The 72089-nt window shown below is 47.4% G+C and overlaps 1 protein-coding gene across 1 annotated transcript; it reads right to left on the bottom strand.

Moving 5' to 3' along the window:
* Positions 1-17064: 17064 nt before the first annotated feature.
* On the bottom strand, positions 17065-46374 carry hdac9b (histone deacetylase 9b). The gene is made up of 11 exons (XM_056285662.1): positions 45938-46374; positions 37163-37404; positions 36249-36423; positions 35142-35265; positions 34582-34700; positions 27981-28112; positions 26850-26965; positions 24820-24942; positions 22560-22737; positions 21847-22064; positions 17065-19223 (listed from the first exon to the last, which is right to left on the bottom strand). The coding sequence occupies exons 1-11, from the start codon at positions 46044-46046 to the stop codon at positions 18888-18890; spliced, it is 1872 nt and encodes a 623-aa protein (XP_056141637.1). The 5' UTR covers positions 46047-46374; the 3' UTR covers positions 17065-18887.
* Between the last annotated feature and the right edge of the window lie 25715 nt (positions 46375-72089).

Below are 72089 nucleotides of genomic sequence, written 5' to 3' on the forward strand. Positions count from 1 at the left end.
GGCACCAAGGCTTTACAAAGTGTCGTGAAAGAGCCAGGATGTCTGTCTGGTGGCCCAGCATCGGATCGGACATTTACCGGAAAGTTACACAGTGCACATTCTGCCAAATCAATAAGCCCTCACAGTACAAAGAGCCTCTATGTACAACACCACTGCCGCCCGGCCCATGGCACAAGATTGGGGTAGACCTTTGCGAGCAGGATGGAAAAAACTACCTGGTGGTGGTTGATTATTATTCCAGGGACATTGAGATCGCCCAGCTACAGACCACCTCCAGTCTACAGGTGATTGAGCAGCTGAAAGGTATGTTCGCACGATGGGGCGTCCCTGGAGAACTCATTAATGACAATGCCACACAGTTTACGTCAGCCGAATTTAGGCAGTTTTGTAGGAACTATGATTTCCGCCACACAGCACGCAGCCCCCACTTCCCCCAGGCAAATGGAGCTGCCGAAAGGGCCGTCGGGACGGCCAAAAGAATTTTGCGGCAGCCTGACCCTCACCTAGCGCTGATGTGCTACCGCGCCACACCAATTGCTGCCACAGGTGCGAGCCCCGCGCAGCTCATGACCGGCCGCCAGATCCGGACCAACATGCCTGTGCTGGAGAGGAAACTCCAGCCACAGCTCTTCGACCACAAGGAGGTGGAGAAGAATGACAGAAGGGCAAAAGAGGCTTATAAGTTTTTCTTCGACAGGAGACACTCTGCATGTGCCCTAACCGAACTGCACTCAGGCAAGAGAGTACGAGTCAAACTAGATGGACAAAAGGGGTGGAACATGCCTGCAGTCGTGGCGAATCCCTCAGGGAACCACGCTCCTACATGGTGCGTACGGAAGACGGTGCTGTCTTCAGACGGAACCGCAGGCACCTGCAATCCGTGCCTGCCCCTGCAACTGTTGCAACCCAACCAGCCAGAGACAGCAATGACTTGCAGCAGGAACGACTCAGCCCACCGGTTGCCACCTCATCGGGCACTCCCACGGAGCCGGACGTGCCAGCAAGGCCCTCTGGGTTCACCGTCACCTCCAGTGGCAGAGTTGTAAAACCCCCAAAGCGGTATGATGTTTAGATACTGAGTGAGCAATGGGGCAGAATAATCCCCACACTCAGTCAAAGGCCTGGGCAGTCTACCCCACCCTTCGGGTTAATTTTTGAATTTTGAAGTGCATGTCTTCATTGTTAGCTGGTTATGCTGTTAATTAGCAAATTGCTAATATGGTATTGCTGTTGCTATGTTTTATAATCTAGCAATGTTATTGTTTCCATTGGAACATACATGTTCTTTAAAAGGAGGGAGATGTGATGAGAACTACAGTGCCCAGCATGCTGTGTACGTAAGAGGAGGGGCACGCAACCATATGTTTTAGCGCGGTTCTGTACTGGGGCATTCTGGGGATTGTCCGGGTCGGGGACTGGAAGCAGATGGCTGAATAAAGCACGTTATTAATCGCGACTCCCTTGCCTGTCGTTTATGCACATGACAGTCGGTACTTATTCTGACGAGTGAAACAAAATGTCTTCCACTAATTAGTGAGGAGAACGTGAGTGTTACTAGTTAACTAGAGACTCTTTTTGGACCCTAACCAGTTCATTACTAAGAGAACGTGTATAACTAGTTAACCAGTCACTAAGTAGTTAACCGACTAGTGTAACTAGTTGACATTTTGGCTCTTACCAGTTAACTGCTGATGGAGGAGACGTTCGCCCGCCTCGAAGTTCTCGCCGAGCTCCACAGCAACCAGGGCTGGAACTTCAAATCCCAAATCTTCAGCGAGGTCAGCCTACGACTGGGGGTGAGAAAAAAGACCAGGACGACATCATGCTCAAAGTGACGGGCTGGTACCCTGGCCACCCAGCTTGCCGTCCTCACCAGCCAACACCAGCGGGACTGGGACCGCCACCTGCCCCTGGTCCTGTGGTCCTGCTGGACTACTGTCCAGGAGTCTAGCCAGTGCGGCGTGCCTGCTGCCCTCATGTTTGGGCGGGAGCTCCGCGGACTTGACGTTCGGGCCCCGCCTGAGCCCGAGATTGCCGGGGGGCGGGGTACCTGGGAGTCACGTGATTCAGCGAAGCTACACAGCCGCTAGCTCGGAGGCTCTCCAAACAAATTCATTTTAAAACCTTTATAAACCCCCAAACCCGCTTTTAATTCGGTCGGACAGCCGCAGCACGCCGCTGAGACCCGGGAACACAACTAAAGTCAGCTAGTGAGCAAATTCCGACATGCGAGGAAACATTAACCGGGACTGGCGACCAAGAAGCTCGCATAATGGCGGCGGCACCGGAACGCTTGAGCCGGAGGACACTTGCTTATTCTTCAAGAGATAAAAAAACTGTTGGAAATTACTAATAACACACGTTAGCCCCTAGCTAACGGGTCAGACCCTTTAGCCGAGCGGTTAGTGATGCCGCCTTGTGGTGCAGTACACCCCGTATCGAATCCCGCACCGGGCAAAAAAATAACCGATTACATTGGTGGCAGCGGTGGGATCCGGAAGTGTGCAGATCCTCAGAAGTCTCTTCGGAGCGCGGGAAGAACAAAGCGCGAGAGCGCGCTTCCGGGGAGGGTGACGAGTGTAAACTACTAATAAGACACGTTAGCCCCTAGCTAACGAGTCTGACCCTTAGCCGAGCGGTTAGTGATGTCGCCTTGTGTTGCAGTACACCCGTATCGAATCCCGCACCGGGCAAGAAAATAACCGGTTACACTGTTAGCAAGCCCGTCCCCAGCAAAACCGCAGAAATTAATCAGTTTATCTCTGGACTGAAAGCTGCTGGACATGCTGAGCTCCCGCGTGGCCGAGGCGGAGGACCGGTTGGTGGAGCTGGACTCTCGCGGGTATCAAGTTGAGTAAGGACAGAGTCTTTTTAATGGCGAAAGTTAACCAACTGGAAAACTGCAGCCGACGCAGCAACATACCGGTCGTTCAGCTCCGGGAAGGCTGCGAGGGAAACGACGTTAACTTGGTTGCTAGTTGGATCCCAACCACCCTGGGACAAGGGCATTTCACCGAGCCCCTGATAGCAGGCGCGTCGGGGTTCTGTACTCCGTCCACTTGCAGCCCAGAGACCCGAGACCTGTCCTGATACGCCTGCTCAAATATCAAGCTCGGGGCAAAATCCTACGGTCCAGTAAGGGGCCCATCGTGCATGATGATCAGGTCAGGGAAAAGTTCAGCCTGTGCTGGACCTTTTCCCGCCCTGAGCGCCAGCCTAATGACACGCAGGAAGGAGTAAGACCAAGTTAAGAGGGAACTTCGACCGAAGGATATTCCGTTTGCCCTACTACGTCCCGCAGCACTGAGGATCACGCTCCCTGAGGGAAGGAGAAGATTCCTCAAAACCCCTAAGGAAGCGGTGACATTCCTGCGTGACCCTCCGGGAGAATCATAACGGACGAAACCAGGTAGGATGAAAACTGGATAGGCAGCCGTTGTTCTTACGAGCTGCCATGGCTTTAGGCTTAAAACTGTCGTCACTCTTGTTATATTAAAGACGTTCTAGACAAGGACAGCGCCCTCAGTTTACATTTGAAAGATTGGTTTCAGCTTAAACCGACTAATTTGTGTAGTAACAATTTTTGAAACGGGTGTTTTCAATATTTATAGTAATTTCCTGTTTCACTTAAAATTTGATAATTTTGTATAGTAATTCATCTTTTCAGACAGCCCTGGGCTGGACAAGATGTTTACAAATCAGCCAGACATGGCATGCATGGTAAGTGCAAAGTGCACATCCCAGTTTAGTAGGGTAGATGGTGCCAATGTTCAGGAGTAGGCACCTTTTCTTTTTTTTTCTTTTTTTTTTACTACTGTCAGTGCATTTTTTATTTATTTTTATTTTTTTGCTATTTTACCACAGGAGACACATTTTCACTTGCACAGGGAATTCACAAAAGGTCATAATACTGTGATAGCTGTATACACTTATTGTTGATGAATAGAGTAATGAAATTTGTTGGCTTTAACGTGAATGGGCCAAATGGACTGGTTAAAAGGAAGAGAGTCTTGACACACCTGAAAAAACTGCAAATTGATATTGCTTTTATCCAAGAAAGCCATCTTACCCTACAGGAGCATAAGAAACTGAGGAGACAATGTGTAGGACATGTATTATCATCATTTTTGCTTGGATCCTATTCTGGATAAGTCAACCTCGACAGTATCCAAAACAAAAGCGGCCAAAACCGCCTTGATTTTTATGAAAGATCTTAATTCGATGGATGTGTGGAGACAAATGCACCCTCAAACCAGGGACTACTCTTTCTATTCCTGCCTCCATAACGCTCATACTAGAATTGACCTTTTTCTGTTTTTATAGAACATTAGAATATGAATACTTACCTAGAACCCTGTCAGATCATTCACCTTTGATCCTGTGTATCTTGATGCCAGAAAAACCAACTAATGGGGGCACCCCGGTGGCTCACCTGGTAGAGCATGTACCACATAAGGCCGAGTCCTTACTGCTCAGGCCTGGGTTCGAATCTAGCCTGGGGCCTTTGCTGCATGTCATCCCCTGCCTTTCCTGTCTCTCTTGACTGTCGCTATCGAATAAAGGCAGAAAATGCCACACAAAAAAAAAAACTAATTCATATAGATGGCGTTTGAACCCTACCCTTCTTCAAAAACCAGATTTCTGCAAGTTTATTAGGGACCAGATAGAGCTATTCTGTGAGACAAACTGCCTCTTCTCCCAATAGTTTTATATTATGGGACATGCTAAAAACTTATTTAAGGGGACAAATAATCTCCTATACAAAAGTTATTAAAACATGGCAGAAAAAGAAGAATTGGAATCAGAAATTTTGAAATTGGAAAAGGAGTTCCAACAGTATGGGTCCAAAGAATTACCAATCACAAACAAACAAAAAGCTCAAATACAATACACTACATACATACTTATAGAATTGAAAAAGCAATTTTAAGAAATAAACACAGACATTAAGAATTGGGAGAGAAGGCACACAAAATCTTATCCTTGCGACTGAGAAAAGAGGAAAGCTCAAGCACAATTAATGGTATTCAAACTGAAACAGGTTCAGTCTCATATAATCCAATAGAAATTAATAACACATTTAAAAAAGCGTTATAAAAATGTATATATGTCAGAATCTCCAAAAGACCTGACTAAAATGGATGAATTTCTGTCCACCATTGAATTGCCCAAACTTGGCCAAGAAGACCAAATGAATCTTGATCTTCCTTTCACACAAAGAAATTGAAAAGGCCCTGGGGTCATTACAATCTAATAAATCACCAGGGAAAGATGGTTTCCCCCCTGAATTTTACAGAAATGTAAGGATCTACTCATCCCCCTCATCATGAATATAATTAACTTAGCATCTAAAACTCAAACTCTCCCCAAATCATTCTCTACTGCCATAATCACTGTGATTCACAGTAGAAAAAAAAGAAACCCATTAAAGTGCTCTTAATTTCGGCCTATTATTAAATTCAGACTATAAATTGATCTCTAAGGCCCTAGCTAACAGGCTTGGCCAATATTTGCCACAATTAATGAATCCAGACCAAAGTGGCTTTATTTTGAAATGCTTATCAGCTAACAATTTATGTAGGCTCTTTGATATTGTCCACCTAACAAAATCTAAAACTGAGCCTAGTGTAGCTCTAGATCACTGAACCCCAATTAGCGGCCCGCAGGAGAGCCAAATGTTTGACCCTCTTAACTCTACTTTGTTTTGGCCTCACCCAACACCATATACTTGACCACTTGACATAGAGTGCATGGACATAACACATACTCCACACTCTCTACGGTCCTTGACTAAACAGAGCAGTTCACCAGCTAAGTCACAGATAATCAATAACTGTCCTAAACCAAGAACATGGCCTGCACGAAAAAGCGCAAAGTCGACCAGGAATACCGTCATTTCAGATCTGACTGGATTGATCAGTTTTGTTTTATTTTACCAGACCATGCCAATGCTTAACTGACATGCTTGATATGCATGTAGATAGTAGTCTACAAAGCAGATAATCTCAGGCGGCACTTCAACACTGTGCATGCTGCCAGTTTTAATGCCAACTACCCTACAAAATCAGATGCAAACAAAAAATAGCACATTTACATCATTCAAGCACTCCATTTCTACTATCTGTAAATTAACATTGGCACAAAAGAGTGCGACAGCTGCATCATTGCGTGTTTCATGGAACCTTGCTAAAGCTAAGAAGCCATTCACTGATGCTGAGTTGATTAAAATGTGTGCAATTGATAGGGTTGGCGAAGTTTAAAGTCATGATGAGAAAAACAAGCAAACAATTGTGGTCCACACCTGTTTGCTTGGCACCTGACAATGACACCTGCTTTAATAGCTCGAGCTATTAAAGTAGGTGCCATTGTCGGCTAACACAGCAACAAGAAGAGTAGAGCTTGTAGCGGAGGAGTATTTTTCCAATCTGCTCACCGATTTGAAGAAAGCAGAAGCCATATCACTAGCCATAGACTCATTCTGTGACCGAACCAATATGGAACAGCTATCTGTTCACAAGACTTTTTGATGGGAAGACCTTTTGGGAAGAGCTACTTTGTTTGCTTCCTCTGCCTGGGCACGCAACTGGAGAAATAATCTTTAATAAATTAACACAGTTCTTTGAGAAGAATGGCTTGGAGGTGTGCAAAATTGTGTATGTTGTCACCAATGGGGCTCCGGGGACAACACAAGGGCTTGGTAAGCAGGCTTATCGCTGCTAACCTAGCACTTTTATCATGTCATTGCATTATTCACAAATCAGTGTCGTGTGCCAAACTGTGTATGGAAGTGAAAGAGGCGATGGATACTGGGGCGAGACCGATAAATATCATTCGCGAAAGTTCTAGTCTGCATCATCGCCTTTTCAGAGCATTGCAGGGGGAAATGTCAGCGGAACACAAGGATCTTTTGCTGCCTATTGGTAAATGGATTGCATTTATATGGCACTTTTCTTGTCTACTGACCACTTAAAGCGCTTCACAATGTATGCCTCATTCACCCATTCACACACATATTCATCCTCTGATAGCGGAGGCTGCTATGCAAGGTGCCAACCTGCTCATTAGGATCAGTTAAGGATTCAGTGTGTTGCTCAAGGACACTTTGATATGCTCTCCACAGGAGCCAGGGATCGAACCAGTGACCTTTCGATTACTGGACAACCTGCTGTACCTCCTGAGCCATGCCGCCTAATGATGTTCGCTGGCTGAACAAAGGTCGTGTGTTGGAGAGAATGTGCAATGTGCGCGATAAGCTTGTGTCATTTTTATCCGGACTGCGAAGCCAAAAAGCTCAAGAATATCAGAGGTCTTTAAGTGACAATAAGGTGATGGCATATGTTCATCTTTGTGTGACATGTCTCATCTAAATCACCTTGATCTGCAATTAATAATAATAATATTGATAATATTAAAAATAATAATGACGATAAAAATGATAATAACAATAATAATTTTAGTGGTAGCAACAACAACATCTGCACATAAAACAACTTTTACTGGGGCAATGGGGGGGGGGACCTGGATATTTTGGTCCTTGGCTTGACATGCATGACGTAATTTGGCCCTTGGGGACAATTAATTGGGGAACCCTGCTGTAGATGCTGAAAAGGCCTTCAATAGGCTGGAGTGGTCATGTTTATTTAAAGTCTTGGCCAAGTTTGGGTTTGGCCAATTGTTTATTAATTGGGTAAAAAACCCTTTATCATGAACCCTGGGCCAAAATTATCACAAACGGACAGATCTTGACAGTGTTTCTCTTGAGTAGATCGAGTCGACAGGGTTGCCCTTTGTCTCCAGGACTCTTTATCTTGGCTATTGAGCCCCTAGCCCAGTGGTTCTCAAACTTCCTGTCATGCCCCCCTTTGGAGGTAGGGTGACCAGGTGTCCCACTTTATGCGGGACTGCACAGCATTTTAATCCCTTGTCCCGTGTCCCACATAATGAAACAATGTCCTGCATTTTGGTTGGCTCTAATTTTCAAAATTCAAACTACTGCAGGACAGACGCTTTTCTAAAATCTGTCTTTTGTCCAATGACTGTGAAGAAAGCAGGGAAGGCTGTCATCACAGGGCTATGTTTGATGTCAGTCAACCTGGGCCCACGTGGGTCAAGTGCAGGTTAACCTGTCACCATCTTTGGTGCCACAGGCTATGCCCAACGGGCAAAATTGTGAGTCACCACAAAATTACTGCAGATTTAGGTAGAATATGATGGACAGTAACACCAAGAAAAGGAAATGCAGCTACCACAAAGACTGGGAAACAATTTGTGACTCATTGAAGCCAGTGCAAGGCGAGTCCCAGAGAGTTTTTTGCAAAATTTGCCAGAGTTATTTTTCAGTTTCACACGAAGGGGAATATGATGTGAAGTGGCATGGGAAATGTGGATCTCACAAAAATTGTGTAGCTCAAAAAGAGATGTAATGATCTATGGACTCATTCCTACTGAAACCCAAAGATGACTCCCAGACAGATAAGGTAACAACAGCGTTTACCACACTGTACAGCATCCCCACTCATACAGGTCAGCAGACTGTGGTAGTAAGCTAGCACCAGTCATTTTTCCACACTCGGACATAGCAAAAAAAGAAATCATGCGGCTGTACAAAAACAGCGTCCACAGTTACAGATGTGCCTGCACCTGCCTCTGCAGAGACTTGTTTGAGAGAATTAGAAACACCAGTGGTTCAACTCCAAAGTGATAAAATGCGCACATGCCATTTTTTTCAGTGGTTTCAGATGCTTCTAATTATGGCACTACAAAACTTTTCCCACTGTCTGTTAGATATTGGACACCAGAGTTGGGTTTGAAAAACAAGATCCTTGACTTTTATGAGAATAGCGATGAGTCATCTGCTAACATACACCACCAGATTGTGAACAAGTTAACAGAAAATGACCTGCAACTGGTTATGAAAAATATACTTAAGTCCTTCACATGCTAAAGGCCTAACCTGTAACCATAGTCTATTGTGTGCTACTGAATCAGACAGAGGGCAAAGCATAGAGATGCTTTACGAGCTAAGGGGCAAAATGGAAAATTTTATTTAATTTAGATAGACATTATATCAAAATTTTAGACTACCTCTCAGCATTGATAATGTGTCCCACATTGACCCACACAAACATACTCTTTTTCCCACATTTGGTTTGTTGGGATCTGGTCACCCTATTTGGAGGAGGAAAAATTTTTATGCCCCCTGCCCCAACAAAATGGTGACAAAATGGGTCAAGTTTAACTTTATTTAAATAACATCAAGATCATGAACATTCCTTTCACTTTTCTTTGACTAATTTCTGTTGTGCAAATAACAAACGCAAGTTCCACTTCAACTTTATCAACTTTATCAAACCTCTTTTTGTGACATTTGTCACTAGATTGCTCCATCAGTCTGTGCTTTTTCAAAAACAGAAAAACGAAATAAATTTTAAAAATCACTTTGCTAGAACAATAACAATAAAGTTCAATCTGTGCAAAAAAAAAAAAATGCAGATATTTGAGAAAAACGATGAGCAAGTCAATTTGTGAGAGCTCAAGTCTTATCACTGCATTAGTGGCTGCAATGATCCTGTTTTGCACTGCACATCTTTTCAAAATGGGGTTGCAGGCTTGATACTGCCATTCTCAAGTCATGCTCAATGTTGAGCTTAGATCTGTTTTTGTTTTAAGTGAGGCAACACCAGAAAAGCCCATCTCACAGAGATAGGATGTGGTGCAGGGAAACAGAATCCCCACAGCCGTCTGTCCTATGAGTGGATACTCCCTCTCCACACCAAGCCAGAATTCATCCAGTGTCTGAGCTGTAAAGCTCAGCCTCAGGGTGGAGTCAGATGTCATCTCGATGAACTGGTCCTCTTCAGCAGAGCTGAAATCAGTAGGTGCTGCTGCATTGAATGGATCTGTCACCCATACACTGTTGTTTGGGAAGTATTTTTGAAAAAAATCCTCTCAGGGAAGAGATGTGCTCCTTAAGACATGAAATCACTGTAGTGGCTCCAGAATCACTGGTTTCAACAAATTCACTCAGATTCTCAAAGAAATCAGTATTTCCTTGATCAAGTCACCTGCCCCACAACTCAAACTTTTGAGTGAATGCACTGACCTTGTCTGCCAGGTGAGGACGGTGCTTGTCTCTGCCTTGAAGCTGAAGATTTAATTCATTCAGCTTTCCAAATATATCGCTGAGATAGGCCAGTTTCATCAGAAATTGTTCATCACTAAACTTGCTTGCAACTTCATGCATACGCTCCTCCTCCAGAAACACGCGAATTTCCTCTCTGAGCTCGAAGACTCATGCCAACACTACCTCGCTTGAGCCACCTAGCCTCGCTGTGAAAAAACACAGCTGAATGTTCAGCTCCCATCTCCTCACAAAGTGCAGAGAACAGCTGCGCTCTCAGGGATCTTCTTTTGATGAAATTAACCACGCTAACAACATCGGTCAAAACCTCGTTTAGGTCAGGGCTAATTTGTCTTGATGCTAGCGCTTCCCTGTGTATGACACAGTGCGTCCATTGGGCATTTTGCAAGACCCTCTTGATTAGTGCCTGCAATCCCTTCGTTTTCCCTGCCATGGTCTGTGCACCATCCGTGCAAATGTCCGCCCAGTTCTCCCATTTCAGCCCAGGTTCTGTCAGGTAACAGTCAAGAAGCCTAAAGAGCTCATCAGCTGTCGCTCTACTCGGGACATACTTGCCAAACAGCAAATCCTCACACAGTGACTCTGAGGTGACAAAGCGAACCTATCCAATAAACAAGCAGTCTTTATTGCTGTCGTAGCCTTATCCACTTGTAAGGCAAAACGTTTGTCTTTCACTTTTTCAATGAGTTGTTCTTCAAGGTCATTTGAAATGTCACATATACGTCTTGTAACAGTATCATTGGACAGAGGGACAGCTTCAATTTTGCAGCGCTTGTCTCATCGAACATAGTTGACACCATATCTAAAGCTGCCGGAAGTATGAGCTCCTCTGCTATTTTGTGTGGTTTCTTGCACTGGGCAATTCTGTATGTGACTTTATGATGCCATTACTTCTTTGTTGTTCACTGACGCAGCTTTTACAAAGCAATGTTCCTGCTGATGGTATGCACCAAGTTTTCTCTGAAAGAACTCTTATTGACGTGCTGGCCGAGGTGGACACCCCGGCTTCAGAAAGTAAAAGTCCTACCATGTATTTGTTCTACCAATTCACTAAACAATTTCACTCTACCTGGCTGAAGAGTTGTACTAATTAAATTCAGCTGGTGCAGCGCATGGATGGAACAAATACATGGCAGGACTTTTACTTTCTGAAGCCGGGTTGTCCACCTGTGCATATTGGGGTGTATTGTCTCTAAGTGTCTTCTTAATTTATTTGGTCTCATACTATCAGCTGCCAGAGTTTTCAGACATAAAATGCACACTGGTCTCTCCTCGTCTCCCACCACATTCACTGTGAACCCAAGAGCAAGATAGGCTTCGTCATATTTTCTTAACTTGGTTTTTGGTTGATTACCATCATCAGCTAAGCACCTTGTCTTGTTTGTCTCAGAAGCATCGCCTGTCTTTCTTTTCGTCCCTGTCAAATATCTCTCCATTCTGTGAACCTACCAACTCTGTCTCATGAAAGCACATTTTGTTGATTCTTCCGCCGTGAAAAAGATTCTGAAGTCAAAACAGTAGTTCCGCACTACCCCCCCCCCCAGTTAGGCGTGCCCCCCGTCAAGCCTCTATGCCCCCCAGGGGGTGCGCGCCACACACTTTAAGAAATGCTGCCCTAGCTGAAGAAATTAGACAGGATCCTGATATAAAGGATTTCAAAGTAGAGCAAACAAATTAGAAATTAATCTCCTGGCAGATGACGTCGTTTTGTACATAACAGACCCTGGTACCTCCCTCAACCAAATTACAGACTCTATTAAACGCTTATGGTGTTATTTCAGGATAGAACTGGTAAAAAAGTGAAATTATTCCACCACCAATTATACTGAGATTTGATTACACTGATTGCACATCAGCAAACAAGCCCATTCTAGTGACTCCTGAATGGTATAAAGGATCTTGGAATAACTGTAGATAATGACCTTAAACATTTGTACAAACTTAGTTACCTCCCATTGCTCTGTAGACGATCTATATAGGTGGATGAGTTTGCCCATTACTCTAATTGGCAGAGGTAACTGTGTGAAAATGAATATATTACCGAGGTTAGTGTATCTTTTCCAGTCTTTGCCCATTCCACTACCTAAAACTTTCTTTAAAACCCTCAATAAACATGTTAGACAATTTATATGGAATTGTAAAGCCCCAAGATTATAGATTAGGGGGCCTTCGATTACCCAGTTTTAAAAATTATTTGGCAGCTCAAATGCGATTTATTTCATCCTTTTTGATGGCAAAAGTGTCTCCTCCTGGATACAAACTGGATTGCACTCCCTTAAAGAAAGGTATCCAGTGATTTTATTTATAAGCAGAACTCCAAAATTATATCCAGCAGGACAGACAATCCTGTTTTAAAGCATTTGATTAAAATATGGTGTGAGACTCATGGAAGTTTTGGACTGAAATTGGGACTGTCACCAAAAACACCTCTGAGACAAAATGAACTCATACCTATGACTCAAAACAACAAGATTCTGGAGACTTGGTATCATAAAGGGATCCAGCATTTGGAAGACTGCTACAAAAAACTTCTCACGTCCTTTGAACAATTAAAGAGGAAATACGACTTCTCCAACAAGACATTCTTCTGCTATCTTCAGTTAAGAGCTTTTTTTAGAACCACCCTGGGCCTTGGAATGACTTTACCTGTACTTACCAATGTGGAGGAACTGCTTCATGAGGGAAATGTATACGAATTTATTTCTAAAATGTGGTCCTTACTGCTGAATGAGGGGCCAAGGCCAGGTTTTCACAAATCTAGAGCGAGATGGGAATCAGATCTGAACATAGCAATTGATGAACAACTCTGGTCAGCTTTATGTCAAAGCAGTTTGTCAGCTACCATTAATGCCCAGTACAGATTAGTTCACTATAATTTCCTCCATCACCTGTACCTCACCCCACAGAAACTACATAAATCCAAACCTGATTTGTCAGAAATGGGCTTCAGATGTGGTATATGTATAGGTCCGCTCCTTCCTGCACTGTACCCGGCTTTGTACAAAGGTGAGGCCTTTTTGGTACAACTTCTGTGACACCTTGACCAAGATCACAGGAGTTACCTTCCCATTAGATCCTGAGCTTTGCTTACTGTGGAATTTCACAAGTGACAGGAGATCTTCAACCAATTCCCAAATTAAATTTTTGGAAATCGCTTTATGTGTGGCCAGGAAATGCGTAACAGTGACATGGGAATCTGATTCCCCTCTCCTCATTGAAAGATGGTCTTCAGAAATGAACAGTTGTATTCCTCTTGAAAAGATCACAGAGTCTTAGAAAAGGATACAACACCTTTCTGAAAATTTGGCAGCCTTACATAGGCACATCACTGATGCCACCATAGGGATGCGATCATTTCTGGTTAGCTAGACGGCATCTTTAAAGTATATAACACTGTGTTCGTGCAGTGTCTCTGTATTTCACTCTATCGGCTGACTTTTTTTCCCTCCCGTCTTCCGTTTATAGGAAGGGTAGGGGATTGGGGTTTTTTTGTTGTGTGTTTCGTGTTCTATGGTTGTTAAAATGGGTTTGAAAATGAAAAATAAAATACTCTAAAAAAGAAATGAACTACCTCTGGAGACTGAGGAATTGCCTGCAGGTGATCCACGACTACACCTGCCCGGGGCCCAGGCCAACTCCGGAGTGTGGTAGAAGAGAGCCTATGACACACGGTGTCTTGGGCAGGCCTTCGTGCGAGGGGACAAGGTATGGATGTGTTGTCCCGTTTGCAAGAAGGGGATTTCCCACGAGCTTTGCAGCCACTGGCAGGGATCCGCGAGGTCATGGGCCAGCTGTCTGAGGTGGTATACCAGGTGCGCATGCCTGGCCAGGGGCACGTGGTGGTGCTGTACCAGGACAGACTCTCTCCATACTGCCCCCTTGTTCCGTCTGTTGTTGGGGCCGAGGGCGACAGTAGCACCCCATGCATCGATCAGTGTGCATCTCCCCCAGTTGCACTTCCTGTGAGCCCCAGGTGGCCTGTTCGCAAGCGACGGCACCCTGGACATGTGAAGGACTATGTATTGGGTGATGGGGTCATCAAGGATAACTGACCCCTCAGGTGGGGGGGTTATGTAGTGACCGGAGGAGGCTGTCTCTCTGACTGTGGGCAGCTCTGCACTGGGGGAGCGCGGGGGTTCACAGGACTGTTAATGTTTGGATTAAAATTGTGTTTTAGTTCATGTTTTGGTTATAGTTGTGTTGATTGTTTTGGGGGTTTGACTCGGGCTGGGTTGATGACCATTTTACTGACTGACTGGCTGTAGGACCGTGACTAAGGCTGATGTTTTTAATAGTGACCTCGGGGGGAAAGCCGTTGTTCGGCAATCATTTTGGGGGAAGCTGCCATTAAAAACGAGATCTCTGCCTCTTGCCTCCTTCTTTCACACCAGCTCGCCACAATATCAGTCGGATTTTGTAGTCTATGCGTACACGTGCACCCATGGCAACCCTGAAACCACAGAGACCCCCACATAACAAATCCTAGTATAACGCGTGCTGCTTGATAACTTTGGGTTTGTAATGCGATGCTGTATAACAAGGTAATATACCAGTTGTGTGAGATCGAATGCCGTTACTGATGATGTCACTCATATCCCTGTCTCCACTTCCGCTAACCCCTGCGCTGTGTTAACTTAATGTGTGCTTTATGATTTCATTCACTGAGGTGAATTTGTGTTTGGATTCATTGAACAAGTAGGTTTGTGTGTAGTTTGATGAGTCGGATGCTGCCTATACAGAATTTATTGTGTCCCACAAGCCTTTTCGTGCCAGAGACACCACCGAGGAGTCATAGTAGTAGCAGTAGTAGTGGTACTAGGGGTAGCGGTATTAGTAGTAGTTGCAGTAGCAATTGTGGTAATAGCAGTAGTAGTGGTTGTAACAGCATCAGTGTTAGTGGTAGAAGTAGTAGTAATAGGTGTAGCAGTGGCAGTAGTAGTAGTTGTAGTAGTTCTAGCAAGCCTAATAGTAGTAGTAGTAGCAGCAGTAGGAGTATTGGTAGTAATTACAATAGCAGTTGTAGCAATAGCAGTAGTCGTTGCAGTAGTAGTAATAGCAGTAGTGTCTGTGAATGTTCTCATTCATCCAGGTCATGATTATCCAAAGGAATTGAATCAAGTGCAACTGGACTTGGTATATATCCATGAAGACGTTTCGCCTCTCATTTCTGACTAGACCAAGCTTGGTCTAATCAGAAAGGCACGAACTGAGGAAGCCTCTTGGATGAGAGGCGAAACATCTTCACGGATATATACCAAGTCCAGTTGCACTTGATTCAATTCCTTTGGATAATAGCTGTAGTATTATTAGTAACAGTAGCAGTGGTGGTAGTAGTCAAATTAATCAGAGAGACTTTTATTCCAAAAATTCTCAGACAGGAAATGGAAAAAATTCCTGCCCATTCCATAAATGACATATTTGACACACAATGAAAAGATACCTCAAGAAAACTACTCCAGTGAATTCATATTCGTGCAGGAGCCTCAGGCCAGCAGCTCCCATGCAGCTGGGATGAATGAGTGAGTCGTGCATTCATTGCATTAATTTCCCGGACTGTGCTGCTCTCTCGCTCCAGATCTTTAAAACACTGAGACATAATTTCAGGATTTTAGAAGTTTCCTGACAGAGTTGATGACTGGATGGCGCACGCTTTTCTCAGTAAAAGCCTGGTCTTTGTCTATCCTCATCCGTTAGCAATAACATTCCCTTAGAGTATGTAATTTGAGATACCCCAAAGTCTTCATAATCATCATCATCATCATCATCATCTTTCAAACAAATACCAACACTGCGTACTCAAATTCATAACTTTTACTGCGTCTCACCTCATGGTGACTCCAATCTGCTCAGAGAAAGTAGGAAGGCTCATGTCTCCTCAGTTCCTCCCCTACTTGGACACCTTTAAAAATGCTTGTTTGCTTTTACAACTGGCTCTGTGGGCGGTTGGGGAGGGGCACTGCAGACAGAGCCGGGCTTCGTTATTTTTTCTGTCTTTGTAACAGCTCATTTAAAATCACAAGGGCCCGAGGGCCCAAGACAGATGGCATCTACTTAACAAAGAGCCATTTTCTAATTTGACTCAAATACTTCCTAACGGGAGGTAACGTTACACTTTTGTGAAAATATCCGAGGAGCTTTTGCGAAATTGTCATGAGAGAATGGGCTTTGTGAAATAAAAATGTGTCACGCGAGGCAAGACACCCGCCGTTCCAAACTCGTGTCTCCATTAAAAGCCTCCTTTTGACTTGGAAAGCCATCATATCCATAAAAGTAGCACACACAGAGTGGCTGTAATGGCCTTGCTGTGTGATTGAATTGGGAGCGTTGCCATTTCAAAAGCGTTCTCAGAGAAGCAAACAGCAACTGGGGCTGGTGCGTGAGCTCTCTCCCTCTCATCATCGCGTGTAGGGTGTATCACGCCAAACCCATGAGCTAAGCTCGCTGTGAAATTGCTTGAGCTCGGTTTGCAAAGCATCGGCGTAAGTCATATATCACCGGGCCGGAGCTCACCTTATCTGGACCGCTGTAATGCTGCCACAAGGAGCCCTCGCATGCTCACATCAAAGAAACAGCCCGAAAGCCTCCTAAGCTCCTTTAAAGGGTTACCAAGATTCCCTGGAAACAAAGCACCGGGTTACAGGGCTCAGTGTGGGAAAAGCCGTCCTGGCTAAATGGTTTTTTTAGGCACTTCATTTGAGAAGCTCATGCAGAATCTCAAGTGGCGATTGTGGAAAATTTAAGGTGCGAATCCAATATAGCAATGATTTTTTTTTTTTATATCGGTGTGTTTGTGCTGTAGGAAACGACCGGCACGGCCGTGTGTTACCGTCCGCCACGTTGTGCTGTTACGCGGGTGTGGTGTTACGTTGCAAAACCTTGGCGAAAATGTAAATGATCTGCAAAAACAAAATATGCCGGGACGTAATAGGGGAATGAACTTTATTTTTAAAAAAGAAAGGTTTATCACACAAGGCAGAGAAGAGAAGAAAATGCAAACTGCTATGAACAGACCACAGGACCCCCGCTGGCAGCAGAGGGGCTCTCATTACAACCAAAATCAAAGGAGAAAGAGTACAAGACTCACATTGTTCTGAATGTGGTGATTACTTACTCTAAAACGTTAGAACTAGACGATCTGAATGTACAGTATAAGACAGACTGAAATACAGAACCCGCTCACCAGCACTTGTTTTTTTTTTTTTTTTACATTTATTAGACAATACAAATGAAACGGGAAGGTCTACAGCTATCAAATACACTTGATTGATCACTTTAAGACAGACTATACATGTCGCAATGGGCACTTTCAGGGGGGGGGGAAAGAGTCTCGGAAAGAGGAACCAAGGTCCCGTCCCACTTCTTCGTCTTCTTCTTTTTTGTTTTATTGAAGTAACATCAAACCTTCCATGTCGAGGTAAGCACGTCACTAGGGAATAAGAAGGAAGCGATTCCCTTTTAAAAAAGGGCTCCCTTAACCATATCCCCATTCACTTTGTAATTCGCCTTGACAGTAAATCAATTCTCGAGCCTGGCCCCTTGGACTCCTCCAGCCCTGGGTCCTCCTCTCCCAACATTCCTGTACACATGAATCACTCCGACTCCTGGCTTCTAGAAGGCATTTCCTGCCCGGCCCTCTCTCTCTCGCCTTCTCTCTCGCTCTCTCCCTCTATCCTCTCTCTCTCTCTCTCTGACTCCTCTGCTGAAAGCTGGACAGGAACCCGGCTGAGCTTTGATTTGGACCCGGAGGGAGCAGAGGGAGGCGAGCTCAGCTTAACACAAGGGCCCTGGCTCTGGGGTCGGCCCCTACAGACCCAGGAGATCTGCCGGAGATGCCTACACACCCAAAAGCTCAGATTTACCAGTGTTTAAGCCTCTCTACTGCAATATAAAGCAGCAGACTGTAGGTCAATAATGCAGTGCCACGGCCGCTGCAGTGTCTGTCATGAGGGCGTGTCCTCTGTTAGGGTTCTAAAGTGTACATTCTCTCTCAGACAGAGGTGAGCATGCTCTTTATTTTTTATTGGGTCTTTTTTTTTGTTTTTGTTTTTTTCTCCAATTCCGAGACCACTTCGACATAAAACATCATCACAGATTTTGGAGAATGACAGCGAATGTGATGTCTTGAAATTCTTTAAAAACACACCACGGGACCTGGTGATCATTTTCAGTGCTACCAGCATTCAAATAGTTTATGGCAAAAAAAAATAAAAATAAAAATAATCATAATCATAATAATAAAAATGTACACAGTGGGAACATAAGTTGCCTTTTAAAAGCTGTGCGCCCGTTCAACTTCTCCTCCTCTAGAAATGATCTTTGATACTAAATCCACAGTTTATGTACATAAAACTCTTTCAGCAGACCGGCGACAACCAAAAGCAACCCTTAAAAAGATTAAACCGTCTTAAAATCTCTTCGTGTCATTATTATTTACACAACGATGAAACATACTTTACAGAGATCACTACACAAAGTTCACAAGCGGAGAGTCCTAAGGTGAGAGGCGAGACTGGAGTCGAGTGAAAAAGGGTCACATCTTGTGGCAGGGGTAGGAGGTTGGCCTACTTTGTGCAATGGCTGCTGTGTGAGTGTGTGTGTATGTGTAGGTGCTGCATGAACAGTTTTCACCTGTGTGTGTGTGTGTGTGTGTGTATTTCTATGTAGTGTATGTGTGCGTGCACGCACATGTATGTCTAGCCTTGTCCTTCTGTGAATGTTGAAGTGTGGGATCTCATCCTCTCTCCTCTCAGATCATGGCTCTTATCACCAGTCTTCCTTTCACCTGGTGAAGATAGGCGCTCTGCTCTGATTTTAGGCTCTGATTGGCCAGGGCCTCGTCCTCGCTGTCGGCCGGCTCCTCTTTGACCTTGATGACCCCGCGGTGAACCTCAGAGAGCTCCCCGTTGGAGCCGCCGCTGCTGCTGCTGCTGCAGCTGCTGAGGGTGTGCTTCCGGATAACGCCACCGGGGGGCAGCCTGTCCTCCTGCATGCTGTGCTCCAGGGGCCGCTGCTCTTCCTCTTCCTCAGACTCTTGCAGGTGCACGCTGGGCTGACGTAACTGCTCAATGGACTTGGAGAGCAGCTGCAAAACACATTAGCGTAGTGTTAATAATGATGTGATAAAACCAAATGAATTTTCCCCAATCAAACTTAGATTTCAGACGTGCAAACAAGATACCCGGTCCAGAAATGTGGCGACTAGGTTACAAGCGAAAAGCACCAGAATTCATCCCAGTGCTCCAAGAAACATGAGAGCAGTCCTGTTTCACGTCCACAAAGACAATGTCACAGCTGCCACCTGAATATTCATGCAGTCGAGCCGGCCAGCCAACGCGGCCTGGCGGCTCCTTCAGCCATTAGGAACTGGAACAATTATTAAAACAGCATAAGGCTTATAAATGAGCGCTTCGCCAGCCAGTGTATCCAGCTGGGACCTGAACAACTTCTGTCTGCCTTTCTTGTACGAAGGATATAACCACAGACCTTTAAATAGCCACGCTCCATACAAATTCTGCTCCACAGTGAGCCGTAATTAACAATTCAAATCAAAAATACCTCGTTTTATTGCCTCTGTGTACATTTTATTAGGTCTTTTTTCGTATTAATATTTTGATCGTGTTCCATTCCTTCGTTCCGGTTTTAAAACATTGAAAATGCTTCAGCGATACCTGAAATGAGAGAAGAACGGAGGGGAAACACTAACTTTCGCCGTTTTTACTGAGCGCCGCCTCTCTTTTCACTTACGTTGAATTATTTTGGGTGGCATGAAAGTCGAGTCGGGTCAGTTTTATTTGTGCAGCCCAACGTCACAAATTACAACGTACGAAAATGTTAAAGTAAAATTGTGTTTTAAAGGGAATGAGGGCAAACTCCTATCCTCGTAGTAATGACTAAAATGTAGTTTCAACTCTTTTTTTGTATATTTCGTATCTTGCTGAATATCAAGACAGCATTAGACTAGACTACTCAACCAAAACAGTAGAACAAATTACTGACCGATTCAACAAGAAGAACCCCCAAAAACAGACACGAACAGAAGGCATATTGGTGTAATTCAAAAACATCAGGACATCTGCACCACATCTTCATATTGCGTCACAAACACAAGCAAAGAAGTCTCTCATGCCGATTCCCAAAAGCACCTGAGATTTACTGCTGCGCTCGACTTAAACGAAAAGGATGGGAATATTTTAGTGTGCTCAGAAACAAATCGAGACATGTCGGTTGTTGATGCAGTGAAAAGTGGGCGGTTATTGGCGTTATATTTGAGGTACTTGTCGGGACGTTGGCACACGTGGATTCAAAGCACGACTGGTTCCTCTGTGCAGGAGATTGGGGCATCAACCAGAAACGGTTGTCATGAAATAATTATCCTGCTGTGGAGAAAGGGCTGAAAAATAACACGCGGCAGCACTGTCAGAGAATGTAGGCCTGATATAAATACCCCTTCACCGAAGAATTAGCCTCTTTAACCTGGAATTAGCAAATGCTGTTTTTACCCTCCTTCTTAAAACCCCTAAGCTTCTTCAAATTTCCATTAGTGCCCCCTGCTGTTGCAGGTACTGCAAGACATTTGAAAACTATCCCCCCCCCCCCCCCAGTGTCAAGCCCTGCACCACCCAAGGCCTCTGCTAGGAAATTAATTAGGGCAATGATTCAGAAATCCTTCTCAGCAAACACTGAGGGCTCATCCGTGATTAGTGACCATTTATAACCTCGACTTAGAGCAGCTTTAAACGCGATCTCATTGGGCCGTGCGATCACGGCGTCGCTCGTGTGTTTCCGGGCATGTTGTCCGTTTTGTTTCGCTGCACTTCGAACGTCATACTGACCGCACGCTGCTTTTTCCAATAATGAACGGCTTTGGTTAGAGCCGATTTCAGCTGCTGGGGTTAGCTTAATTCATTAATGTTACGGCGGGGGCGGGGGGTGGGGACAGGAACAGAAATTAAGTGTTATATCAAACGTCACATCGTTAGGTACAACCCAGTAATGGCCCTGGCGCTTTGTATTTTTTTATTAATGCTAAGTGAGAGCGGCACTTGAAGCCAGATCGACAGTTCCCATAGCCGCTTGCCGCTTCCGAGGCCGGAGCGCCGGGACAGATCCGTGTGTGAGCTCTAACAATGCCGCCTTTCACAGTGTCTGCCACCACACACACACACACACACACCCACACCCACACCCACACACACACACACACACACACACACACACACTTCCCTTAGCAGAATAATTACACTCCGAGGATGGCGGGGTCACCTCGGCCGGCACACAGAAACACAAATATTGCCACAAAGGAACAAAAGCATGTATTCTGGGCACTATTTCCTTCATTTGAACTTGGCTGAGTTGAATTTCACAGAGTTAGCATGTGAACGCCACTGATGCCTTAAGTTATGATAACAGAATTAGTGCAGGGGAAGCGTTTCTTCTGCCACTTGAAGCCGGGCAGAAGTTCTTTACTTAGCAAGAAAAACACCGGTATACCAGGGGGAAAGAACAGACCCGGGTACCCAGCTCTGTAAACTCAAGGTACCGCGGATGCTTTCACAAAAGGTTAAAAATAGACCGGCATTTGTGGGTTTTAAAGCGATTAAATCGGACTCCCACAGGTAAAACCAGCACAAGACCTGGTGACGCCCAGCGAGGGAGAGAGGGCATTTCACGATGCGATGTGGAGGTGCAGAATAGCAGCACGGTACCTTGTTTATGTGGACTTGCTGCTGGTACTGTTTCTGCCGCTCGAGGAAGTGCTGGTGTTGCTGCTGGATGACAAGCTGGGCCAGCGTGTTCTGGGGGAGCGGCGCTGACTGGGTCCGGTTCAGGGGCCGGTGTTTTGGCAGTTTGGGCCGACTGTTGGAAGAGGGGCGATCTTTCATGGCCAGGAGGGACTGAGGGTGGGATGACATGGAGCCCGGGCCTTTAAGGCACAGAAGAAGAAAAACACATTTAAAGTTTTTTTGCACACATCTCCCTCCTTTACCCACGGCATGAGGTCCAAGTTGAAAGCTGGTTCAGAGTACAATATATTTATATCTTAAAGGCAAATTTTCTAAAGAGAGATTCACATTGATATCAGTCTCCATCCAAATGTTGGGAAAATCTTTGGCAAAAGTGGTGGAAAAAAATTAAAATGCAAATCTTTCCACTAGCTGGTTTTCAGCTATTACACAATTTTCCTGAATACAGGGTAGCATCATCAAAAATATAAGCACTACTTGTCATCGGAGAAGTTCAAAAAACAATTTCCATTGAGTTTTTATCGGATTATTACTTTAGTGCCTTGTTCGCTTTTCCAGTTTGTTCTTTTCAGTACATTTTACATTCAGCTGTCATCACTCACACCATCAAACTTCCCATGAATATGAAAAAAACGCTGCTGGGGACACCTGAGTTTCCCTGCAGGAGAACTCACCAGAGGAGAGGATCTTCTGCTGCCTCATCTGCTCCTTCTGCAGGAGGTGCTGGAGGAGCGCCTGGTGGCTGGAGCTCACTTTACTCTCCAGGCCGCTCTGCAGGGGAACAGGGCCCATTAGCTGCCCCGGGAGCCCATGTCTGACCTCTGTCGATCTGTCTTTCAGCCCCATGGCCACCTGGAGAGGATGAGGCATCAACCAAAACATGAATATTCCTTTATTCAAACCTTGCTGTGTATTTTTCACCGAGCAGCCATGTTTAATCTTTTAAAGGGACATTTCACCGCTCCGAATGTGCACATCCAGGAAATACCAATGGTTGATGTTGTCAATTAAAACCTGAACCGCTCTGGTGTAACCCCCCCTTTTTCCCCCAGTTGTATCCAGCCAATTACCCCAGTCTTCTGAGCCCTCCAGGTCGGTCGCTGCTCCACCCCCTCTGCCGATCCGGGGAGGGCTGCAGACTACCATGTCTCCTCCGATACATGTGGAGTCACTAGCTGCTGCTTTTCACCGGACAATGAAAAGGTTCACCAGGGGGACGTAACGCGTGGGAGGATCACGCTATTCCCCCCAGTTCCCCGATCAGGCGCCCCAACCAACCAGAGGAGGCGCTCGTGCAGCGACCAGGACACATACCCACATCCGGCTTCCCACCTGCAGACACGGCCAATTGTGTCTGTAGGGACGCCCAACCAAGCCAGAGGTAACGCGGGGATTTGAATCGAACCGGGATCCCCGTGTTGGTAGGCAATGGCATAGACCGCCACGCTACCCAGACGCCCCTGGTGTAACTCATATTTACAGAGAAAGGGGTCTTTTTCCTGTTCAGGGAACCTGACCTGCAGTTACTACATGTACCAACAAGGACACAACCGTCTCGACATGCCGCTACAGCTGTAATGCTTCTAATACGCCCTCACACCCTTTCTCTCTCCCATAGTCACTTGGTTTTGTATTTCCCATGTATGTTATATCGTTTGACACGTTATCTTTAGGCGGCGCTAACAGAGAAGGATTTAGTCTATGTAGATATGTTATATCCTTCTCTCACTAAGATGCGTGACTACATTTTTTTTTTTTTACATGATGGCGGTCGCGTGGGCTCGGGTCCTGGGCTGTTGCGGTGGCATCTGGACACTGCTTGGCATCCTCCTCATCATATTCTTCATATATTTTATAATTCCATTATAATTCTGTTATGCTCTTTCAGTGTTGTATTCTGTAAACTGTGTAATCACAGCATCCATTGCACGTTGTCCTTCTTGGGAGAGAGATCCCTCCTCTGTTGCTCTCCCTGAGGTTTCTTCCTATTTTTTCTCCCTGTTAAAGGTTTTTTTTAGGGAGTTGTTCCTTATCCGATGCAAGGGTCTAAGGACAGGATGTTGTATTGCTGTAAAGCCCCTTGAGGCAAATTTGTAATCTGTGATATTAGGCTACACAAATAAAATGGACTTGACTTGACTAGATGGATCCATGTGATGCAAGGAGCTCTGGTTACTGACCATGGTGGTTTTTTAGTGCAGTCTTCCTTTAAACATTACTTTTTGATAATGTTGTCTTTATTAGACAAGAAAGTGAAGGCAGACAGGAAATACAGGGCGAAGAGAGAGAGGAAGACGTGCAGCAAAAAGTTCCCAAACCAGATCGGAACAGCCTTCAGGCCCGGCCGGCACGGTTCAGCTCTTATCTGGCTGAACCACCGCGGCGCTCTTGTTTATTCTTTCTCGAGAAATTTAACCTTTAATGTTAACCAACTATTTATATAAATTTCGCCATTCCGTGTGAGGAAACCGGCCCGTCCTTGCTTTTACAAACCGCTTATTGTGCGAGGTTGAAATGTGAGCCCGTCAATGGGCTGAGGTTTAAAGCAGCTGATGAACGGGCCTCGCTGGAATGTGCCAGCGAGCTTAAAGATGATATACGATGTGCCGTATTATCTGGAGCTGCATTTTGAGTGGAATTGGACTTTTTTAAAAAGCCGTGATGAATGAGGTAACAGTGGAAGATAAGAGGAGGCCTGACACTAGACACTTCAGAACAATATTTATCTTGGGGGCGATAAAATCACCTCGGGTGAAAGGTCAACGACCCGTGGCCACAGGCAGAACCCAGACAGCCACCGATGGCCAAGGTCTTTCAACAATACATTCGAGACACAACCACTGAAATATCGAAAAGCTCAGTTTGTTGTGGGGGAAAAAAAAATTGAAAGTAAAAGAAGAACACATGTAGGTCATTTCCAACTCTTGTACTCACATTAATAGGAGAGGAGGCGGCGGAGAGACCCAGGGTGATGTTGGGTAAAGAGGGAGACGTGTACAAGCTCAGCATAGACATGGAGCCCTCTGGCCGGAATAACCTCGGCTGGGAGGGCCAGCGCTGCATTAGAGACATGGGAGAGAGAGAGAAAGAGAGAAAGAGAGAGATATTTAAGGAGTTGGACATAGACTTAGAATTCCTGCTATGGAGTGTTTTGGGGGGGGGGGGTTTCAAAGGAGGCAAGAGTCACAGCATTAACATAAATGCCCTGTGACAACTGACATCCCTGTAATATTACTGTGTGCAGTACTGGGAAAGAGATGTGTTTTCCTTCGTCTTTTTCTTTTGGGATTTCTCCCCCTTTTTCTCCCCAATTGTATCCGGCCAATTACCCCACTCAACCGAGCCGTCCTGGTCGCTGCTCCACCCCCTTCCACCGAGAGATGCATTTTCATGCTGAGGGTTACCTGGCATCTAACAAAATACGACCGTTGAAGGCGATTGGGTTCTGTTATTCCGAAACACAGGGAAGCTTAAATCTACAGGTCAAATCAAAGTCCTTGAGTTCCTCTGTCCCCAGTCCTCCTCTGCTCCCAGTCCTTTGCTCCCTTGCTCCTCCACCCTCAGGCTCCTCTCCCACAGGTCACCGGCACTGGGCCGTACTTCCTGCACCCAGCTGAGCAGCCGAGCAGCTGCCATGTTTATCCTTCCAACCCCCACTGGCACTCTGTGACCTGTAGGTGGATATCCGGCCCATATTCGACCCGAGGGACCTGTTCCCTCTGTAAAAGCATACTGAATGTAACGGTGCACAAATACAACCTTGCTTTTGCAGCAGGCATGAGGTCCTCGAGCGGCCCCGCAATCCACCCAACGGCTTCCATGAGAGACCCGGTTTGAAGCTGACGCGATGGCAATCCGGCGTGTTTGTGATTGTTAGCGTGTGGATGTCTTTGGCTACCAGCGCCTGGGATATCAATTAAACCCCGCAGTCGGTGTCCCTCCCCCGAACCCCCGGCGTTGGGCCCAGCGTTGGGCCGTCTCTCCACTCATGGTGTCACTGGAGGTCTCTGGGAGAGTAAACACCACCGGTGCATGAAAACACAGCTGTTCTGTTCAGGATTATTCCAGGATGTGTCATATCTGCCACCCCACATAATGGCCTGCGCTGTGGGCTCGCTCCAAGTTACTCGGCCATGGTTCTTTTGGGGAAACGCCTCAGAGCAAAGGGACCGAGACGGCTCGCAGCCAAACCGGCAACAGAAATACAGTGACAAGCCAGCCGAAACCTGCATCCCAAATTAAGGATCCCGCGAAAGGGAAAGAAAAAGATTGTGTGGTAAATGTGTAATATATAAAAAAAGAAGCAGCTGTGAGAATATCTGCTTTCCCTCATGGACGTGTTTATCATTTGAAAAGGGCAAAAGGTCTGTTTAAAACCGTGCATATTGTATCGTCTTAAAAAAGAGCAGACGTGGAAGGTTTCCGAAGGGCGTATGGTGCAGAAGTATGGGTCATGCTGTGGCTCTTTAATAGGACGGACAGAAGGGTTTTGAACAGAGAGAGGCCAACTTGCTGTTTTTATTGCTGCAAGCGCAGACAGACAGGTGGGCAAATACTCATTTCAGCCCAAACATCACAAGTTTGATTTTTGCCATGAAAATATTGTGTATGTGTTACAACATCGGAGGCAAGTAGTTACTTGAGTCCTGGCATAAGAAGCTGTTCAGATCATATGTATATGTAATGACATCAGTCGCAGGTCTTTGGCAAGTCTCAGGTCCATTCTTTGGCAAAATAAATGGCAGTAATTATGAATGTGAGGGGTTATGATTCGGGGTCTTCTTTCCAATTCAAACAACACGTGTGATTTGCAGCATCCAGCAGCACAAAGTCGTTTCAGCCCTAGCATAAGAAGCCACTCAAATATTATGTCTCACAGCATCAGCAATAACTGCTTTGTTTCACTCTTTTGCAAATAAACAGCAGAAATTAGGAGTTGGACGGGCTACGATTTAGGGCCATACCTCAGTTTTGGTGGTGGTCGGAAGAGAGGAGGGGCCGTTTTCAGCCCCCAGGGCACTGGAGGCCCCTATGGGAGAGCTGGGACCCGAGCCAGGGGCGCTGTTAGTGGGCGTGGTGTCTGTGGAGGAAAGAGGGATTAGATATACACATGCTCACACTGACTACATATAACACACACACAAACACACACACACACACACACACACAGAGGCCTGGCATGACAGCTGCAGCCTCATAACACTTTAATATGCATCATCACATCTGTCCATTTAAAATTCTCTTTCTTATGTGGACGTGCCATAGTCATTATATAATACTACTGCACTACAGCACTGCTGTACTGTATGTTATATACTACTGCACTACAGTACTGCTGAACTGTACATTATATACTACTGCACTGCAGTACTGCTACCTGGTTTTTGTTTCAGAAGCAAAGCAATTAAACTTAAATCTTCAGCCATTCGATCTTAATTTTCAAAAATAAAACTAGTTGCTACTATGCAGAATTATCCTCATTATTATCTGCTTCGAAAATACATGCAGATATTTAAGAATAAACAAATGGTGCATCCCCCCCCCCCCATTTTTTCTCCCCAGTTGTATCCAGCCGATTACCCCACTCTTCCGAGCCAGCCCGGTCGCTGCTCCACCCCCTCTGCCGATCCGGGGAGGGCCGCAGACTACCACATGCCTCCTCCGATACATGTGGAGTCACCAGCCGCTCTTTTCACCTGACAGTGAGGAGTTTCGCCAGGGGGACGTAGCATGTGGGAATATCACGCTATTCCCCCCAGTTCCCCTCCCCCCTGAACAGGCGCCCCGACCGACCAGAGGGGGTGCTACTGCAGCGACCAGGACACATACCCACATCCGGCTTCCCACCCGCAGACACAGCCAATTGTGTCTGTAGGGATGCCCGACCAAGCTGGAGGTAACACGGGGATTCGAACCAGTGATCCCCATGTTGGTAGGCAGCGGAATAGACCGCCACGCCACCCGGGTGCCCAAATGGTGCATTTTTTTTAATATATGATGCAGTGACTTCAGCTCACCCTTGGCCCCTGACAACAAGCTAATCATAAAGCTGGATTTGGAAAAGCTCAATTTCTATATGTGGCTGTTGTACGAACCCATCAGCTCCAGAGCTCTCTTCTTGTATGGAGTCATGATGTTGGCATCTCTCCTCTTCAGCATCGGGCTGCTCCTCCTCTCTGCCACCTTCTGCTTCAGTCTGGAACGTACCTTCAGGTTGGGCTCAGAAGCTAGAGAGGGAGACAAATACAGTTTCCGCCCTTGAGTCTTCGTTCAACTATCTGGATGACAAAGTAGTCACAAACTGAGTGGTCATAAACTGGACGGTGACTTTTGAACAATGTGACTCCTGCAAAGCGAAGGTGTGTAAAGACCCTAGCTTCTCACAGATTTGCCATTGTGTTTTATAACTATTAGAGGAAATGTTGACACAAGCCAATTCAAAGAGAGAAGTGAAAGTAAGAGAAAAGAAAAACCCATAAATCAGTTGAAAAATAAGCAATATTGTCACACTTTGACATGTAACAATTTCAGTTTCGGTGATGTTCGGGGCAGGTTTTGGAAAAAATGTAAATGAGTCAGGATTGGGCCCGTTTCCACCTCATCTGGACCAAATTAGGGTCGAGCAACACACTGGCTCTGAGTGAAAGAGTCCGCTACCTGCCGCCCTGGTGACCACAGTCTGATACAGTAGCAGCAGTTAAACTAACACAAAAACATGGCAGATGTTTTGAGCGCTCCCCGCACCCCAACCCTCCTAATGCAGAACAGAGACACCCAAACACACATGGTCCCTCACCCGCGGCCCGCCTCAGCCCATCCAAACACACACGGTCCCTTTTCAGAGAAATACTATTACTGGAAGAGGTATTTTCCTGAATGGCAATCTTAATTGAACCGGATATACAAGTATAAATGAGGTTCATATCAAGTCAAAATGGATCCATTACTGTCAGTAATATGGCAAGATGATGGATTAGAGTTAGATTTATATTTTGGCTCCCTTTACAGATGAGCCTGAAACTGAATAACTGTTTTTCAATAATGTAAAAACAAAGAGCATGGAATCCATCCAACTAACTGGCTGGATCTAGCTAGCTAGGAAGATCTAGCTAGATAGATCACAAAACAGCCTTCAAATTAAAGCAACAATCCATGATTTTTCTCCATTAATAAATAGTTATTTCCTCCATCTGCGGCATGGAGTCAAGTTACATAATGCTAACTGGGATCTGGACATACTCTCCAACATATACCACTGATGATTTTTTTTTTTGACTGCGTAGGACAAACACTGGTGCAGCAGCAAACACGTTCCTACTCAAACAGGAAAAAGCATTGAAACATGGTGACGATGTGGCCATGTTTCTGTTGGACAAACAACCAACAGGACTGTACAACAGTGTTTCCACATAGTGTGATGTAGTTTGTAATACATTAGACTGTCTGTGTTAGCTTTGGTCCCAGGATCCATTTTTACAAGGGTGGGAACTGTTTACTGCTGAGCTAACCAGCCACAATGGCTGCTACACCTTGTTTGTAGTTTCTCTCTGACAGAGGTATTAGGGACAGAGCAGGGAAAATCACAGATTTAAGCTTTAAAAAAAAGGGGGGGGGGTTGCTTGACACAAATGTGGCTGAAAATACAGAGGTGCAGAGGGCTTGATTTGAACAAAAGGGGTCAATTCTAACTGGAGTAAGGAATCAAAAGAATGTGGGATCATCGGAACAGAATTTGGGTGAGCGCCAGTCAGTGTTATGTCTGGGTGCCGAGGCATGCTCCTATGAAGTGCCCGGGGACGCTGACTCACTGGGTCAGCACGTCTCCGTCTCTCACGGACTTCCCATCAACCCTGTGGGCCTTGGAATCCCACCGCATGTCTCTCACACGCACATACACACACACACCCGAGTAAACAGGCGGAATATATTAGATCCTCTCCCAAAGGGGAAACTACAATGGCGAACAAAGCTGCAATGAAGTTACGTAAACCATCTGTTACACAATAACAAACCTGCTTCAATTATTCAGTCTGAATCAGTAATTGAAAAGACACTTTTTTGCGTGGGGGGGTGCGTGGGGGGGGGGTTTACACCGGATAAGTGCACGTTGAAGCTGAGAGAGTAGAGACAGGGGGGCATAGCCAGGAGATTGGGCCAAATGCTGCTATTCCTGGCTGTTGCCAAAAGCAGCTGAGAGAGAGAGAGAGAGAGAAAGAAATTCTCTCCATTAAATAAAATTGCACAGACCCCTAATCCTGTGGGTGTGAGGTAGACCGAGAGGGAGAAAGCAAGGAGGAGAGGAGGCAGGAGGAGATAGATGGAGAGAAAACGCTGCAGGGAGTCGTATGGATCTGCTTCACGCCCTGCTGCCCTGATTGCTTTCTATTTTTACACACCGCTGCTGCCACCAAGCCTCGCATCCTCATCGGTCACCACGGGAACACCAGACAGCAGCATAAGAGACAGAGACTCTGTCACCGGTCCCCATGGAAAACAGAAAACAACACACACACACAAAAAAAGAAGCCCACTGCACCATGCAACAGGAGGCAATGATGAGAGCAGCGACATCTAACTAAGCTTCTAAGCTTGTGCGCTGAACACCTGGATCACTTTGACCACTGCTGACAGGCCGCCAACGCAAGTTACCCAGCCAAAACACATGTGCCAGCAGAGCAGCAGGGTCATAAATCAATCACGTTATTGCATTTGAGAGTAGCGCTGCCGGGCCAGTGGTTTTACTCAAGCTGCATGTGTCATGATATCTCCCGTTTAATAAGAATTGCAGCTCCGCTGTCGGTGTGGGTGCCTGCACCCATCAGAGAGTTGGACCTGGACGGGGCCAGATGGCCGTGTGGGATATTCTCATAGGGAGGCTGCTGCTGGAGCGGCGTGCGTTTGCTTCACGGCGAAGGCTCGCCATGCACTACGCTCCACACTGCTGCACGAAAGGGAGTCAAAACAGACTGGTTAACGCTAATCTGTTTGCCGTTCCAGTATTGCGTTTGGCCTCGTCACACCCCCCAACGAACTCCTTGGCCGAAAGATAGAGAACATCTCCAGTCCTTCACATAATCCAGTCCTTCACAAACCCAGCAAGTTCAACTCTCCAAGTAAACCTTTTGGGATTTTTGAAGATCAGTTGATATTCCCACTGTAAGGTCGACGCAACAGGAAATCTGCTTGCCTCTCGGCTTTATGAGTTTTACTTATTGAAGCCTTATTTGAAAGCCTTTATGGGTAAAGTGGGTCAAGACCAGGGAGGGTGTTGCACCTCTTTGCTTCTAAGCTGCATCTATTCTTGCCACAGACCGTCACGTGCCCTTAGTCCAGTCTATTCTAGTCCATAGACATGGCATGAAGAGGATATAAGTAAAAAAGGAAATCATGTGAAATTCTTTTAACTACTTTTTTTGGGGGTGAGCATTTACAGACTCAAGGGCATCACAACTGTCTTGTGATCGAAAGGATGATGAATCCATTCATAGGAAAGCCCACGAAGATCCCAGCACAGCTCACACGTCTTAGACGGGGTGTTTTCTTGATCATATGCTTTAAATCTACACCTGTTTAGAGAAGTCAAATATTCGGATATTTAAAGCTTGAGATAGCCAACCGTTTCCGTGAATTAGCCGTTCTTTTGGCTGTAAACTTGCCGCAGAAGGTCCGTAGCCATGTGTTGAAGTGGACTTTAGGTTGGAGATATTTTTGATCTGATTGAGGTTTCCTCAGTCTCGGAGGGTTTTCTGGGCGCACATGACTGAAAAGTTAAGAAAGACTACACCACCAACAGCTGAGAGCTCAAACCCAGAGGAGCGCATCCGTCTACTGGAAGACAACTACGATGAGGTTTCATGGAGGAGCTGAGGTCGGGCTGATATTCACGTCTCTTTATCTCAGGAGATTTTCCAAAGTGCACAACAGTTCACTGTTACGAAACTTACAGTGGAAAAAGGAAAAACAGGACTACAAAAGAGTGCGCCGGCCGGTTCCTGTCCCACAGAATGAGGCAAACACAATGGCATCGCTTCAGTAGCATCTAAACATCCTATTTACTGGGTCACTCTCAAATTTAGCCTTTAAAAAAAACCCTTTTACAGCCACGGATAAGACGCACTAATTACTGTTGTGCGCACAAGTTCCAAACGACCAAATGCAGTGAACCACGCGAGCCCTTTTCCATAAAAGGAGGGACCTTCTAGCTCAACTTAAGACTGGAATTCCCAGAAAGGATAGGAGTCGGGCCCACGGGCCAAATGAAGCGGCGGGGAGCCGAACGCGAAGCGTCGGGAGTGATCTCCACTTTGTTTTTCGGAGAGTTATCTTTGCTTAAACAAACAGAGCTGTCCGGGTTCATCCTGCCGTCTCACCGGCAGCACCTGCCAATCAGACGTCAGGGACGGCTGGCGGCTCGGGGGAACAACGCTACCTTTGTGCGTCCCCTCCCCCCCCTCGCGTGCCAGCCTCTCTGAGGACTTTAATGAAGACGGACAGGAAGTGGGGGAGGCAGGGCGCCGCACAGGAAATGACCACATATAGATTCTGGAATCCCAAGACCAGGAAATGTTTTTTTTACGGTTTTATCAGCACATGAGAGCCGTGCTCAGGGAGGGGAGATAATATGATCATTAATGAAAGAATGAAAATTGCTTGCTTAATAGTTCAGATGAGGGAGGCTGACATTCTGTACCAGTTGCAATGAGTGTGAATTTTTTTTTTCTTTCTTTCTTTTCTATTGCAACCATTGTTGGAAGTAAACGAGGCTACCATAAATTGGGAGTGTCTTCTATGGGCTTTCTAATTTTTCATAAAGCGTCGACTTAGGCTGGTTATTAGACTAGTTATTAGGCTGGTTATTATTAGACTGGTTATTAGGCTGGTTAATAGACTGGTTATTATTAGGCTGGTTATTAGACTGTTTATTATTAAACTGGTTATTAGAATGGTTATTAAGCAGGTTATTAGACTGTTTATTATTAAACTGGTTATTAGACTGTTTATTATTAAACTGGTTATTAGACAGGTTATTATTAGACTGGTTGTTAGGCTGGTTATTAGACTGGTTATTAGACTGGTTATTAGACTGGTTATTAGGCTGGTGGGCCGAGCCTTACCTCCTGCCTCTGAAGGCATGCTGGTCTAAGATTAAAATATATATATATCGCCCATAATCCAAGTTTTAAAGAAAGTTGCAACAGGAAAAAAACCCAATCTCTTCTACCTTTCCAGTGTTTATTCCCCTCAGACTCCATAATAAGCAAGAATTACCTTTGTGTTACAAGACGTAATTCCTTTGCCTGATCTCTAAACTGTATATAAACACAACATGACAGGCCTGCAGTTAAATAACTCAACAAGTATAATTGTTTGCCAATTTAATTAAAAGAGACACAGAGGGGAAAAGAACAAAATGTAATTTGGTGACCTCACTGCCGAGTTATGATTTTTTTTTTAGCTTGGCAAGAACTTTAGCTCGAGCGAACCAAGAGGGAGGTATAATTCTTATTTATACAAGCGTCCCCTACGGGCTCCCTGAAACTTTTAAACCAACAAACGCCGGCTGCTTTTTGGTGGGAATTTGTGTGTTTTCAAAACAGTTTGTAAAGCCTATAAATCTGAGGAATTAATCCTCTTTAATTCTCCCAATTTTCGGCTAAAATATTCAAGCGGGGCTTTTAAACCCGGCGTGTTACGGCAGCGCGGGACAAACGTGACTTCTTTCGCGGGGGCGAAAGTGAAGCTTTCAGCCCAAAACTGCACTTGTTATTTTTTAAGGCTTGCACGGCGTTAAATACAGCCGAAGTGCCGGGCTGTTGCTCGCGTTGCAACCGCCACGGACTTTTTGGCCTCTTGTTCTCCCACGTCCTCAACCATTATGTGAGAAATGGCAAGCCCCGAAGCAGAGAGGTGAGAGGGTCACGGGTCAAACTGGGCCTAACTGATCTCATTAGCGGGTCACAGTCTTCTTCAGGAAATCCTCCTCGTGTTCACACAGACCCTTTGATTGCCTCGGGTCGACGTACGCCCGCCGTATTAGTTATCACATGGACCAGCGTCACAAATAACATGCAGATCTTAACGTTCACGCCTGTCCCAACTGTTTCTTTTTTTCTGGACCCCCCGCCCCCTTTTTCTCCTCAATTGTATCCGGCCAATTATCCCATCTTTCTGAGCCATGCCAGTCGCTGCTCCACCCCCCTCTGCTGATCCGGGGAGGGCTGCAGACCACCACATGCCTCCTCCCATACATGTGGAGTCGCCAGCTGCTTCTTTTCACCTGACAGTGAGGAGTTTCACCAGGGGGACGTAGCGCGTGGGAGGATCACGCTATTCCCCCCCGAACAGGCGCCCTGACCGACCAGAGGAGGCGCTAGTGCGGCGACCAGGACACACCCACATCCGGCTTCCCACCCGCAGACATAGCCAATTGTGTCTGTAGGGACGCCCGACCAAGCCAGAGGTAACGCGGGGATTTGAACCAGCATCGCTGTGTTGGTAGGCAACGGAATAGATCGCTACGCCACCCGGACGCCCGTCCCAACGGTTTCTGACTGACGTCAAAACAGATGTGCATCTCTCCGCTTTTAATGTGAAAACGCTCTGAGTTGTTTCCCTGTGTTCACTTGTGTTTGTGTGTTTCGGTGTGTTTGCATGTGTGTGTGTGTGTGTGTGTGGGGGGGGGGGTGATAAACACACCTGTCTTTCTCAAGGGGAAATCGTCCTTGCTCTCCATTGGTGGGAGGATGTACTGACAGGTGGGCGAGGCGCCTCCCAGAGGTGGAGAGCTTTGGTCCAGGGACGTATGATGGGAGGACCTGATTTAAAAAAAAAAAAAGGGCTATCAGAGTAAATATCAACAGAGACTGCAATATCACATGACTGCCACTATGACACCAAGGTTTTTCTACATGGTAAACACAAAACCTGAATCTGATAGATGTTTAATTACATAAAATAATGTTAATATGTCGTGCTATGTATAGAAGTTATTTACAACCACATTATCCCGTACTTTGCTGGCAATATTCATCTATGTGCACATGCATTTTGATTAATATTAGATGATTTTGCATGTTGTCAGCTTTAGAATATATGCAGTTCTTGTCTTGTGTCCTTATTCCATCAAGACAAATTCCTTGTACGTGCAAACCAACATGCACCTCAACATAACCCAAAGTTGAAGTTGAACTTGTTTTTTGGGACTGCATCATACTCGGAACAGGAAAAACAAAATGGGAAGTAAGTGGGGGACTTACTGGTACCAGAGTTTTGTGTGATGGATGAGGGAATTGGAGACTCCATTCCCGCCGGTGTCTTTGGCTGACTTGCTCAACAGAAACTCTTGGAGTTTCTGCTTTACTTCTGTACTGGCCATTGCACCTGTCACACCAGGGGTGAAAAGTCAAAGGGATTGGTGTTATCGTCAAACTTACAAACACGACCCCATTGTACATTAGAGAGTAAACAGCACAATAATGCAAGTCTTGAATTTTTCCATTATAAAATGAATTTGCCGGTTTTGTTTGCTTGTTTGCTCACATCATCGTTGTGTTGTTAGGGGGATTATGCAACACCCAGTGAGGAAGAAGGCGTATTCAAATTTTCTTTCCTATCTTCTGTTCCATTTCTTTTCTTTTCTTTTTCTTTTTTTACTCAGTTGACAGATTTTAGAACGTTCCCTTCTTATGTAAGAAGATCTCCCCCTAGTGGTGTAAAAGCATTCAACAGGTTGCAGCCTGTAACGTGAAACTGCAGAATGTAATGGAGGGAGGATTACGGTGGCAGGGCGTGGTTTTAGATTTTTAGACCCAATGAGGCCACTAATTATATCTATCATTAGATACAAGGCTGTAAATACTCATTTACACCGTCCTCGTCATATCATAAGGTTCTTAACTGTGATTAAAAAGTGTTTTAAATGATGTTGCTCCGTTGCTCTTCAACAGTTCAGTTTCAAATAGTGGAAATGACACACAACAATAGGCTGTCCAGCAGCCCTTTAATCTGTTATGTTTGGTATCAAGCAGTGAATCTGAGACGGTGGAAAGGTTTTTTTTTTCTTTCTCTGAAAACAAGGACTTTCTCACAACAGGGGTACATTTCTGGATTTGCAGCCGTTATCGTGGCGGAGTAACTCCAGGCTTTAAGATCAGTATGGTGCCACCGCATTACAGTCTCGGCTCACTGCTTTCTGGCTTCAGGAGCCGTTCGCAACAACCATCATACAGCAACAGAGGGATGTGAGCGTGATTCCTGCTGCTGAGCGGCGTGGTTTGAAATGAAAAAACATCACAACGGAATCGGATTTTGAGAGGGGTACGTGAAGGTGTAAGTGGGCGGCAGTGGCGATCGGCTCCTCTTACTCTCGCGAGCGCGCTCCTTGCCCCTGAGGCCAGCTGCGTGCTGCTCTCGCCGGTGCCTCTCCTGCTCCTTCTCCAGCTGGCTCTGCTGCTGCTGCTGCTGCTGCTGCTGCTCCAGACGGCTCTCCTTCTCCGCGGCCTCCTGCTGCTGTTTCATGGCTTGCAGCTCTTGCTGGAGCTGGCAAACACAACGGCAGCAAGTCAGCATGGAAGTTACACCAAGACCATACGTGTACGTTTTTTAAAAACAAACTTCAGCGTGGGGTTTCTTTGATCGTCTACATTGTCTGTTTTTTCGCTGTCACGTGCTGTTCTGGTGCCGTGCTGATAATACTTGTTAGGCTCCACGCTGAGCTGCACGGCTCTGTGTTGTGTTGTGTTGTGCGCCCTGCCCCAGGGCGATGTGTTGCATTCTGCCGCCGAGCCGTTTTCAACCGTTCTCTGATCCACGCTTTTGTACTGACAACTGCAGTGCTGTCCTGTAATATACTCCTCTTTACTGCTTTGTGATCAGCCTTATCATATTGTGATCTGCGATTCTGTTCTGTGCTACACTGTTTTCCGCCGTTTTGTGACCGGTCCTGTTTATTATAACCTAAACGCTGTGTTTCGCAATACTGTTTTATCCAGTTCAGGGATCGGTCCTGTTGTAGTAAAAAATTGCAATGCTGTCCTGTGCTCTTTCTGTTTCCAACTATTCTGCAGTCATTCCTGTCTTACAATAATCTGCAGTGCTGTCTTGTTCTATAATGGGTTGTTTTTTTTTTTTTTTACTGTTCTGCAATCAGTCCTTTTGTATTGAGCTCTCCAATGTTGTGCCCAACACCAGTTTTAGGCTCTACTATTGACCCCATTGCTGTCACTGCAATGCTACTTTGCCCTGTCAACCCTGCCCCCCCGAGGTGGCCCATACCAACCTTGAGGTGCTCCTGGAGCTGGGCCTGGTGCTGTCGGGTCAGGTTCTCATGTTGTTTCTGGAACTCGCTGATGAGCAGCTGCTTCTGGATCTGCTGCTGTTTCTGGATGAGGAGGAGCTCCTGCTGCAGCTGCCTCTCCCACAGTGCCGGGTCTGAGCCGGGCCCCAGCATCCTCAAGTCTGTGCGCAGGTCTAAGGGAGAGACAGTCTCCACCGCCAGTAGCACCTCTGGCTTAATGTCCACTGTTGACCACAGAGGAAAAAGGAGGGCAGAGAATAAAGAGGTTGAAAAATGCACATCAAAAAAATGGCTATTTTCACTGTTCTGCAGTCAGACCTGTTGTCTCATAAACGACAACGCTGTCCTGCAATGCACAACTATCTACCATTTTGCGATCAGTCCCGTTGTATTATAATCACAAATATTATCCTGTGCAACATTTTCTACCATTCTGCAATCAGTCCTGTGGTACTGTCCTGCTGTGCATTAATGCATCTTTTTTGCTTTTTGCAAAATTTGCCCAAATTCTGCTCACAACCACGGTTTTACCAATTTTTGTGGCCACTTGTGTGAGTTTGGTTGTACACAGCATCCTATGATGGCTTCCTGGAATACAAGGCATTAAGAGTTAAGCGGGTAGATGTGGTAGGGGGGATCAGAGATGACGAACACAGCCTTCTCTCCTGTGATCCTATGAAACCCGCAACTATATTCCAGTTTCTATAAACAAACACAGGATCATATCCGTCAGCAAAGAGCCCACTGGGACCGGCCGCTGAACACTCTCAAATGGACATTTGGCACGAAATGTTGAACATTTCAAGTAAAGTATTTACATGATATCCTATCTGTCCACTCCTCTACAAACAAACAAGACTTTACCGAGAAGTCACCGGATATCCCTTATAGCCTTAAAAGATCCAAGGAGAGGTCCATTTTCTCTGGAGCATGGAATCTGAGTTTGTTTGTGCATTTCCGCTCCTGTAAATTTTCCTTTTTATTTGTCTCCCCCTTCCCTACTGCAGACATTTTAACGTCCACATCAGTAGGAGCTGCCTTCGTCTTGACAACCAGCTCCGCGTTATGTTATGGGTAATAGCCAGATACAAAGTGAGAGGGCATCCCCATCGGTCTCAGAGCTCTATATATAGTTTGTTCCACAGAGGAAACAGCCAAGAGCCAGTTTATAGATGATAGAAGACAAGGCTACTCCATCTCTCTGCTCCACAGAGGATGCTTTGACGTGCCACAGTGTCTTTATTTATCCATTCATTTTCCTTCTTTTTTTTTCTAGCCACATTTCTGTACCCGGTGAAAATCTGTAAGCAAGCTGTCTTTTACAGCATACCATCTTGCATCAGCCTAATAACAAGATACTGCAGGGGGGGGGTTGTGTGACAGTACAGTCACATAACAACACAGTGCGTTTTCTGATTTCTCGGGAGGGGGAAAAAACATTTGAGTTGTGGTCATCGTGATGTAACAGTGAAAGAATGGGATGCATTGTGTGCAGCGTATAATGTCCTTTCCACTTTTAGACCAATAGAAATATTCAAACCTACTTAAAATGCCGGCGAATGAGGGGTATTGGGGGGAGCGAGGGGGGGGGGATTTATTGAGCGCATTCATCGCCTTAATCTTCTCAAGGGTCACATTCGAAGGGAACAAATACAGGCAATGTTACAACACCACCTGTTCGTTCAACGGCCGCCCGGGAGAAAACTGACACAGTGCACTTTTTATGTTCAAGTTTAGAAGGGGGGGGGGAGAAAAAATGCCTGCGTCAGTGGTGTCACACATTTACACTCGTTTACTGTACTGAAACACCAATACGTGGAAGGGAAACCAGCCAAAAGAAGCCACATCAGTCTAGAGTCGCTATCAGTTGAAAAATACAGCTTCCCCCCTTCGCTGATGAAACGGACCACAACCTGCCCCCCTTTTTTCTCCTTCTTCGTAGCCACAGTTTTGCGTGTATGCGGCAGCCATGATTATAAATAGAAACATAAAGGCAAGTGGCGCAATCCTGGTGTATGACAACCCCCCCCAAACACACACACACACACACACACACACACACACACACACACACACACACACACCCTGGTATCCGCCACCCTGAGTTGCCGCTGCCATGGCAACGCTGGCGACGTAATCACGTCTCCCCGTCCTGCAGATACGGAGTCTCGCTGTGCCATCTCTCCTACCTACAGCGGCTGTTTGACATCTCATTCCAGCCTTTTCCATCCTTATATAACGTAAAATAGGAGTTCCCAACAGAGAGAGAGAGAGAAAGACAGACAGAGAGAGAGAGACAGAGTGAGAGAGACAGACAGACAGAGAGCGAGAGAGACAGACAGAGCGAGAGAGAGTCGGAGAGAGAGAAAGACTGACGGACTGAGCGAGAGAGAGACAGAGTAAGAGAGACAGACAGACAGACAGACAGAGCGAGAGAGAGTGGGAGAGAGAGACAGACAGACAGACAGATAGACAGAGCGAGAGAGAGTAAGAGAGACAGACAGACAGACAGACAGAGCGAGAGAGAGTGGGAGAGAGAGACAGACAGACAGAGAGAGCAAGAGAGAGAGAGACAGACAGAGAGCGAGAGAAACAGACAGACAGACAGACAGACAGACAGACAGACAGACAGACAGACAGACAGACAGACAGAGCGAGAGAGAGGCAGAGCGAGAGAGAAACAGAGAGAGTGAGAGAGAGACAGAGTGAAAGAGACAGACAGAGAGCGAGAGAAACAGACAGACAGACAGACTGAGCGAGAGAGAGAGAGAGAGAGTGGGAGAGAGAGAGCCTTGAAAAGCACACTGTGTGAAGAGATTCAGCGGATGGGAGAGAACTTGTCTTTAAAACGCGTTCAAAGAGCGAGGACAGCTCTGGGGACGCCACCGCCACCGCCACCGCCACTGCACTTTCCCAGCACGCGTTCTAAAAACGGCCCCCCGTCACATGACCGAGGCGGGCTGCAGGCACAGGCACCTGTAGCGCAGACCTTCCTCCACTGACAGGCAATATTAATCTTAGCTTGTAAGTACTTGACAAAGGACTCTTTTGTAGCAGGCGCCGTTCCAGGGGCAGCCGCGAACCTGTGAACCGTTGAGAGGCTTCAGTGAGTCAGACAGCCTCGCCTAATGGCCCTAAAAATAGTATCAAAAAACACCTGCTGGTTGGGAGAATCCGCCACTGTGCTATCTAATTAATCTCATATTTCATTCTGTACCCTCGCGGTGACTGGCATGAAGGAGTCTCTCTTTGATCTGTACATCAAGCCGAGCCTACGTAAAAAAAGAAGAAGAAGTAGAAGAAAAAACAAGTCTCCCACAACGGTTTAAGAGGAGGGCGAGGAGAGGCGGGCTGAAATCCTTAGTAACCTTTCATAGCTAGCGGGTTTATGAAACAGCCCTGAATGAGTCCGGAGGGGCCCGATGTGCCCAATGTGTTCTCCTCCGCTCGATCCTCCAGTACGCCGAATGGGAACGATGGTTGCTGGGAGACCGAGGCGGGGAGGTCGTGAGTGTGGAGCGTGTTTTGAGATTTACTGAAACTTCCTATCAACGTGTTAAAAAGGCAAAGTTTACAATTTGCCACCGTCATCGTTTTGCACTGCTGGATCTGACAATAGATGGTGTACACGTACAAGTAACCCAAGAGAACAGCAAAAAAAAAAAAAATTCTTCAATTAAAAGCTTTTGTCCACGTGGCTATTTATTTAACTAGCTTTGTGTACTCGCCACTATTAAAATAGATCTAGTTGGTAACCCCAGATGTAGAATTTATTATCTAAACAATTTTAATCTACCCTGAAACTAAAGTCTTCTGTTGATGAGTTACAAAAATACTCCCAAGGCAGAGAAGAATACGGAACCACCAGTTACTGGGGCTATATATAAATGCTCTTCTGAGCGGGGTCTTAATATAGGCAATATGCAAAAGACAGTTACACTCGCTTGGGCGCCGGCTCAATTTAATACAGACAAAAATAAAAGTGCAGGGCTGCATTTACGTAACGGCTCAGGCTCACTTCTGTAGTGACTTCGGGTCGAGCGAGATTCGGCCTCTTCAGATTCGGCGGTCCAAAACCTGATACAAGTCATTGTGGCCACCACGTTTTGCCAGGCTGCTGCTGCAGTGAAAGCGCGGTTCCTCCGGATTGGTGGATGGGGCTTAGAAATATCACTAGGCGATGGTAAACAAGAGATTTATGAATGACAGGTCCCAAATTTGTTTTTAGCACAAGGGAGCGACAAGCACCCTGCCCCTTGCCCAAATTCCTCCCAGCGGGAGCGCCTGCCAAGGGGGGATAGGGTGACTCATGGCCTGTGACCACACTCCCACTGCAGGCTCTCTCACCGCCAATGTCCCCAAAGTGTTTATTTCTATAACCGAGCTGCCTCTCATTAGCCGTGATGGTGGTTAGAGTGACGATCGCAGCCTTAATTTGAGATGTTGGAGGGCTGTCTTTTTTTTGCCTCCGGCTACATTAGCAGCGTTCCCACCCCCAGGGAGAGAATAGACATGCATCACGAGGGACATTATTATTACATATCAGGATGATTATATGTGAGAAGTGTTGCTGAATACGCTCTAGAAAACACCATAGGCTACTATACTTAACTCGAAAAACCGAATCTATAGTGAGACGTTATGACCACAATGCAATAACTGGAGTACTTTGGCCACTCGGTTAAAATAACAACTCTTATTATATTTGGTTTTTAGTCTATTATTTTTCTCTAGCCACTAGTTAACTTGTGGTTAGAGACGAGTTAGCTTGTGGCTAGTGGTAGCCATTGGCGTCAACGTGTGATGCTCGCTGTTAGCACACTGCTACCCGGCGACTGTGAGCTAACTGAAGAGATGTAGCATACACAATAAAGGGAAACAACAGATTGAAAATAGAAAATATTCAAGTGTCGCTTTGATCGGCGAGCCAGAAATGATGACGGCAATTTAAAGGACTGCTAAATGGACGTAGCACTCAAATGTCCCTTAAGTCCGTAACCGTCCCCACAAACTGACCCTGACATTACAGATTAATTCAATTTTAGCGCAAAAACCCTGTTCTGTGATTTTTCTTACTCTCTTCTGACCATTTTTCACTTCAATCTGCATTTCACAAAAGTAAATTCACGAGTCAGTCCCGCTCCCTGCCGGACCCTGTCACCACTACGTTAGATAGGAGATATACTTTTATTGTCATTGTACATACATACAGTGAAATTCATCCTCTGCATTTAATCCATCCTCTGTACACACACTAGAAACAGTAGGCAGCTGCAGCCCCCGCGGACCAACTCCAATTCTTCTTTCCACTGCCTTGCTCAGGCACACAAGCAGGAGTATTAAACATGCATGTCTTTCTGACGGTGGGAGGAAACCGGAGCACCCAGAGGACACCCATGCAGACACGGTGAGAACATGCAAACTCCACACAGAAAGGACCTGGGACGGCTTGGGGGTTCGAATCCGGGACCTTCTTGCTGTGAGGCAACAGTGCTAACCACTGAGCCGCCGTGCTGATGTTCACATAGATTTGCCTTCCACTGTAACATGGGAGGGTTGACAACATTTATTTAGGTGGTGTTCATTCAAGAGGCTCCTATAGAAGAAGGAAAAGAATATCCACAGAGTATATACAATTTCTGAAACGCCAATTTTTTGCAATATAACTTTTTATGGGACTGACACCTGGCCTTTTCATCTGAACCGTGTCACATGTTGCATAAATTTAGCATGCAACAGAGACGTCTGCTAACTTACATTCCCTTTTCAATATTATAAATAGAAACACAGATACAGAATATGTTTCAGGGCAAAAATAAACCAATGCTTGGGACTGCAATGTGGTGCTGGATCTCTCATTAAGTGCCTTGTTATTTTGGGCAGCTGGCATGTCTAAAGCAGGAAACAGGCCTTTATTTTTGTCCCGGGCTCGTCCTTGCAACCTAGCCAGAGCTGTGGCTGGCAAGCTATCTGCTAACAAAATAGCTAAGCCGGGCTGACCACCACGGACCTTTCCCCGAGGGGAGCTGGGAGTCTGTCTCTGCACTAGCCAGCACTTCAGGCCCTCTCGCACAACAACACACGGCGGGCATTAGTCCTGATCCAATAAGCAGAGGAAGGACACACATCGTTCTGTTTGTGAAGCACATAAAAAAACGTGTTGGAGGTGATAAATCAAAGTCTGCCTTGTGAAGGCTTATCCGTGCCCACGACACAGACGATAAGAGGGAGCGTGCTGGCAGATCAGAGTCGGTTATCAGTGATGCCGTTCTCCAGCATCACTGACACAACCCGGCCTGACTTGCATGTAAAGACAGCCAGAAGAGTTTACACGTCACGTTAGCAGTACGGTCTTGTTCCCAGTGGGGTTTCTGCTTTGCGTCGTCTCTCGTCGTAGCTTCATCCCCCTCGTGACACCGGTAAAAACATATTAGCGTCACTCACAATGACTGACACTTATCATTTACCTCAGCAACACTCGCTAACAGCAGGACCCTAGTGACAGCTGAACCCAGAAGTGCGGTCTGATACATTTTGCCATTTTATTTCACGTGGCCAGCTAACCGCTGAGCAATTACACAAAGTTTTGAGGCAGCGGCGAAGAGACGGGAGGACGCGAAAAGGTGCATCGTTGTAAAGCGACAAAAGGGTCCCGGATGAGAGGCGCTTACACGACAGATTCGAAACGAATTCGCTGACCGCGAGTGGACAGACCGTCTGGGCACCGTGTGTGTTTTTGTGTGGCACTTTGATGCCGGTGATACTAATCAGAATGAAAATGAGATTTTTGGGTCCTGTGTCCTCATGTTCCACTGGAAGACGAAAAAACAAAAGAAAGCGGGGAAGCGTCATGTAAAAATGTCGAGGGGGATTTTTGCAGCAGAAAATCCCTCATGACCACAAGGGCCGTCGTACTACCGCACAATAACCATCCCGATAATGACGGCGGGTTCATATTCCTGCGTTGCCGGTTTCGACGTCCAGGTCCGCCTCCAGACAATCTGTCTCCGTGTGGACACAAATCATGAGACTGACATGGGAGACAAATATAAAGGTAGCTCAGTGGAAATGTCTAATACGCACAACGTTAGTCTTTATCAGGTGATACAAGGAGGAGGAAAGATAGTAAGTGGAAAATTGAGTGAATTCTCTATAAATATCTGCTCCAGAGCGGCGTTATAGTGGGAGCGGGCTGCGATGGAACGATAACGTACAGACGCCTAATCTTAGCAGGCTAATGCCATAAGCTGAAAATAACTCACCTAAGAATAGCTGACCCACAGAATAAGCAAGAAGCCTGAATTCAGTCAGGCACTCGGGATATTTGTTGTTTGGCTCACAGGCTCCGAAAGACGCCTAATAGAGAATGTTTCAGCGTGATGGTCAAATGTAGGTATTGACCAAGTGCATTGTCAGAATGCATCACCCCCCAACCCCCCACCCCACCCCGGTTCGTATTTCCACATCTGCAGAAGTTCAGCCTCGGGGAGGTTGTTTACTGTCACCATTACGCTCCTCTACACCCGGGCTTCACTCAGGCCCCCCCATCACTGCGAGCGAACATCTCCTCCCGCTGAAACCCGAACACGCAAAAGCGTCGAGGGCCGTGTGACCGAACGGCCACATGCCGTTACCGCTGCCCGTCTGCTGGTTGCGGGGCAGCTGCTAACAACCCCATGATAGTTTGCAGCGACTCAAAACGCTCATATGACTCAATACATACTTTCTCATAACACGAGCTTCCCCAGCGAGCCACATGACGGTAACGCTCTCCCAGAACACAAATGCCGCGGCTTGGGATTAGTTTCGCTATAATAAACCGAGTCGATTTTTTTATGAATAACCAACAGGCTGAGAGGGGGGGGGGGAAAAAAAGCTATCAAAGACAAGAAGGTGTGACTCATCTTGAGTCAACACTGTGAAACAGGCATTACTCACACTGATGTCAGCCATGTACTCTCCATATTCTATTCTTGGGTCAGAAATAGAACAGTCATCATCTGTGATGAATATTTCACAGAAAAAAAAAACTAAAACCCTTTCTGATGATCCCCTTCTGTATTTTTTTTTTTTGGTCACTGTGTTTCCTGTTACTTTAAAAAAAAAAAAAGTACCGGCAAGACATGGAAGCTAATGAAACAACACAACATCCTTTTCAGGATCACAAATGTCCCTCCTGGGCAACATATTCACAGAAACTGTCATTTCAGGAAAAGGGGGTTTTCAAGACGGTTCAGGCGACTATTCCGCTTAAAAGTCAGACTTGAGGAGGGAGTTTCTATACTCACAAGCAGATCTTGCACGGGAAAGATTCATGCAACACGACAGAAAAATCAAATACCTGGGTTCAGAAAGCAGTGCCTGATCATACCACGCTGTAGCACTGAGAAGTTTAAAGTCCTCTTTTCACAGAGCGAGTGAGCGAGAGAAACAGAGAGAGAGAGGGGGAGAGAGAGAAGGGGTGAGAGTGGGGAGTTGAGTATACACCACAGAGGAAAAGAGAGGGAGCAAGCATGTGTGTGTGTGTGTGAGAGAGAGAGAGAGAGAGAGAGAGAGAGAGAGAGAGAGAGAGAGAGAGAGCGAGAGAGAGAGAGAGAGAGGCGTAGCATGCAAAAAAAAGAAGAAGGAATAAGTAGCAGCAGAGTGGCAGATCCTGAGATAGCGGAAAGAGAAAGATTGGAATGCAAAGAGAAAAAAAAAAGGAAGGAGGATGGAAAGTAAACGGCTCAGGGAAAAGAAGGGAGACTGTCTGGTCACCTGAGTTATTCACGTTGTGCATCTTGCTCTGGCCGGAGAGCCGCTGGGGTCCAACGCAGCCTTCTGTCGCGGAGAAACTCGACTCGCCCTCGTAAATGGTCTGCAGCATACTCCAGTCAGCGCTCAGGTCTCATCGCAAGCCCTCCGCTTCCTACCGCCGGGAACCTCCCCTCAGCCACTCAGGGGAGAGAGACCAAGACGACAACACTCGCCTCCCGACTCTCCTCTCCCTTTCCTCTGTCTCCTCCTCCTCCTCTGACAGAGAGAGGGAGAAAGCACTCGCTCTGTAGCAGCAATAACACCAACCACACAGTAACACACTCCCGGTGGCCCCGCTTCAGTCTGGGTCCTCACACTCCGAGGCGGTGTTTGGAGGAGATGTATTTCCAATACTCTGCTTGATTTGTCTTCTCTCTCGCTCTCTCTCTCTCGCTCTCTCTCTCTCTCTCAAATGTGGAGGTAAAATCTGGAGCGGAGCTGCTTTGGATAGCCGTTCACCGTGTTACTGAGCTCGTCTCCCAGGCGGTAATGCCAGCCAGGCGGGGAGCAGAGCTTCATTTGCATGTGAATCAACAACTGCGTGGCCCACAGGTGACAGAAATAGAACAATGGCCGGCTTGGGCTAAATATAGGTCAGGCGAGGCAAGAGGATTGGAGCAGCATTGATGCGTTTAAAAATACCACGGCAAACACAGCTGTCTTCTCCAGCTCCAGCCAGAAGGCATATCTCCTGACTCCCTCCCCCATATGGAGGACCACCCCCCCCCCACCCACCCACCCCCCCCCGCCGTGCTTTATATGCATATACACCGATCAGCCAAAACATTAAAACCACTGACAGGTAGGTGAATAACAATGATTATCTTGTTACAACAGCACCTGTCAAGAGGTGGGATATATTAGGTAGCAAGTGAACAGTCAGTTCTTGAAGTTGATGTGATGAAAGCAGGAAAAATGGGCAAGCGTAAGGATCTGAGCGACTCTTGACGAGGGCCAAATTGTTACGGCTAGACAACTGGGTCAGAGCATCTCCAAAACGGCAGGTCTTCCAGGGTGTTCCTGGTATGCAGTGGTCAGTACCTACCAAACGTGGTCCAATGAAGGACAACTGGTGAACTGGTGGCAGGGTTATGGGCACCCAAGGCTCATTGAGGCATGTGGGGAGCAAAGGCTAGCCCGTCTGCTCCAATACCACAGAACAGCTAATGTAGCTCAAATTGTTGAAGAAGTTGATGCTGACTATGATAGACAGGTGTCAGAACACACAGTGCATCTCAGTTTGCGTATGGGGCTGAATAGCCGCAGACCGGTCAGAGTGCCCATGCTGACCCCTTCATGGCAATGGTATTCCCTGATGGCAGTGTCCTGTTCCGGCAGGATAATGTGCCCTGGAGCACTGCAAAAATTGTTCAGCGATGGTTTGAGGAACATAACAAAGAGTTCAAGGTGTTGCTTTGGCCTCAGAATTCCCCAGAGCTCAATCCCATCAAGTGTCTGTGGGATGTGCTGGAAAAATAAGTCCGATCAATGGAGACCTCACTTTGCAACTTACAGGACTTAAAGGATCTGCTGCTAATGTCTTGGTGCCAGATAGTAGAGGACACCTTCACAGGTCTTGTGAAGTCCACGCCTTGACACGTCAGAGCTGTTTTGGTGGCATGAGGGGGGCCTACACAGTATTAGGCAGGTGGTTTTAATGTTTTGGCTAGTTGGTGTATATACACTGGTGAACGGGTGAACTGAATAATGTTGACCATGTCCAAAGAAGGGCACATGTCAAGGTCTGGGTAGATTAGATGGTAAGCGAACAATCAGTTCTCGTACCCAACGTGTTGGATGCAGGAGAAATGGGCAGGAGTAAAGACCTGAGCGACTATGACAAGGGCCAAAATGTTATGGTCAGACAACTGGGTCAGAGCATCTCTGCAACAACGGCCAGGCTTGTGGGGTGCCCCTGGTCAATAGTGGTGAATACTTACCGATAGTGGTCCAAGGAGGGATAAAACCACAAACTGGCGACAGGGTGTTAGGCGCCCAAGGCACATTGATATGCGCAAGGGCAATGAAGCTAGCCTGTCTGGTCCGAACTAACAGAAGACCTACTGTGGCACAAGTCACAGAAAATGTTAATGGTGGTTACAAGAGGAATGTGTTACAACACACAGTGCATCACACCCTGCTGCGTATGGGGCCGCGTAGCCGCAGACCGGTTAGAGCGCCCATGATGACCCCTGTCCACCATCGGAAGCGCCTATAATGGGCATGCAAGCATTGGAAAAAATTGTTCAGCGATGGTTTGAGGAACATAACAAAGAGTTCAAGGTGTTGCTTTGGCCTCAGAATTCCCCAGAGCTCAATCCCATCAAGTGTCTGTGGGATGTGCTGGAAAAATAAGTCCAATCAATGGAGGCCTCACTTTGCAAGTTACAGGAATTAAAGGATCTGCTGCTAACGTCTTGGTGCCAGTTAGTAGAGGACACCTTCAGAGGTCTTGTGAAGTCCATGCCTTGACACGTCAGAGCTGTTTTGGTGGCATGAGGGGGTCTACACAATATTAGGCAGGTGGTTTTAATGTTTTGGATGAGGCAAAACATTATCACCACGCACGGGTGAACTAAATAACGTTGACCATGTCCAAAGAAGGGCACATGTCAAGGTCTGGGTAGATTAGATGGTAAGCGAACAATCAGTTCTCGTACCCAACGTGTTGGATGCAGGAGAAATGGGCAGGAGTAAAGACCTGAGTGACTAAGACAAGGGCCAAAATGTTATGGTCAGACAACTGGGTCAGAGCATCTCTGCAACAACGGCCAGGCTTGTGGGGTGCTCCTGGTCAATAGTGGTGAATACTTACCGATAGTGGTCCAAGGAGGGATAAAACCACAAACTGGCGACAGGGTGTTAGGCGCCCAAGGCACATTGATGTGCGCAAGGGCAATGAAGCCAGCCTGTCTGGTCCGAACTAACAGAAGACCTACTGTGGCACAAGTCACAGAAATTTTAATGGTGGTTACAAGAGGAATGTGTTACTACACACAATGCATTACACCCTGCTGCGTATGGGGCCGCGTAGTCGCAGACCGGTTAGAGTGCCCATGATGACCCCTGTCCACCATCGAAAGCGCCTATAATGGGCATGCAAGCATCGGAAATGGACCTTGGAGCAGTGGAAGAAGGTTGCCTGGCCCAACAAGTCCCATTTTCTTTTAGATCACATGGATGCCCGTGTATGTGTGCACCATTTACCTAGGGAAGTGATGACCCCAGGATGCACTGTAGGAAGACGGCAAGCTGGTTGAGGGAGTATGACGCATTGGGCAATGTTCTGCTGGGACACCCTGGGCCCAGCCATTCATGTGGACGTCAATTTGACACGTTCCACCTACCTAAACATTATTGCAGACCAGGTACACCCCTTCATGGCAATGGTTTTCCCTGGTGGCAGTGGCCTCTTTCAGCAGGATAATGCACCCTGCCACACTGCACACATTGTTCGGGAAAAGTCTGAGGAACATGATGAAGTGTTGAAGGTGTTGCCCTGGCCTCCAAATTCTCCAGATCTCAATCTGATTGAACATCTATGAGATGTGCTGGACTGACAAGTCTGATCCACAGCAGCTCCACCTCGCAACTTACAGGACTTGAAGGATCTGCTGTTAATGTTTTGGTGCCAGATACCACAGGACACCTTCAGAGAGGTCTTATAGAGTCCATGCCTCGGCAGGTCGGCGCTATTTTAACGGCACACGGAGGACCGACAGCATATTAGGCAGGTGGTCATAATGTTTTGACTCATCAGTGTATAATAAGTCAATATAAAAGAGAAGAGAGACAGAGAACTCAAAAAAAGAAAAATATTTTTCACTTTTGTCCTGTTACTGCTTCGGATTTTCTGTCATGTTTTTTTTCTTCATCCCAAAGCTTCACAGTGGAATGATGGATTTTTTTCCCCTTTCTTTTATTTTGATGCTCCTAAAAAAAGGGGAAAATCCCTACATATCAAAACTTTCTCTGCAGTCAGAATATGCTACTTTCAAAGTTTTACGACGCCGCTCTCTTCGTCTTTCATGAGAGCTGACCCAGTAAATGCAAACGCAAATAATCGACTGACTTTATTTCTTATAAAAACTGCACAAAAGCAGCAAAGTCTCTTACCAGTCGTGGAATGTTGCTAACAGCCCCGACGCGGCAGCATTTTGGTGAAATCTGCCATGCTAGCTTCCTTGTTCACGGTTTGTGAGCGAGCTTCAGTGTGTATTCAGGGTAGCGCGGCTCTTCAAGAAGCAGGCCTTTGGCTAGCCAGGAAACTATTATAGGATGCAGTTTGGTCACTCTGCAGAAACCCATCAAAGAGTGTGTTGAAGTATGTGTGGGGAATACTTCTCAGCATTTCCCTTTTCGCATCTGCTTAAAGAAATACCCCCGACGAAAATGCAGCGTTTTCAAAATAATACACATTTTCCAGTGGCCAGATTCAGAACATACAAAATATGACAAAGAACTCACAGCATCCCATAACAAAATAAGGATGGAGGAGGATTTTTTTTCGAGTTGTGCCAATAAGCATTTGAACCCAAACTGACCAGGCTCCACAGCTAATAATATATTCAGATTGCATCCCATAAAAGTCAGGCTGAATGTTCTGTGCGACCGCCTGATGCAAGGCTGAGTTTGTGGCCGAGCGGCTGTGCCTTTAAATTTTTCATCTTCCTTCATAATTTGACCTGTCCACCCAGCCAGGGGCATGAAGCCAGCGCGGCTATTTTTAGGCCCTGAGCTTTGACGACACACACGGCCAGAGACACAAGAGGAGTTTGACTGTGTTGTTTCAGCTGGACAAACATTTTAACCCCTCCATCCTTCTTCTTCTTTTTTTTTTTAACCGCAGCACAACAAAAAAGCAGCCGAGGAGGAAATGCTGGGCTCGCTCCAGACCTCATCCAGCTCTGCAACCAGTGCACAAAGTGTTTTTTGTTGCCTCTGTGATCCTTAATGGTCTCTAACAGAGAAGCAGACAATGGGAACTTGGCTGTGTTCGCTTTGATTCGTTAATATGTCTTGGTAATCTTAAAACTAGAGCGAAATGTGCAAATAAAAAATACATTTTTCTCCTCTTTAAACTACTTATATCTAATATTCTTGATATCATTAGATGGTTGTAAGTACGTACATATTTCCCAAATAGTCACCTATCCTGCTTTGGATACTTTTAGCCCTTCTTTTTAATATATATATTTTTTTATCCCCCCCCCCTTTTCTCCCCAATTGTACTTGGCCAATTACCCCACTCTTCCGAGCCGTCGCGGTCGCTGCTCCACCCCCTCTGTCGATCCAGGGAGGGCTGCAGACTACCACATGCCTCCTCCCATACATGTGGAGTCACCAGCTGCTTCTTTTCACCCGACAGGGAGAAGTTTCACCAGGGGGACGTAGCACGTGGGAGGATCACGGTTTTCCCCCCCAGTTCCCCCTCCGCCTAACAGGTGCCCTGACTGACCAGAGGAGGCGCTAGTGCAGCAACCTGGACACATACCAACATCCGGCTTCCCGTCTGCAGGCACGGCCAATTGTGTCTGCAGGGACGCCCGACCAAGCCAGAGGTAACACGGGGATTTGAACCGGTGACCCCTGGGACAGTAGGCAACAGAATAGACCACTACGTTTCCCGTGCGCTGCCTTTTAGCTGTTCTTACTTTAAAAATGCAGTGTTAATTCCTATGTGAGCATCTCACCAAGCCAAATTTCTGGTATGTGCCAAGTGACTTGGGTAACTCGGTAACAAACCGAGTTTGTAGTTCGAACAAAAAACAAAAACAATCAAGCTAGCCAGCAGCAGATGATCCTTTAAGCTATCAACAACCTGAGTCGCTAACCTGGCCGTAGCTCCTACTGCTATGTGGGATGAGAAGGAACAAGTTAATGGCGATAAAGCGGCCTCCCAGTCCAAGGTAATAATAGCTAAATAGCCCGGAGCGCCATCTGCCACTGTTTCTGTCAGGGCAGGGCAGCTCCGCGGGGCTGACCTCAAGATGAGGGCAGGACGCAATGGGGCGAAGAGGAAGCGAGGGTGTTACAAGGCCATCGAGCGATTACAACACTGGAATCCCTGTTTGTACGACAATACAATCCTGGCTCCGTGATGAAATAGACAAAATTGTGCAAAATTGTGCATGTTACCATGCATGTGCAACGGTTTTGGAAAGCAGTGCCTCTCAGGTGCGGAATATTCAGCACTTCCGAATTTGTTTTGGGTTCAGTTTGTAATTCATTTACGTAACTTCAGTCATGGAGTTGTTGAGTCTACGTTTCGCTTAGCGTTGACTTAGTTTGCGCTCAAATTTCTCTTTGTAAAGGGATTAGAAGCTCGCCTCCCCTTACTCTCTGAAAGCGAGCGGAAGCGAGGGCTTAGCTGGGCGGCATTGCCTTGAATAACGGTGACCAACCTGCCCCACTGCTCCCTATACCCGAAATAACCGGCGACGTTTCATCGCTGCATATTAGCGGCAATTAACCTACACTTTAATTTTACATTTTATTTATAACTTAGACTTCCTGTGCCTGATGAGGGATTGTGCGGTGGAAATAGCTTCGTCCAATACGCACGGTCCGTCAAGATCTGTGGCAGTGTGGCGAGCCCGTTATAGCTCCTACTGCGTCACTGGCGGCCTTTGTCTACTTTAGTCCTATTAAAGCATTTAAGTGTGAACGTCAGCTCGCCTGCTGGAGAGCCACTCCGCTCTGCTCTGCGCTGTCTGTCACCTCCCTCACATCAAACTCAAGCCCTGTGTGTGTGTGTGTGTGTGTACTGGGGGGGGGGGTTAAGGAACAAGTGGGCCAGGCCAATGAAACACCCCCAGCACTTTCCAAATTTAAACGACAGGCCATTATAGTATGGTTTCAAAGAGTGTGTGTGTGTGTGTCTGGGGAGGTGGGGGGGGGTGTCAAGACAGAAAGGTCACCTCATAAACACAGTGGTGTGTGTGCACACGTAGAGATACACATGCACCAGGCATGTGCACGTCTGAACACACATACACCAGTCTCTAGGCTGAGAGTTCAGGGTAACCCACAGGAAGTAGATATATATATATATACACACACACATATATTGTGTGTGTGTGTGTGTGTGTGTGTATATATATATATATACATACACACACACATATATATATACACACACATATACACACAAACACACACACATATATATATACACACATAAAATGCACACAAAATGTACATGTACACATGCACGAGACTCATGCACATACGTGCATCAGTCACACACACACACACACACACACACACACACACACACACACAGATGTACGTGCACAAACAGCAGCTGTATACACACACACACACACACACACCAGTGGGTGTAAAACATGAAGCTGTTTCTGCGTTTATGTTGTGCTCTCTGGCGACTGTCGGAAGCGAACCGAGAGAGAAGAAAAGCCTCTGCCACAGGCCTTTCTCCGAAAACTGCTGTTTTTCTATTTTTTTTAATGTTTTGCTCTTCCCAGTGAGCCCAGAAAGGTTACCACAACCACCGAGCCTGCTGCGAAACAACACCGTGGTGTGCGTGCGTGTGTGTGTGTGTGTGTGTGTGTGTGTGTGTGTGTGTGTGCTAATCAGCAGAGCACTGCTGCCTCCTGATCAAGCATGGATGATGAAACCCAGTGGGGGGCCGGGGTAGGGGGTCTAGGGGCTGGGGAGGGGGGGGGCGCTGGAGAACGGGGGAGCTGTTAGTGTTGTGACACACATGAGAGGGGTGGACAAACGCCACTGCTTACTAAGCCGATCTGACTGCAGGACGGCGTTGGGTTATTGTGCCTCTATTGTTCTTCTGTTCATTGCCCCTCCCCACCCATGTCTCAGAGGAGGGGGGGAGCATCTCCCCAGCGCTGTTGCATCATATGGATCAATAGGCAGTTACAGTGGGAGTTATAGGAAAGCAAATTAGATATGTCTGAACGTCTCGCCGTCTCACTGTGTTTGCTTGTTCGCCTAATCGCCGTCCTCCTTCCCGCCGTGTGTGCAGGTTCGAGTCACACGGGGGCGGAGAGTTTCATCATGACGCCCCGGGAGGACGTTACCGCCATAACCGAGGGCCAAATTCTTCCACCCGCGGGGAGAGGAGCGGGTCCGAGGTAACAGGAGGTCTGACGTCACCACGGCTCGCCATCCCGGGGGCCGTCTCCGATGACACGTCCCCAGGTTCTTGGGCGGGGGGGGGGGGGGCACACAGGAGGGAAATCACCCCTCCACACCAATTACCTACCCGCCCAGAGAGTCCTCCCCGAGAGGAGCGGGTCCAAGGTAACGAGGTCTGACGTCACCACGGCTCGTCATCCCGGGGGCGGTCTCCGATGACACATCTCCAGGTTCTGGGTGGGGGGGGGGCACACGTACAGGAGGGAAATTACCCCTCTACACCCAATTACCTCCCTGCCCACCATCCTACATCAGCTCCCGATGAGTCACCAAAGCTACCCTCCTCTCCCCGTTGTCAGACTCGCAGAAAGACAAACCTGCACCGGCAGGTAACCCTTGGTGGTGCAGGTAGGTTAAGGAGGTACCCCCCTCCTCCATACTGGTCAGTCTCGTACAAGCACAAAAGGCAGGATGACCGTTGAGTTGAAGGCAAAAATCAAATCACCCCCGTACATCTGGACAGGTTGTGGGTTCGAGCCCCCCCTCCTCCCCGGGGCTAATGATTTGGGTGCTCTCGGTTTTATTAGGTTACCCTGTCTGGCGTCCAGCGGTATTTCCTGTTGGACTCCTCGGCACAGATACAGAGTGCACTTAACAGGTCGGCTCGAATAACACGTCACAGAAAGCTTTTAAAGGCGGCCGCGCTCGGCCCGCCGCTTGAAAAACGCCGTTTGGCAGCGCGGCTAATAATAATAATACAGTTAGGTAGATGTGAATTAAGGCCCAACCAGCCGCCTCGGGCCTCTTTCCTGTCGTCTCGCTGCAGAGCGAAAACAACAGAGGAGGAGGAAAGAGAGAGAGAGCGAGGGAGAGATAAAATCAGATGTAGAAATATTCGGTAATAAAACGTCAAGGCTAAATACTTCAGATGCCAGACATTCGTCCGTCTGCTCTGGACGATGCGTCTGGGGATTTGACACGAGGTGGGCCGCCAATAGAAAGCGGCTGCGGAGTTTGGAAAAGCATCCAGATATTGTGTTGCGACCTTGAGGTCAGTTTACTTTCTATCTTTGAACAGGCCCCCCGATGCCGTGCCTTCATCTGCTGCCACGGGCTTTCTAAAAATAGCTGCGGAGCACAAAGGCGCGCTGGAAACAGAGGCCGGCGCTCTTCGTCCCGGCTGATCAATCTGCTCCCCTCTGCTGGAAACCATCGATCAGCCCCGTCCCCTATCAAAACCGACCGCCTTTCTATAATAAGGTCCACCTTACATTTAACCATCAGGACCCCCCCCCCAAAAAAACCCCACCCCTAAACCAGCTGCCTCCGTAGAACAACACCCGGGCCGGCCCCCGTCTGGCGGTGTCCTCTGCCGGCGGATCAGGCTTGAGGTCAGCTGACATGGAATCGAAAGCCACAGAAATAACAAGCACGCAATGACGTCAGAGAGTGCGACATCAAGAATCGATGGTGTACACGGTTATCATGGGAGGTCAAAAAATGCGACTTAAAAAGTCACATGCCTTCGCCTGCCAAATGCAAAAAAAGCCCCGCAGGCAGGGGGGCACGTGACTGCGGTGGCGTGGAGCCAGGCCTGGCCGGCCTGGACGATCTGCGAGGGATTAATGACAACAAAAGTCCCTTTTTTGGAGAAGTCCTCGCGGCCTCCGCCGCCTGCAACACAAACCTACTTATCAGCTGATAACCATAACGTCATCCGTCTTAGCAGAAACATCTACTCCTCTGGATCTCCCCGTTCTGTGATATCGGTGTAAGGAAATTGTGTTTACGTGCAAACAAAGATAACAACGAACGGGTTCAGCAGTGATCGCATGTGCTTGCTGCTCGAGTCCCGGCGCGGTCCGATTCCTCAATGGCCTCTAAAACGGGCGAAAATCCCATTCATGGATTTAAAAGGCCAACTGGAAAAGAGAAAGAAAAAGACATAGCAGGAAACCAGGTTTTACTATGGGAAGGGCAGGGTGACGCTTATTGTCCGAGCCGTTTCCACCTACGCCACCGTTTTCTTATCTGGCCCGCAGTACGTCCACGCTCCTCCTGTGGTGTCTCAGAGGTCTGGGGCTCAACAATACCTCTCCCGAAGAACCCACCCCCCTCTCTTCCTCTGATTATGAACCCAAGTGCTATGCATATCGAGGAATGTCCTACTGCGCCCCCCCCCCCCTCCACTCCATCAATGTTAATAAGGATAAACCTGGAGGGGTTTCGGGTCTATTTTTATCCCGCGCCTTGGCGGCGTGACCTTGGATTTGTGGATGTTAGCGGGGTGTAATTCAGACACCGTAGCTAACAGCCGCCACCGCCGGCGATGCGTTTATGTGAAGTTACACAGTCCCGGGTCCGCTGCCGGGAAAGCGCTCACATTTTGCTGGTCTTGCGGGAATGTGTGTCTGACCGTCTGTCTCAACAAGCTCCACGTTTCCTCCTCCTCCCCCTCCCCCTCCCCCTCTCCCCGGCGAAGGCATGGCTCAGAGGTGATCCCTCTTGTTTGGTAGGAAAACAATGGCAGCCCTGCGGAGCATTCGCTCCCATGGCTGACGAGCCCCCCGTGTGTGGTCTCCCGCCCTGTCGCTCATCTCTCCCTCTCACCCGTCACCTCCCCTCTTGCTCTTCCTCTCTCGGGGTGTTGGGATACTGGTGTCCATGTCGTCGGAGCACACTTTTGAGTTGTAGAACAATAACAATACTAATAATAAAAACAACAGAGAAGGAAAGTAACCCAGTACATTTACTCAAGTGCTGTACTTAAGTACAGTTTTGAAGTACTGGTACTTTACTTGAGCATTGTAATTTGGCGAGACTTTATACTTTTACTCCACTACATTTTCGAGCGAAATATTGGCCTTTTTACTCCACTACATTTAACTTGACGGCTGTGGTTAACGCTTACTCTGCAGAATGAGGTTTAATATGCAGAACATACAATAATCTCATAAAATAAGAGTTTAAACTACCCAACAGTACGTGAAGTAGTCAGACTGGATACAACATTAAAATACTACTGACAGGTTAACAAATTTGAGCGCCTGCGCAATCCTCTGCAGTGCGGAACAGCTTCCCTCCACTACAGGTAAGGCTACGTGTTGAAATTGCGAATTCAAATCGGGTTAGGGTTAGTAGGATTAGTGTTAGGGTTAATGAGCTAAATCCAGTTAGTTTCCTGCTAATTTAATCAAAGTCAGAATTTGGCAGTGCTAATGTAACCGGTTATTTTTTCGCCCGGTGCGGGATTCGATACTGCACCACAAGGCGACATCACTAACCGCTCGACTACAGGCTCAGACCCGTTAGCTAGGGGCTAACGTGTCTTATTAGTAGTTTACAGTCGTCGCCCTCTCCCGGAAGCGTGCCCTCACGCTTTGTTATTCCCGCGCTCCGAAGAGACTTCTGAGGATCTGCGCATTTCCGGATCCCACTGCTGCCACCAATGTAAGCGGTTATTTTCTTGCCCGGTGCGGGATTCGATGCGAGGTGTACTGCACCACAAGGCGACATCACTAACCGCTCGGCTAAAGGGTCAGACCCGTTAGCTAAAGGCTAACGTGTCTTATTAGTAGTTTACACTAATATTGGTCTTCCACCGTTGCAGTTTTTTTTTAAACAATCCAATTTCTACAGTTCCCCATTGATTAAGTGTTCTAAGACCAGAATTTGTTTTGTTTTACTTAAGTTTTAAAAGACGAATGGCGTACTTACCGCGATGAATGACGTGTACATGCAGCATGGCGCGTTCTCGGACGGCAGCATGTAGTCATACGCTCAACAGCTCCACCTAGTGACTTTTTGACAACTCAACATCTGGCCTACCTTTTCGAATTACTAAGAAAATGATTGTTCATTTGCAAAATCCGAGAAATGACGAAAGGGATTTCCACAAACTTAGATCTTGTAGTGTTTGCCAGCCTGACTCCCATTTATCCTGTTTAAAGAATAAAACGTTTGATCTACTCCATTAAATAAACATGAATGAGTTGTATGGACACCCAGAGACACCCACAGCAACCACCATAGCAACGACAGAAACGGTATAGGCTTCGCAATAACTTTGTAATAACTAATAAACTAAAGCTCGTACACATTCAGTGAACCAAGATCGTGGCAATAAAATGCGTATTCTCGCTAGAAATGTTATCAAACCGCGTTTTAATGGCCAAACCATCTTAAAATGTTGCATTTTCAGCTGAGGATAAAAGAAACGTCCGCCATTTTTTCCACGACAGCCAGCGTCTAGGTCACGTGATCACAGCCTGGCCCACGATTACGTGGGTTACGTACGAATTTTAGTGCATTACTTTTCGTACGTTTCGCTATGACCAGGGAATGAGAACAGCCAGTGTATTGTTACTTTTACTTAAGTAAAGGAGTCAAATACTTTTTCCACCACTGAATAATAATAATAAAATAATGGTAATAATGTATATGGTCCACGTCCGGGTGGCGTGGCGGTCTATTCCTTTGTCTCCCAACACGGGATCGCTGGTTCGAATCCTCGTGTTACCTCCGGCTTGGTCGGGCGTCCCTACAGACACAATTGGCTGTGTCTGCGGGTGGGAAGCCGGATGTGGTTATGTGTCCTGGTTGTTGCATTAGCGCCTCCTCTGGTTGGTCAGGGCACCTGTCCTGGGGGAATAGCGTGATCCTCCCACATGCTACGTCCCCTTGGTGAAACTCCTCACTGTCAGGTTAAAAGAAGCGGCTGGCGACTCCACATGTATCGGAGGAGGCACGGGGTAGTCTGCAGCCCTCCCCGGATCCGCAGAGGGGATGGAGCAGCGACCGGGACGGCTCGGAAGAGTGGGGTAATTGGCCAAGTACAACTGGGGAGAAAGAAGCTTATCCTATGCAGGGACGTGGGGATGCTGGAGCCTATCCCAGCAGTCACTGGGCAGCAGGCGGGGAGACACCCTGGACAGGCTGCCAGTCCAGCACAGGGCTCACACACACACACACACACACACACACACACACACACACACGCACACACACACGCACATTCACAGCTCGGGACAATTTAGTATGGCCGATTCACCTGACCTACATATTTTTGGACTGTGAGAGGAAACAGGAGCACCCGCAGGAAACCCACGGGGAGAATATGCAAGACTTTTATATATATATATATATATATATATATATATATATATATATATATATATTGTAAGGATTAATATTCTTATAGCAGCCATGATACTGAACTTGTGTGTGTGCAGAAAAGAGTTCATAGATGTGAAAACTTGCTCCCTTGTTTGCCAATAGGCTGCACTGTATAAGAATACGTGAATATAAACACTACATTATACAGCTGTATGTAATGTTGTTATTCATGTTTTCTTATGTGATGCAGCCTATCAGCAATCCAGGAAGTGAGTTTTCATATTCATGGATTATCCGCCGGTGATGTCACCCGCAGACACTATTTTGGTGGTGTTTCAGAAACACACGGAAGACTGCTCAATATTATTGCTACTAACTGAATATTATATCTACAATATATAATATCTCCCTCTCACCCTTTTTCGGGTGGTGTGTGTGTCTTCCTCAAGCTGGGGTCCTCTACCAGAGGCCTGGGGGTTTGAGGGTCCTATGCAGTAATCTTAGCTGTCCCTAGGACCCCACTCTTCTGGGCAGAGACCTCGGACGTTGTTCCTGGAATCTACTGGAGCCACTCTCCCAGTTTGGGGGTCACAACCCCTAGTGCTCTTATTACCACTGGGATTTCACCTTCCACATCCGATCTACGTACTTCTTCCCTCAGCCCTTGGTATTTCTCTAGCTTCTCATGCTCTTTCTCCCTTGATGTTGCTGTCGCTCGGGATTGCTACATCAATCACTACTGCGGTCTTCTGTTCCTTGTCACCACCACAATGTCTGGTGGTTAGCCAGCATCTGCTTGTCAGTCTGGAACTTGTAGTCCCATAGGATCTTAGCTCTGCCATTCTCAGCCACCTTTGGTTCGTTTCCCATTTGGACTTGGAGACTTCCAGTCTGTATTCAGTACAAATATTCCTGTACACTATCCCAGCCATTTAGTTATGCCTTTCAGTGCACGCTTTCCCAGCTAGCATTTTACAACCTGCTACTAAGTGCTGGACAGTCTCAGGGGCATCTTTGCACAGTCTGCATCTTGGATCTTGTCTGTTGTGGTAGACCCCTGCCTCAACTGATCTGGTCATGAGTGCCTGTTTTTGTACTGCTATGATCACAGCATCTGTGCTGTCCTTCAGTCCAGCCTTTTCTAACCACTGTTAAAATTTCTCGATATCTGCTACATCTTCTATCTGTGGATGGTACATCCCATGGAAGAGTTTGATATTCAATAATACCTCCTCTTCTTCTTCCTCCGCACTCTGTCTTCTGCTGCCTGAGGTACTCACTCAGCAGTTCATACTGGGGGGGGGGGGGGGCTCTCTTTCTGATGTACTCATGGATGTTTCTTGTTTCATCCTGGATAGTGGTCCTGACACTCACTAACCATCGGCCCCCATCTTTTCGCTTATCATGCAGTCTCAGGCTGCTGGACTTTGGGTGGAACTCTCCGTGCATTGTGAGGAGTTTCCATGTCCTGCTATCTGTGGCCTTTATCTCATCCTTTGGCCAGCTTATTATTCCAGCTGGGTATCTGATGACTGGTAGGGCATATGCGTTTATAGCTTGGATCTTATTCTTCCCACTGAGCTGGCTCCTCAGGACCTGCCTCACTCTCTGGAGGCATTTAGCTGTAGCTAACCTCCTTGCTGCCTCCTCGTGGCTTCCAGTTGCCTGTTGAATACCCAGGTACTTGTAACTGTCCTGTATGTCTGTTATCCTAACATCTGGTAATTCAATCCTTTCAGTGCTCACCACCTTTCCTCTTTTTGCCACCGTTCAAATGCACTTGTCCAGTCCAATGACATCCCGATGTCATCGCTGTAGATCCTGGTGAGGTGGATCAGCGAGTCAATGTCTCGCTCATTCTTGGCATACAGCTTGATGTCATCCATTTATCGGATGTAGCTGATGGTAACTCCACTTTTGAACCTGTATATATATATATATATATATATATATATATATATATATATATATACTCTTTGTGATGATCTGACGGAGGGGGTTCAGGCCCATGCTGGACAGCAGTGGATATAGTGCATCACCTTGGTATGTGCCAAATTTGATGGTTACCTGTGTGATTGTCTTTGAGTTGGCCTCTAGTGTTGTTTTCCACTGCCGCATTGAGTTCTTGATGAAGGCTATTAATGTTCTGTTGGCTTTGTATAGTGCCAAGCACTCCATTAACCAGGTGAGGGGCATTGAATCGTAGGCTTTCTTGTAGTCAATCCGGGCTGTGCTCAGGTTGGTCTGTCTGGTCTTAAAAAGAGTCTTGGGTGACTGCTCTATCAACCAGTAGCTGATGCTTTGACCCTCTGGTGTTGTTCCCAATTCCTTTCTGAGTTTTGCTCATGTATTGACTCATATGCCCATGCTAATGGAGCGTTATCCCTATTCTCTCTCTCTCTCTCTCTCTCTCTCTCTCTCTCTCTCTCTCTCTCTCTCTCGAGAGAGAGAGAGAGAGAGAGAGAGAGAGAGAGTGCCAGAGAGAGAGAAAGGAGAGGGGATGTTTAGAATTGTGATATTTTTCCCATTAAGTTCACAGATTGACCAGGTCCATCCAGAGATTTAAGGGCCTTGAATGGCAATAGCCCGATCACCTTTAGCATGAATCTGGACTTTGGTAAAGCAGCGGGGGCCATGCCTGTGAACCGTACGCTGCACGCTTGCTCATAGGAAGATGAAGGCCATTAATAAAAACTGGACCAACAAAAGTGACCCGTAAAATCTTAAAATCGATTCCAAACCTACCGAGCCACTAGTGAAGATGCGTTTTTCGTTGTTTGCAGCGTTTCAAATAGTGGCCACTCCTGCCGTCCGATATTAACAGGAGGATATTTCACCGAGGTTTGTGTTGTTGCATCGCGTTAACCAAAAGGCCTTCTTACATTCTGATTCTCCCCTCTCTCTTTCTCTACATACAGTTTGGCTGTTTCTGACTTTGTTCACTGTGCCGGCTGATTGGGAGGAGTGAAGTTAACCAAGCCAGCGGGACTTGTAATTGTAGGATGCTGTCCAAGTGGGGTAAAAGCCTGAGCCGATCCCTCTGCAACAGCACAACCTGCAGGCAGATCATAAAAGAAACACCGAAAACTCACTGACATAGCATACCCCTCTGCAGCAAGGGAGACGAGGGAGAGACGTACTCTCTCACTCACCCGAAACACCGTCCCAAAGGTGCCGCTGGACAGAACCCATGCATCACCAGCACAGACAAAAGCAAGCAGGCTGAACACCCCCACCCCCACCCCACAGCAAACAGACTACATGTGAGCAAATAAGACACATGCACATAAACACTCCTGCAAGAGCACTCCCAAACACACACACGCACATGCAGACACACACACACACACGCACATGCAGACACACACACACACACACACACACAAGCACATGCAGACACACACACACACACACAGAGCGTTTGGGAGTGGCTGCAGCGTTCCTGACCTCTTCCTTTCATCTGGTATCCAGTAACCACATCAACTTTTTAAAACCGAGTCCCTCCAGAAACACAGAGCCCGGGGAGCTTTTGGCCTCCTTTTTTTATTGCAACACGCGAAAAAAAAAAAGAAAATAGAAGAAAAAACCTGTTACACTCTTTTCTGTTTCCACCGTTTGATCTCTTCAGGAGTTGTCGGGGAAAACGTGCCGTCCGTCCTCCGCCTGCCGCAGCGCCAAAAGAGAAGCACACGACAAAGCTGTTGTGCCAAAGAATCAAACAGATGTAATCGAGTTGAGGCGCCGGATGTTTCCTCTCCCACCACAAAGTGCGGACGCACCTACCTTTAATATTCTTAGAATAGCTGCGAGACATGAGACACGCAGGAAGAGGCGAGACATCAAAGGGGGCCTTTCATTGTGTTTGCGGTTGGCCTGCCGCCGCTAAATTATGTTGAAACATAATGTTACCAAAAAAAAAAAACACCCCCCCTTCTTCTCCCCTCTCCGGTGCCCCCCGAAGGCCGGGAATAAAACGCCACCGTTCACAACGTGACTGACAGGCTTCTAATGAGAACGTGCTTTCTTGCTTTGCTTGTTTGTTTGTGTGTCCTCCAAAACCTTCGGTTGTGTCGGGCACTTCACTGACAGGACCGCCGAGGGAGAATCGGGGTATTCTCCAGGGGTTGTCCCCCTTGGGGGGGGGGGGCTGGGGGGCTGGGCTATGATTTTGTCCCAGAGACAAATGGGCCGGTAACCCTGTTCACACCTATTTGGACGCGGGGGACTTTTTACGGGAGCTCTCTCCTTGGATCTCCGGCCAGTGTGTCCAATTCCTATGTAATTCCCGGACCCGTTTGTTCTGGAGATTTCACGCCAGGTGGGGGTGCGGCCGTGCACCCCCCCCCCTCCCGTGTTCCCATAACTCAGGGAATGGGGTGAGCAAGGCGGCAGGCCTCCCCCCCCGAGATGAAATGCCAGAAAGAAAAAAAAAAAAACAGGTTAAGACATGCGGCGGCGTGGCAGTCCGCGTCTCACACGACGGCGAGATGGCACAGACTCGCACCTCGCGGGCCCGGGAATTCCGTCTGTTTCTGCAATCAGCCGAAAGGGGCCTCGTGTTGATCTGCCCGTCGGTCCGAGGCTACCCGGAGGGGCCGAAAAGCAAGTCATTTATCACCTAGAAGCGCACTCGCCGCGCAGCACTGACACCCAGATCCAGCCATTCTGCATGGTGTCCGTCAACGAGCTGAAAAGCAGATGGACACGTGCACAGAGAGAGAGAGAGAGAGAGAGAGAGAGAGAGAGAGAGGAAATAGTTCGGGGGGAGTCCAGCTAAAATATCCTGGGCAGGAAAAACAAGCCTGAGAAAGAACAGACGCTTGAAAATGTTAAGGCGTCAGTTGAAATTCAACTACGTGATGGAAAAGTATGTTTTTTAGCCTTTTACTCAGGCCTACATGGGACAGAGCAAGAGAAGAAAAAGGGTGGTGTCCTGACGGGGGGGGGGGCGGGGGGGGGGGCGCAGCGTATTAATCTAACTTAAATACTAAAGACAGCAACGTTAAATCTCCCATTCTTCATCCACACAGGAGGCCTCTCAGAGACGTGAATGATTCATGGGCTCGGCTCTGCATAAGACAGGAAGTGGAAACAAATGGAGGCAGGTCCCCCCCCGCCCCGCCCCGCCCCACCCCCTCCCCTCCCCGGAGGACCCAGGGGTCTGCAGCGGGGGCAAGCTGAAGACGGGCCCTGCACGCCGATCCAAACCACCGGGCTCTCGTCGTCTCTCCGCGGGGGGGGGGGGGGGGGGGGGGGCATGTTCCTCAGACACACAACTACCTGTTCATTAATTCATCCGCTGACGGAGGAGGAGGAGGAGGAGGAGGAGAAGAGGATCCGATCCACGACGGACCGCTTTGACCTTTTCACCCCGCCGAACAGCTCGACGTTTCACAAACCGCAGGATTTCAGCATGAGCTACGATGAGGATACCACTGCGGGTGACGTATTCCTCTTCTGGAAGACTTGGCTCGACTTTTCGATGTATAAAATAAAAAATGTGAGACGACCGTTTTACGGAGTTTTAACAGCAGCAGCTTGTCTCCACATGCGGCACTGTTGCTCTGGACCAACTCCCTGTTAGCACAGTTTAGGAGTCTCCGGGACCAACAATAACACTTGTAAAAGCAACAGAAAATAAAAAAAGTGTGAGTGAGGAAAGTCTAATATACGCAGAAGAACGGCTCCGTGGCACACGGGGCACATTCGAAAATTGTCTGCACAGTGTCTGGAGGACCGCCGGCCCCCCCCCCCCCCCGGCCCCCCGGCCCGCCAGCGGCCCGCCAGCGGCAGCCAAGAACAGCAGAATAAATAAAGGTGCGAACAGGACTCGCCGGCTCTTTTTCATGACAAAACGCTCAGATAGAGCCCAGGACTGGACCCCGCGGGGCCTCTGTTTCACCTCCAAAACACATACGCCATGCAAAAACACGGCCCGGCGCGAACGGAGACGGAATGTGCCGCTTCCCCGCCGCCGCCAAAAGGTAACGCCGAGCCGCACACCGCACCACATCCTTCTGCTGCAAAACAGGACACGCTCTCCGCCTCCTTCACACACAGCGCTGTGTTTGGATGGAGGACGTTACAGGGATGTGTCGGGAGACGTGGGGTAGGGCAGCCTCGAGACCACAGAGGCCAAGAAGTCGCGGACTGCGCGTCGTTTCCCCCCCCGGATCAGAAGGTTACGGCGGAAGAACGTGTAAACTAACAGATTAGCAACTCGCGCTGTACTGTTGCAGCATCACACCGTGTGTGGGAATGATGATCTCTCAGCCAAAGCCAAAGTCAACCCAGAGATGAAGATGAAGAAGAAGAAGCTGGAAATTTAAGCTGCTCCGCCCCCGCTGCCAATCCGGGGAGGGCTGCAGACTACCACGTGCCTCCTCCCATACATGTGGAGTCGCCAGCCGCTTCTTTTCACCTGACAGTGAGGAGTTTCACCAGGGGGACGTAGCACGTGAGAGGATCATGCTTACCCCCCCCCCAAACAGGCACCCCGACTGACCAGAGGAGGCGCTAGTAGTGACCAGGACACATACCCACATCCGGCTTCCCACCGGACACGGCCAATTGTGTCTGTAGGGACGCCCGACCAAGCCGGAGGTAACACGGGGATTCGAACCGGCGATGCCCGTGTTGGTAGGCGACGGAATAGACCGCTACGCTACCTGGACGCCCGGGTGCAGTGCTTTTCTCACGGGTACATCCGCAACGATGGTAAAACTGGGTTAAGCTGTAGAGCGGCCATCATAAAAAGTACAAGTATAAACAACAAAACCTACAATACAGAGACTTTACTGCAGATAATATATTCACTTCAAAACACTATCACATAATTTCAACAAGTAAGAAGCGTGTAGAGAGACCAGCGATCTGCACCTTACCCCCGGCATAAACGCCCCCCTCCCAGTTTCTTTTTTTTCCGTATTCTGAGGGGGGAAATGTCAGGTCCAGACCTCAAACACATTTCTCTTGATCCGAGCGTTGCAGCCAAATATAGTCCGCCGGCTCCCCATGCCTTCTTGACACAGATGAGGCTCCGCCAGGCTGCACAGCGGCTAATTTTGGTCCGCTGCCACGTAGTCACTTATTATTCGACCTCGTAACTAAACAGAGGGAAATTATAAGCGAGCGACGGAGTGTACACTGTTGCCTGGTAACCCGATGTCACGCCGAGCGTTCATGTTGATGTGGAATATGAAACACTAATATAGACCCACGGCCAATAATAGACCCTGGACGGCGCAAACACACAGCTCTGATGTTAAACTGAGTTGAGGTTATCATTAGAAATGTGTGGTTATGAAAATATTAACATGTTTAAAAAAAATAAAAAAAATTAAAATACTCACCGGCGTCCCTTGAAAGGCATCTTTTGATATAAAATTAAAACAGAATAGATTTAAATCTTATTTATGAGTATGAAATAGAGTTAAAGAACAAGCTATGGCGATGGGGGGGGGCATATGCTAATCTGCCCCACGTAAAAATAGGACAGCGAATGGCCATTTCAACCGAACTCAATAAAAATAAATATAAGGGGTGTAACAGTAAGCAGGACAGAAGAAATTCACCAGAAACAACAGTTTTTCCACATCAACGACGACTGGTTCCAGGTCCCACACGGCGGTATATGCTCGTGTGCAGGAGTCACACCGGGAAACATGCAACGGACGGCAAACTGGGCCCACGGGTCACGTCGGACTAAAGCTGCCTGTTTGATGGAAAACAAACTCCAGCGGGGCGCGCTTTTTTATGACTACTCTTTCAGGAAAATATTCCAGTACATCTGACGTTATAATGTAATGCACGCTGACCGGATGACGTCACTGACAGCTGCCTTAGTTCCTCTGAACTCAGCCCGCTCATCGCTGCAGCGATCCTTTCTATGCAAATGCAGCTTTGAAAGCTAAACGCTGCATACATCTGGTGCAATTATGCAAATCCTTTTTATTTTTTTAATATCGCTATTCATAGACAAAAACATGTGTCCCCCCCCCCCATATCATTGAGCCCTAATACGTACATACAAACAACAAACATTCACTACTGTATGCCAGCACAACTCTGACCTTCTCTACATCAGTGGTTTTCTGACTTTTTTTTTTTTTAGGGGGGGGAATACATTTTCACAACAAGTGTTCTTGAGACAGGCGTCCGGGTGGCGTGGCGGTCTATTCCGTTGCCTACCAACACGGAGACCGCCGGTTCAGATCCCCGTGTTACCTCCGGCTTGGTCGGGCGTCCCTACAGACGCAATTGGCCGTGTCTGCGGGTTGGAAGCCGGATATGGGTATGTGTCCTGATCGCTGCACTAGCGCCTCCTCTGGTCGGTCGGGGAACCTGTTCAGGGGGGAGGGGGAACTCGGGGGGAATAGCGTGATCCTCCCACGCGCTGTGTCCTCCTGGTGAAACTCCTCACTGTCAGGTGAAAAGAAGTGGCTGGCGACTCCACGTATATCGGAGGAGGCATGTGGTAGTCTGCAGCCCCCGGCTCGGAAGGATAGGGTACCCAGATAGCATCTGGATGTGGGCCACTTCAGGCAATGATGCAGCACTGATGGCCTTCTTCTGGCCCTGACAAAATGGATGTGACCTTGAAGTGGCCCCACATGTCTAATAGCAAATATGGCCCCAATATGCCAAATCAAATGTGGGCCTTTTTACCCAATTTCCCCTCAGGGATGAATAAAGTATTTCTATTTTAGCAAAGATGCGGTGCTCTCGGCAACATGTAATCTGGATGTGACCCTGAAGTGGCCCGTGTGATAAATGGTGAATATGGCCCAAATATCACGAAACAAATATGGGCCACCTTTGGCAAATATGTGGCACATGCGGCATTGCTATGGCTTGGTTCTGGCCCAGATCTGGCAAACAGGAGCGGACTGCCCAAGTGCCATCATTCCAGGTGGTATGTGGTCCGTATGAAGTGTTAGGTGTGGCACGGGTCCGGGCCATAGCAATTTTGCTATCTGGGTAATTGGCCAAGTACAACTGGGGAGAAAAAGGGGGGAAAGTTTTCTTGTGACCCCAAACCGATTTGACTAATTATCATGTTGGCTAATTAGACCAAATCTATCATGCTTTTATAATTCTAATCTGCTATCCCTCAGTGTTTTATTCATCATGTCTGTTTTCTAACGGACGTGAGAACGCTTTGGCTACACATAATACTTGTAAAAAATTAATTTGGGGACCCTTCTGAAATCTCAAGACCCACCCGTGGGTCCTGAAACACAGTCTTACACAGCTCCCCGCACAACCGTGTGGTTTGAACAAATGAAACCTCACCTGCTTTATGACTCTGCCATTTTGAGTCTAGCAGTGTTTGGAAATACGTGCACACTCACATGCAGGATTCTGTTCTCCTCTCGAGCTCAAACAGAACAGGACTGGTTCAGTACCATTCCCGCTCACTGCTGAACGGGCTGAATGGACCTGCAAGCTCTAACTAGCGGGTAACATGTGGGCCGCCTTCTTCACACCATCACACTGTGACGAGGAATAAATCGACATGCTGACAAAGTGCTATTCATCGCTTCTGTGCAACAAGAAAAAAAAGAAGAATTCACTGTATTCTCTACTTGGAAGAGAAAAACAATTTCATCCTCCATCATCCAGGCTGCAGGTTGAGTAATGATGCTGCGGTCCCTCTGTAGCACGACGCGGTCCTGTCTGTGTGCCACAATTACAGATTATAATAAGGTTGTATAAATTACGTTTCTAAACTTGGAAAGTCATCTGAGGAGAGAATGTAGGAAAATACCTCATTTGCATGTTGCTGTTATAGCAAAGGGACGAAAATAATTCTGCATTAATCCCATTCTGAATTAAAACTCTATATTAATCCCGTTCTGCAGCTCGGAAGGAGGAGAAGAGAGCGTCGACTGTGTGCTGACTGCTGCTTTGCATTTGCTTGGCAGAACACGCGGACTTATCGGGCCCTCTGAATAATTCACAGATGACTGCAAAGACTTGTTAGAAAGTCTTTCAAAAGTCATTTTATCTAATTAGCACATTCATTGGTACTATGAGATTGTGTTTGGCTGAGCACAAGGTGCCGCTAAGAGCGACTCTGCTGGCGTCGCAGCTCAGATGGTACCTGCCCCCTCAAGCCATCTGAGCAGCATGGACATCTGCGAGCGCTCCGCCGGCCAACATCATGTCTGATGTACAAAACACATCAATATTCTGGAATGGGAAGAGGAGCGAGTGGTCGCATGCCGTTAAAAAAGGCTTTCGTGTCAAAGCACGAGTGCTGTTTTTCTTGTTTGGCCGCCTGATGGCGGCGCGAATTCACGTTTGCGGCGGCCTCACCCAATGCCGGTGTGGGAAGATGGCGGCACGACTTCGCGTTTGCAGCGGCCTCACCCAGTGCCAGTGTGGGAAGATGGTGGCGCGAACTTACGTTTGCGGCAGCCTCACCCAGTACCGTCCATGCAGTGTCTTTGTCCACGTCTAAATTTGTCTTGTCTTCGTTTGATGGCTGGGAGAGCTTGGTCTGCTCCGTCCTGTGGGCCCATGCAGACCGGCAGTTCTGATAACACCGAGGGCGGTCTGGCGGCGGCCTCGCCTAGCGTTGACTGTGTTTTAGTGGGAGGTGTGTCGAAGGTGTCTGGCTGGTAGACCTGGCACTGGATAAGCTGGGAAAGCCTGGCCTGCTGCGTCCGGCGGGCCCAGGGACCACGGCCCCACCGGAGCTGCACCCAAGGAGGAAACACCGAGCGCGGTCTGACAGGAAGCGGAAGCGGGGCAGGCTAAGCTAACTGCCAGCCCATGCAGACCAGCAGTTCCGAGAGGCATCCTGGCTGGCGTTCTTTCTCTGGACAGTGGACTTTTTGGACTGGGTTGCACTGAGTGGGCTGTGTTGTTAACTGTTTGTGTTTTGGGAAGTTCAGGATGCGTGTTTTTGTCTTTTGTGTCACACTGCTGTGGGCTGGGCTATAAACAGAATCTTGTTTCTTTTGTGTACACAAATACAGGAAAGAAAGGACAATAAATTGTTCCCGATTCCTGAAACTAAAAACGCTCCGTGTTTTCCCAATCACCTTGCTCAGAGAGGATGGAAACGCTGTACCATCTGACACACTGGGAAGAAGCACTTGGCGGCCATTAAAGCCAGCACACACAGCAGGGCATTTTTCAGGCTGAAGCATTCGCCTTCATTCCTTCGTCTATTAGTCAAACGATTAATTGCTCATCCGTCATCATGATGAGACATCTCACCCCCCACACAACTGTTGCCACTTCATTTGATTTTCAACTTTCTGTCTAACTGCTGCCATCTGTGACCAGATTATTGATTTAATTTTTTTTTTGTTTTGGATTTTTCCCCCTTTTTCTCCCCAATTGTACCTGGCCAATTACCCCGACTCTTCCAAGCAGTCCCGGTCGCTGCTCCGGCCCTCTGCCGATCCGGGGAGGGCTGCAGACTACCACACGCCTCCTCCAATACATGTGGAGACGCCAGCTGCTTCTTTTCACCTGACAGTGAGGAGTTTCACCAGGGGGACGTATTACCCCGCTCTTCCGAGCCGTCCCGGTCGCTGCTCCACCCCCTCTGCTGATCTGGGGAGGGCTGCAGACTACCGCATGCCTCCTCCGATACATGTGGAGTCGCCAGCCGCTTCTTTTCACCTGGTAGTGAGGAGTTTCGCCAGGGGGACGTAGCACGTGGCAGGATCACGCTATTCCCCCCAGTCCCTACCCCCCCTCCCCGAACAGGCGCCCTGACCAACCAGAGGAGGCACTAGTGTAGCGACCAGGACACATACCCACATCCGGCTTCTCACCCGCAGACACGGCCAACTGTGTCTGTAGGGACACCCGACCAAGCCGGCAGTAACACGGGGATTCGAACCGGCGATCCCCGTATTGATTTTAATTTTTTTTACATTATAGAGAACGTGGGACTACATGATTAGGGGAGCTTTATACACACAGTGAATCCTCTCGGGTAACTGATATTAGCCCTACCGTTTGGTGATGAACCTCGGCATGTGTGTCGTCTGTGCTTCTCTGTAATGACCGCGTCTTCTGGAGTTTCTCTGTGGAAAAATAAAACACGCATGAGTCACGTCAGCTCAACGTGCGTTAGCATCTATTGATATCCCATTCATAAACTGAACTGGAGTGACTTCTCGGTGTGTACTTGGATGGTTAAATCGGCAAGGGGGGCTGAATGAATGATGTGTCACTTCAGTGTTCACAAACCAAGGGACACGTGTGCCACAGTCACACTGCGAATGTAACACAAAACGACACAAGCAAGGTTTGCTTGTCATGACTAATCTGGAAGACTAACAGTCTGGTCTAGTAAATCACAAACACTTTATTTGCCATTTCGCGCACATGAAAGGAAACGAATCATCGTTTCCCCCAGCCCAACGCGGTGCAACACGAAGACAAAAACACATCCGAAACTACAAGAACACATAGATCAACACTACCACATATATCTACACAAAACAAACAACAACAAAAAAATCACTGTCCAGGAGAACGAACGCCAGCCAGGATGACTGCCGGTCCGCATGGGCTAGCAGTTAGCTTAGCCTGCCCCGCTTCCGCGTCCTGTCAGACCACCCCAGTACTACTGGGTGAGGCCACCGTAAACGTGAATTCATGCCGCCATCTTCCCACACCGGTACTACTGGGTGAGGCCACCACAAACATGAATTCATGCCGCCATCTTCCCACACCAGTACTACTGGGTGAGGCCGCCGTAAACGTGAATTCATGCCGCCATCTTCCCACACCGGTACTACTGGGTGAGGCCACCACAAACATGAATTCATGCCGCCATCTTCCCACACCAGTACTACTGGGTGAGGCCGCCGTAAACGTGAATTCATGCCGCCATCTTGCCACACCGGTA

Source organism: Lampris incognitus, chromosome 9 (assembly GCF_029633865.1).
Source record: "Lampris incognitus isolate fLamInc1 chromosome 9, fLamInc1.hap2, whole genome shotgun sequence".
Taxonomy (NCBI): domain Eukaryota; kingdom Metazoa; phylum Chordata; class Actinopteri; order Lampriformes; family Lampridae; genus Lampris; species Lampris incognitus.

Coding starts and splice junctions, on each gene's coding strand:
- hdac9b (XM_056285662.1), bottom strand. CDS start 46,046: ATGCTGCAGACCATTTACGAGGGCGAGTCGAGTTTCTCCGCGACAGAA. Junction 37,405..45,937: donor GCACAACGTGAATAACTCAG/GTGACCAGACAG, acceptor TGTGGTCAACAG/TGGACATTAAGCCAGAGGTG. Junction 35,266..36,248: donor CAAGGAGCGCGCTCGCGAGA/GTAAGAGGAGCC, acceptor CTGGTGTGACAG/GTGCAATGGCCAGTACAGAA.